This window comes from Zootoca vivipara, chromosome 12 (genome assembly GCF_965207765.1).
Source record: "Zootoca vivipara chromosome 12, rZooViv2.hap1.1, whole genome shotgun sequence".
Taxonomy (NCBI): Eukaryota; Metazoa; Chordata; class Lepidosauria; order Squamata; family Lacertidae; genus Zootoca; species Zootoca vivipara.
The window spans coordinates 29,230,607-29,285,112 of NC_142595.1; the positions used below are offsets into that span (position 1 = coordinate 29,230,607).

The 54,506-nt window shown below is 40.0% G+C and overlaps 7 protein-coding genes and 2 pseudogenes across 7 annotated transcripts; 7 read left to right on the top strand and 2 right to left on the bottom strand.

Moving 5' to 3' along the window:
- Positions 1–248: 248 nt before the first annotated feature.
- On the bottom strand, positions 249–1,205 carry LOC118077870 (olfactory receptor 6M1-like). The gene has a single exon (XM_035101598.3). It carries the CDS (start codon positions 1,197–1,199, stop codon positions 249–251), a length of 951 nt encoding a protein of 316 aa, XP_034957489.3. The 5' UTR covers positions 1,200–1,205.
- Positions 1,206–3,451: 2,246 nt separating this feature from the next.
- LOC118077871 (major histocompatibility complex class I-related protein 1-like) lies at positions 3,452–9,021 on the bottom strand (annotated as a pseudogene).
- A 236-nt stretch (positions 9,022–9,257) lies between these two features.
- Positions 9,258–10,205, top strand: LOC118077872 (olfactory receptor 6M1-like). The gene has a single exon (XM_035101599.3). The coding sequence runs from the start codon at positions 9,258–9,260 to the stop codon at positions 10,203–10,205; it is 948 nt and encodes a 315-aa protein (XP_034957490.2).
- A 7,098-nt stretch (positions 10,206–17,303) lies between these two features.
- On the top strand, positions 17,304–18,242 carry LOC118077873 (olfactory receptor 2G3-like). Its single transcript, XM_035101600.2, has one exon. It carries the CDS (start codon positions 17,304–17,306, stop codon positions 18,240–18,242), a length of 939 nt encoding a protein of 312 aa, XP_034957491.2.
- Positions 18,243–19,514: 1,272 nt separating this feature from the next.
- On the top strand, positions 19,515–25,318 carry LOC132592916 (vomeronasal type-2 receptor 26-like). The gene is made up of 5 exons (XM_088654621.1): positions 19,515–19,645; positions 20,263–20,611; positions 22,760–22,972; positions 23,609–23,735; positions 24,414–25,318. The coding sequence occupies exons 1-5, from the start codon at positions 19,515–19,517 to the stop codon at positions 25,316–25,318; spliced, it is 1,725 nt and encodes a 574-aa protein (XP_088510747.1).
- A 2,898-nt stretch (positions 25,319–28,216) lies between these two features.
- On the top strand, positions 28,217–29,173 carry LOC118077876 (olfactory receptor 6M1-like). Its single transcript, XM_035101603.3, has one exon. It carries the CDS (start codon positions 28,217–28,219, stop codon positions 29,171–29,173), a length of 957 nt encoding a protein of 318 aa, XP_034957494.2.
- Positions 29,174–33,319: 4,146 nt separating this feature from the next.
- LOC118077874 (olfactory receptor 4D1-like) lies at positions 33,320–34,267 on the top strand. The gene has a single exon (XM_035101602.3). The coding sequence runs from the start codon at positions 33,320–33,322 to the stop codon at positions 34,265–34,267; it is 948 nt and encodes a 315-aa protein (XP_034957493.3).
- A 4,721-nt stretch (positions 34,268–38,988) lies between these two features.
- LOC148683880 (olfactory receptor 4D1-like) lies at positions 38,989–39,955 on the top strand (annotated as a pseudogene).
- A 5,365-nt stretch (positions 39,956–45,320) lies between these two features.
- Positions 45,321–46,286, top strand: LOC118077875 (olfactory receptor 4D1-like). Its single transcript, XM_088654622.1, has one exon. The coding sequence runs from the start codon at positions 45,321–45,323 to the stop codon at positions 46,284–46,286; it is 966 nt and encodes a 321-aa protein (XP_088510748.1).
- Positions 46,287–54,506: the final 8,220 nt, after the last annotated feature.

A 54,506-nucleotide genomic window follows, 5' to 3' on the forward strand; every position in this document is an offset into this window, starting at 1 on the left:
AATTTGAAATATGTTTTGTTTGTTGTAAAGTCTAGGATGCTGTGATGAAGAAACTTGGGTAAAATCCATGATCAGTCATAAAGCACATTGGGCAGCCTCAGGCCATTTACTATTTCTCAACCTAAACTATACTACAAAGGCTACCGGGGGTGGGGGTGGGTTTAAAGTGAGAACCCTGTATCCTACAATTATCACCTTGAAGAAAATTAAGGGGTGTGGGTGGAATAAATGTAAATTTACAGCCCTTTTCAATCTCCTTCTTTTCTTTTCTTTATGTACTTGTTAACCGAGTCCCTAAAAACTTCCTGGACTTTCTGGTTTCTAAATGTAAATATAATGGGGTTGAGTAAGGGTGTCACTGCAGTCGTGACCAGAGAGGCAATTTTGTTGAAGCTCATAGAATTAGCTTGGGAAGGCCTAACATAAATGAAGACAGAGGTGCCATAGCCAATTGTAACCACGGTGAAATGGGAGGCACAAGTTGAGAATGCCTTCTGCCTTCCTGTGGCAGAAGGAATCCTGAGAATGGTGCTTATAATGTAAAAGTAAGAGATGAGTGTCAGTAAAAGAGAACCCAGAAGAATGGGAAGTGAGACAAGGAAGTCAATAAACTCCACAAGGCTGATGTCAGCGCAGGCTAAGTGGAGCAAAGGAGCACTGTCACAGAAAAAGTGATCGATCACATTTGGGCCACAGTAAGGCAAGCCCAACTTCATCACCGTGGGAACAAGTATGGAGAAGAATCCACTCATCCAAGAACCTACAACAAGATTGATACAAACCTTCCCACTCATGATTGTGCTGTAGCGAAGTGGGTAGCATATAGCTGCATATCGGTCATAGGACATCATAGCCAGTAGAACATATTCAGAGGTGCCAAACAAGAAATAGAAATATGACTGACCCAAGCACCCATAGAAAGAGATGGCTTTCCTTTCCAGTAGGAAGTTCTGCATCATTTTGGGCACCACTGTCAGAGTTGAAAAAATTTCAATGATAGACAAGTTGCAGAGGAAGAAATACATGGGGGAATGTAGGCGGTAATCAATTATTATAAGAGTTATGATTATGGTGTTCCCAATCATTGTTGCCATCAGAATGATGAAGAATATCAGGAAGAGGAGGATCTCTATCTCCCAAGGATTTGGAAAACCAGTTAGGATGAACTCAGTTACATGTGTTGCATTCTTCCTTTCCATGTTTCATCATATTTATCTCTCCATCTAGATAAAGAGAAAGCATCTTGTTATAAATGGTACCAGAACCACAGTGCTACATCTCAGCTTCCTCCAGACTGTTTCACTCTAACATCCAATATCCATGTCCATCATAATCAATAGTCAGGGATAATGGGAACTGTAGCCCAACAACTAACAACTAGGGGGCCAGTTGTTCCCCATCCCTACTTTATCTTATGCTTGGTTCCCAGAAGTATATTCCTCAGTTGCTTATAACATTTAGGAATGTCTTGAGTCACTCATAAGAGACATAATGTCAAAGAATGATCCTATTATTAAATGTATACTTTGATTTTTTTCCAAAGACATCAAGGTGATGAACACCCCCCCCTTTTATCTTCACTGTCACCTTAAGACATAGATTAGGCTGTAAAATGGTTACTTGCTTCAATGCCACCCAATATGCTTTGTGGCTGAGCAGAAATTTAAATGCAGATCTCCCTTGTCTAAGTCCAATACTAATCACCAAACTTCCAGATATTATAGTTAGTGTGTAAATTCAGTTAATAGTCATCAATACCTTGTTCATGCAAGCATACAATTGCTTCATTGATCTACTTTTAATTGCTGCTTAATTAATGACTAGTAGCTGGGCATGTGATTTGGAAAACATTGCACTGGGATGATGCTAGGGCATACAAAAAAAATTATGTGGCAATATGTTTAAACATGAAAATCACTCATTAGAGATGTGTATATTGGGTGAGGAGTTTATATGTGTGTTACTGGCCCCAAGTGTACATTTCTTGTATAATGTGCACATTAAATCAAGCTTAATTTGTAAACCAGGCATCAAATTTCTCTGTTTGTTCATTTGATCATGTGAATATTTCACTATTTATTGTGATATAGATAAGGAAAGTGTCTAGACAACAAGTACTTAATGCATACACAGTTCCAGTTTATAATGTTGCTCCAACACTAACTTAACTGATGCATATGAAACACTGTAACAAAATGTTGTATGTGTATATATGCACTAGCAGCCTTTGTACATATAATGCTAGAGAGGGCAAATTTCATATATTTGTACTATAAGTTTTTAGTAGCAGGGTTTGCTTGCTGTTAACACTAAGTGCATTGATAAAATATGAATCTATCCGGGCTAGAAGAACTTACTGCAAAATCATAAAGTTTCCATTCCTGCAACAATGAGCAAAATACACTAGCAAGTTGTTACTTTTGTGGGATAATGTTGGTATAATGAATAAAAAGCAAGGAGCAGAGTTTGGAATAACAATACAATCCTTTGCATATCCTCTCAAAAAGTAAACCCATCTGAGTTCAGTGGACATACTCCAAGGTAGTACTTTTCTGTTAGTTAGTTAGTTAGTTAGCTTGCTTGCTTGCTTGCTTGCTTTTAAAGTAAGGTGCTGGAATTAATATCTTGAAAAAATCTAAAATGCATCTCCCACTCTTCCTATGTCATTCCATCTTCTCTATTGAATTTGTGATGAACTTTTAATTAAAATACCATGGTTTCTAAAAGTGCTGGAACTACATACTGCTGTGTGCTGTCAGAAAAAGCATCCTGTCTCTGAGGTAAGTGGGTATAAAATTACACACTAGGACACAGGTTTTAACACTGCAGAGGTTCCCAAAACTTGATAAAAGCATTAACTTCCTTTAGAAACCTCTTTACTTTTGCAGTGTGTTCTTCCAATCCAGATACCTCCCTAACCTCAAATAAACAGGCAGTAGTAACATGCAAGCTACATGAAGAAGGATGGGCAGCTACCATTTCGATCGACCAAACCTTTCCTTCTGATATCTACATTAAGACACCAACCACACACCTCAGGATGCTAGTGCCTCTTGCATTTACCTAGTTGGGAGACAGGGAAGCCCAGTAATTTTTGATGGACTTTACCTCCAACTACTTGTCTACATGATGGCAGTCTGCCAGAGATTGAATCTTAGAATATTTACATGGAAATCATGTGGTCTGCCATTGAGCTATATCACCTCATGTGCTGGTATGAACATCAGATAGATGATAGATAGATGATAGAGATAGATAGATAGATAGATAGATAGATAGATAGATAGATAGATAGATAGATAGATGATAGATTTTGTAATTACTCACTTTCTTTGTCGACTGAGTCATCCATGCTTACATGTCCATCGAAGAAGAAAAATAAAATTATTTACAGTATGATGGCTACTGCCAGACCATCATGGACCAGTTCTTGTAAGGAAAATCATACGTGTTATGTGTTTCCTATAGGTTCTGTAATAACAGGTACATGAACAAGTTACCAGTAAGCACACAATAAAAAGGACAATAAAATAAGTCTGGAATTTAGCATGTCTGCCTTTCTTGTTGAAACATGGAGAGTTAAGTGGCATAAATCCATGAGTTCTGTGTGGAAAGGAGCACTTAAGTTCATCTAGATTTAACATATTTTTTATCCACTAGCAATCTAAAACCCCATGTGTCTAGCGATGAATCCTGCTAAGAGTAAAGTCTGCTCTGACCTCCATAAAGCACTAGAGCAGCTTGGTAAAAAGACTGTTTCCAACATCAAGTGTTTTGAAAAACTAACCTATTTGATTTTAAAATTAGTTCCTGCAATGGCAAAGAAAATGGCAACCTCAGCCCTTCTTCCTGTCGCTCTATATGCATCAAAAGATGTCTATTCAACCCCCACACAACCTGAATAAATAAACAAACTAATTAATAAAAAAAAGTCATTGGAGGCCCAGTTAGTATGGATATTACTCTTGGGGCGATGCTGAGGGGTATGATGCATACTTCAAAATATTCTAGAGTTATGAAGTGGGAAGCATAGCAAGGAAGGGTGACCAAGATAGGGAGTTAGTGGCAAGAATGTGGTCTCCTGAGTCTAAGGCATGATAACCATCAGCATTCAAAAGATATCACTGTGTGACCAGGTGGCGACAGCCCCCGCCCCCAGGGATCATAAGGAAGGAATAAAGACTCTGACAACGTCATATGAAATTAAAAATGAGGCCACAACTTTATTAAACTTCTGAATGTAGGAAGACCTTGGCTTGGGCCTTGGGCGTGTATGCCTCCCAGCCCCCCCCCCCAGCCAGGGGGAACTGGGGCTCATCAGGGTAAATGGGATATGGGGCTGCTCTGTGAGACATAAGTGTAGCAAGCAGCCAAGCCCATATCCCCGCACGCAAAGTAGTTCACTGACGATCTTTCAGTGTATGGCCCGTGACACCCATATATATATAACCCCTTTAAGAGGGGGACCCTGGAACACCGCCTCAGGGGGATGAGTCACCACTTCATGCCCCTCCCATATAGGGAAGAAAAGACTATAGGATTCAGCCCAAGGCCATAACCGCCAAAGTTGTGGCGAATTGCTACGGGGAAGATAAAACCTGCCAATGCAGGAAAATTTCTTCCCGGTCCTTCAACAGCAACCAGTCAAAGACCGTAGCAGCGCCCGCTAAACAGGAAGAAAAAGTTAACCTGCAAACAATAAAACATTTTAAAAAGTGAGGGGAGGGAGGGTGAATCTCCAGAGCCGACTGCCTGGCTATCGTTGGCTCCACCCCCTATATATAAATGGGGCTGGCCCCGCCTCCCAGCAAGAAACTTGATTACTGAGGCTGGGCATGAACCTCCAAATAATAACACTAAGAGGCAAGCCAGCCCCCTCTCTCCTAGAAACTTCCCTGGGAACTGTACCACCGCTCGTGATCCCGCAAAGGGCTTCCACATTAAAAAATGTGAATGCTCATTTCATCTGAGTTACACAGACCTCATGAAGGAGTTTTAGTTCTTTGCAAGCAGATTCTTTTGCATGCAAGGAAGCTCCTCATGAAGGGGCAGCACCATTTATAGAATTGGACATCTGCTAAGTGAAAGAATCAGATCCTGCACAGTGTTGGTGGATTTCCTCCTGGCTTTTTTTATATGGTTAAAAAAAAACCTTTAACCTAAGCCAAATGGCTTTGGGGATATATTTGGGGTGAGGTGGGTGGACTCCAGACTAGACCAAGGCAAATCAGCCCAATCTTGGAGGAGGAAGGGCATAGATAAGGGCTTCAGGGCAGATTGAAACTATTCTGTCCCAACACACGATCAGAAATCTGTTTCTTCTTGCATGTAGTCCCTAGTTACAGAGGGCCTCCTAGATAGTGGCACCTGCCCTCCCATCAGATGTCAAGGAAATAAACAATTATCTGAGTTTTAGAAGACATCTGAAGACAACCCTGTTTAGAGACGTTTTTAATGCTTGATATTCTGTTGGGAGCCAACCAGAGTGGCTGGGAAAACCCAGCCAGATGGTGGGGTATAAAATAATAATAATAATAATAATAATAATAATAATAATAATAATAATAATAATAAATTAAAGTAAGTCTCCTTAATGCTTTGCTATGCTATATTTTAATATAATAAAATCAACATTGGTCATTTATAGACAAGAATAAACTGTACAAAATGATATTTAGAAATGTACTTTTCTCTATGTTGAAATTATTTTAGAATTACCCCACCCACTATTCCATTCCACTATAGGTTCATGCAGGAAGCATTGTGTCAAAGTACCTTCCAAGTGGATTTATGGAGATTGATACATGAACAAGATACTAAATGGTTGCTTTGGCTTATCAGAAATGTCAACCAGAAAAATATATGTTGTTGATTAGTACAAGTTTACATGTGTAAGTATTAATGCCAAATGCCCTCTGTTGTAGAATAATACTGTTTAATTTCATAGATAAACATTTCTAACAACTTCTAAGAACTAATTAGCTGCAAAACTGTATTTCTTTCTTTGGCATCTTACCCAGGAGTGCCAATGCTTTCATTAGTCCCAAGATATATTTTCTACCTAATTTGAAAATAATGAAAGGGAAAGGATTGCATCTCTCTCTCTCTCTCTCTCTCTCTCTCTCTCTCTCTCTCTCTCTCTCTCTCTCTCTCTCTCTCTCTCTCCTCTCCCTCTCAACTTTACAAAAATTCCAAGAAGTGCTTAACCCGCATTCCCTGACTCATTAGTTCCTTGTGGAAACACACAACTGAATTCTTATTTAAAAATGTGGGTTGTATTAATTAGTCTCCTGGTAATTAAGTTCTGCTGAAATTCTTATGTTCATGCCTACTGTAATATTTTCTATTAACACAAGAGGTGATTCATTTTTGTCAAGGTGGTGGTGGGAGCAGGGGCGGAGGAAGGGGTGTGGTGGGGGTGGGTCACCCTGAGTGTCACCACTGAGGGGGTGAAAAAATGCTGGGCGGCACTCACTGCAGGGCCTGCAGCGTGCCCAAGCCACGCATCTCTCCTGGGAGTGATGCTGTGGCTAGGGCGCCCGCAGGCTCCACGCTGCCTCAAATAGTCCACCAGCTGCCTCCTCCTCAGCTGTAGGGCGGCTGAGTGGAAGGAGGTAGCCAGACTCCTTGGAGGCACCACGGAGCATCCTGCCCCAGCTTGCCCCATCCAGTGGGCAGCTGGCCCTGCTTCCAAGGGCGGCTGGCCCCACCCCTGGGTGCAGGGCACACGGGCCGCCCCAGGTACCCAATCGGCTTGCTCCGCTGCTGGGTGGGAGATCCTGAGCCATGTCCTGAGGCTCCTTTAGGCCATCATGCCCCACATGGCACAAGTAGTGGTCCCTCTCCTTGGGGTCAGTTTTGATGCCAAGCAAAGCACAGTAGGTCCTATCTGAGTTGGGTGCGACCACTCCACAGAATGTACCCTCCTGACAGATCTCCCCATCCTTCACCCAGGTGGCATCAATCTCCTTGGTGTAGAAGCTGTGGGCTTGGCAGAGGAGGGTCTTCACACCATCGTAGGTAGCCTTCCTGGTCACCATCACCTCTGGCTGTCTTGCCAAAGTCCATGAGTTTCTTAAATGACTCCAAGCATTCCTCCTCTAAGTTGCCTTTCCAGGTCAGCGTGGTATTGCGTTCACACTCCAACTCCCCCTTGGTCACCTGAGCTGAAACCTCAGCTGCTGTCCAGGTCAGGGTCTTCTTGTCTTCTTCTTTTTTCATACTTTATTGAATCATTGTGAAATTCTACAATTATACAGTTATTCCATCACAGTTATAAAATAAAATCATTATAAGTTGCAGGTTTAACAAGTTCTCGTCTCTTATTTCCTTCTTGTCCAGGCTCATGAAGTTCTTCACATCATAGCCATACTTCATGAACCTTTCTCAAGGCCTATTTCCTCCCAAGCTCACAGCCAAATAAGCATTGTCAGCTGTGAAGTCCCCCACTCTGGTTAAAGTGTTTCTGCAATGTTTGTTTAAAGAAAACCAAAAGGTCTATCTTTAGTCATGTGATGAAATGTTGTGGGCATCTTCTCCTCAAATTTATATGTGTCCTGAGGTGCGTGTATATATATATATATATATATATATATATATATATATATATATATATATATATACACACACACAGACACACACACACACAGACACACACACACACACATTCTTCCATTCCCTTTTCCTCTGGGGATGTTGTCAGGGGTAGCAAGCAACATTCCCTAAGGAAAAGGTGAAACAGCATAAAGTTTGAAATAACAAAATCCAACAGTACTTATAACAGACTGGAGCAGGAAAACTATTTCATCTTCAGAAGGGTTGTGTTATTCTCTATAATTTGTGTAGGGATCAATTGTTTTGGGGTTTTTTATTAACAATTAGCATTTGCTTTCATTCTTTAAAATCTGCAGTGGGAAAACTTTGTTATTACTTTGGTGTCGATCTTATATATGATAAATGTGGAAGTGCAGTTACATTCAGGAACCACATGCAGTTTGCAATAATAAAAACCAACACCTTTGTAGATGAGAGGCATTATTCTAGACACATTATTTGACGTCGACATACACCTAGAAATCTTACCGGTGATTTTTCCTATGCATACAGAAGAACACTTAAGCATTTGCAAGGTAAGATAATTGTGATACATCCCTTTGCTCACTCTCACAACATAGACCTGTACCAACCATTTGTCAATTGAATGCTTACAGACATTTTAAACTGGGCTATTGTTTTCTAGAAAATGCGTATGATAATATAGATTTTATTTCTTATTCATTTCACATATGTCTAAGTAACATTTGCAGAATATAGGCTCCAATATAGCTCCACTATGCTTTAAACTATTGCATTGATATTTATTTATTTATTTATTTATTTATTTATTTATTTATGAAGTGTTCATTTGATGGTTTCATAGAATCGACTACTTTTTCATAGCTAATTTCACAATACAGTTAAGATTGCCTTTGTAGACGGGAATAAAATGAAACTTGAGGAGCTCAACATTTTGAAACAAGAATTTTTGCACGATAACAATAAATTTTGTAAATCACTTTGAGGTTTGTTTGTTTTTACAATCCAGTGGTGTATTAATTTTATGAAATAAAAAAAATGGATATAGACTAAACTGATTCTCAAGGAAACCTACCTGTTGCAAAACTGATACTTTTCTCTCTCTTTTTACTCTGATAATTTACTTAATACTAAAATCTTGTGCAATAAAAGCTATTGAATTATAGTCTGGGATAGAAAACTTAATGTCATATGCAGCACAACTTTATCTATGATTACTTGTAGTACAACCTATTGTGACACTTACTCATAGCTAAATCTGCATTCACTTGCAACCCAATATTTTAGACATATTTCAATCCTTTAATAGTATTTATATTGTAGCTTGTTAAAATCTACATATACTGTATTATACTTTGCACGCACACACACACACACACACACACACACACACACTTTTGTTACCTGATCATCAGGTAATAAGGATGGCAAAATATGTTTCATCATTTTAGTTTTTACACTTACATGCTTCACAGAAACAAAAAACACGATCCCATCCTTACAAAGCAAGATCAAGTAATACATACAATACAACTATCATTTGCTTTTCATTAAGGCACTTGTTTATGCACTATAACTCTGTGTGGAATATGGGTCTTTTGTTTATTATTTGCAATCGAGTTTACAATGCTAGTACTGATTATCATCCCTTCCCCTCCTTCATTCCTTCAGGATGTCATAACATGGAAACAGAGAATGTGACAAACGTCAGTGAATTTTTCCTGCTTGGATTTATGTATGAACCAAATGTGGAGATCATCCTCTTCATAGCTTTCCTTCTTATTTACCTGGTGACAGTGCTGGGGAATGCACTCATCATTGTGCTCATCTGCACCGATCATCGCCTTCACTCCCCTATGTATTTCTTCCTCAGCAACTTGTCCTTAATCGAGATACTCATGACAACTTGTGTCGTGCCTAAAATGTTAGCCAATCTCCTGGCTGAAAGAAAAACTATTTCATTTGGTGGTTGCTTTGCTCAGTCATACTTCTACTTCTTCATGGGTTCTACAGAGTTCATCCTTTTTGCTGCGATGTCCTTTGACCGCTATATGGCCATCTGCTACCCACTTAGGTATCCCACTCTCATGACTGGGAAAGTTTGTGTTAATATGGTGATTGGCTCTTGGATCGGTGGGTTCTTGTCTGTGTTCTTGTCAACTGTGCTGAAAGTGAGGTTGCCTTACTGTGGACCTAATGTTATTAATCACTATTTCTGTGACAGTGCCCCTTTGCTACACCTCGCCTGCATTGACATCAGCTTTATTGAGTTCATAGATTTCATTGGGTCTTTGCTTCTACTGCTTGGCTCTCTCTCATTCACTGCTGTTTCTTATGCCTACATAATCAGTACCATCCTCAAAATCCCTTCTGCAAAGGGTAGGGAGAAGGCCTTTGCCACCTGTGCATCCCACTTCACTGTTGTCTCCATGGGCTATGGAATATCCATTTTTGTTTATGTCAGGCCATCTCAGAGTGACACCATGAGCATGAACAAAGCATTAGCCATTTTCTCTGGCATCTTGACACCTTTATTGAACCCTTTCATCTTTAGTCTAAGGAATGAACAAATGAAAGAGGTGTTAAAAGATGTCCTAAAGAAGCTAAACTCCAGAATAAAAGATGACTAATGTACTATATACACCTTCAGAATACACACCTTACATTGAAGTTCACATTTTCAATATAACAGCACAGACTGTATTGTCTATAGTGCATATTGACTGGGTTTAATGTCTGTAGAGAATTTCCTTCTCCTACACTAATCTACGAGAAACTTCTTCTCTAACGATGCTCCCCACCATCTGAGGTTATGTGGGTTGTGAACTGAGAGTGAGAGTCTTTTCAGCCTTGGTCCAGAGGAGACTGATATACTGCCAGGTCCTCCTGTTCCTGTTCCTCTGTTCCTTGCAGCTGGATCCTCCTCCTCTTAAGGAGATCCTTTCCCCCAAGTGTTCCTTTGGTAATAGAGCAAAACAGGCAAACTGTTGTTTGTTAAGGGTGCTGGGAATTGTAGTTCTGTGAGGAGTGACTTACAGTTCCCAGGATTCTTTGAGGGAAAGCAATTCACTTTAAATGTATGGTGTGAATATGAAGAGATATATGGCACATGTACTGGGGACAGCAGTGATGGCACCCTACCGGCATCGCGCTGCCGGGGGTGGCGTGCTCCCATCACACACTTCTTCCTACGCCCCTTCATAGAAGTCATGAAATATATACATAAGTTATTTGTAGCTTAGTAGCAGGAAGTGTATTTATCTCAAAAGAAGTGATTTCTGCTAATTTTAACTCAATGCCTGCATAGCTGCCAAGTTATCCCTTTTTTAAAGGGATTTTCCCTTATGCTGAATAGGCTTCCTCGCGAGAAAAGGGAAAACTTGGCAGCTATGTGCCTGAAATGTTGGGGGGGGTGTGTGTGTGAGAGAGAGATCCAGGCCAGAATGGCTTCCAGAAGCCCCTGTTTAGTGAGTATTCATGATTAGTTCATCTTGAGAATCCATTACTTTTACTCTTTTACAAAGAGATGCTATCCTACACTTTTCAGTACATTTTCACATTCACTTTGCTTATCACAAAAAGTCTGATCTTTTGGTGAAGTAGATTTGGATTGCAAGAACTCCAAATTAACTCCAATTGGGCAGGTTTATTTTGCCAGGATATTATTGAATCCCGTCTGATATAGCAACAGTCTGGAAATGTCCTAAATTAGAACATCTAACATGTCAGTTATTTCAATAGAGTTGGTTTAAGCAATGTACATCTTTTGTTGTTGTGTTGTTGTTGTTGTTGTTTTCATTTTTTAAAAAAATTATGTTCAAATAATACAATAATAAACATTTTATAACACAGTTCATATCCTTATTTACAATTATTTACAAGACGTTCTTTCAGCCTGTATTCTAAGAACAATTTGAACACTTAAAAATCCTCAAAGAATTAATGTAAGTTAGAAAACAAGTTAGAAAACAAGCAGAACTAAAAAAACAAAACACACAAAGAAGAAAACAAAAACAAAAAAAACCTTCCATTAATCCTCTGATTAAACTTCCTGTCAATCCCCAATGTATATCCTTATGTTTACGAATGAATGTGACCTATTTCAGGGGCGTAGCCAGGATCAAAACTAGGGGGGGGGGGGAGCCATGGTCATTCAGGAGCGGGACCAAGGCATGGGAGGGGAGGGACCACAAAGTGGGAACATGGGCAGGGCTACAGGGCCAGCGGGCCTGGCGACATTGTGGCAGCGTCGGCGGCAGCGGCCACTTTGTGATTCTGGGGCAGGCAGCGTCGGCGGCTACCCTGCTTGGCTGGAGAGGACGGGAGGGTCAGGCAGGCGAGAGGAGGTGGCAGGGCAGGCGAGGGCGAGGCAAGGCACAGCCGCAGTCACGACAGTGTGGGTCGTGGGTTCAATTTTAGGAAAAAATTCCTGCATTGCAGGGGGTTGGACTAGATGACCCTTGTGGTCCCTTCCGACTACAATTCTATGATTCTATTGATATATTACTATAGCATATGCATCATTCTGCTTTCTTGAATTGTCCTACTCCTAGGCATAGCAGCCAACTCCTAGAGGCCTAGCTGCCTCCCCCCCCCATTACTGGTAAATATCGTATTTGAAAGAGTCACCCCCCCATGTTGATGGGCTTTCTATGTGGGGCTTATCTGCCCCCCCCCAAGTATTTTATTAAGGATGGAAGAGGGAGGGAAGGAAGGAAGAAATAGAGAGAGGGATAACTCACATTTGTGAGTGCCTCTGCATGACGCTGTGATGCTGGAACTCTGCAGCAAGAGGAAGATACCGGTACGCCTGTACAGGAGCCTTGTAAGCAGCTTTCTCTCTGCTTGATTTACAGCAGGCACGTCCAACAGGTAGATTGTGATCTACCAGTAGATCACTGGATGTCTGTGGTAGATCACTGCTAGATCACTGGCACCCCTAAAAAAAGCTCACCCAAAATTTTTCTCCTCCCTAAAAAAAGCTGAACTATGACCTGATGCCCTAAACAAAAATGGGCCTCCCTCCCTCCTAAAATAAGCTCAACAAGTTTGACCTAAACCCCCAAAACAGGGCTCCCCTTCCTTAAAATAACTCAACAGCTTTGACCTGAACCCCTCAAAAGGGGGTAGATCTTTCCCAGTTTTTAACTCTGTGAGTAGATCAGAGTCTCTTGGGAGGTGGCCACCCCTGATTTACAGTATACAGATGCAGGAGGAGGGGCAGACTGGAACACCACTGCTTTTTATAAACATCACTGTGCCTATCAAAGGTACACCCCCTTTTTCTTATTCACTTCCTTTTAGCCTTGCAGAGCCACCTTAGTCAAATTGAATCCTCTGCACCCTCATTAAATCGCCAATAGAACTCTTAATGCGATCCCTGAATTCTCATTAACAACTCCCACTGAAGAACAATAGGGTGAAGTGGTGGCTATTCTGTTCCATTGTCTTAACTGCTTAACTACCGCTAGCCACTTTGCTTTATTTATTTGATGTGTTTTTGTTACAGCTGTGTTCCCGCCCCGCCCCCCCCCACAAGCGGAGACTGAGCTGCTCTTGCTAAAGCAAAGCCCTTTCCACTTCAGTTTTTGGAGGGGAAAAGTGCTGTGTAAAATACATTAATTTTTGCTTCGGGGGGGGGGAGCTGCCCCCCTGCCCACACCCACGACCTATTTGTTATACATTTATTTGCCTATTTTTTATTACATTCTTATACCAAACTGTACCCTTACTCCTCTTTAGTTAACTCATCTTCCCTTCAAAGTCATTCAAATGCCAGCATAGGTAGCGTGCCTTTACTGTATTTTTGGACTTATCTCTTATATCTGTCCCACTTTTCAAAAAAATTTTGTTTGGAATTACCTCTCAGACTATTCATCAACAGTGCCATTTCAGCAAATTCTCTTAATTTATTTTGCCATTCCATTAGGGTCGGGACTTCCTTTTCCCTTTTCCTTTATGTCCCCCCCTTTCCCTTTATGTCTGTTAAGACCTGTGCTTTATTCTTGGTCTTCTTCCTGCCCAAATAAATTTTGAGATTTCTTTCTGCCAATTGTCAATACTTACCGTCCTCCCTATAACCAGAATGGTTTGAAACAGAAATAGCATTTTTGGTTGGGTATTTAATTTAATCGCCGAAATCCAGCCCCAGAATGATAATTTTAGCTTACTCCACCTCTCCATATCCTTTTTGATTCCTGCCCAACACTTCACATAGTTGCCTTCATAAAGATTGATATTTTTTGGTGTCAGCCAGATTCCCAGGTATTTAATTTTTGAATATACTTTTAATTGTGTTAACTTTTCAATTTCTTTTCATTCACTAATAATTTGGTATTATTGTAGTTCAACAATAAATTTGGTTTTATTGTAGTTCAACCTAAATCTGGAAACCTTCCCATATTCTTGCATGATTTCTAGCACTCTGATAAGGCTTTCTTTAAGGTCTTCTGTTGTTACAATAAGGTCGTCCGCAAACACCCTTAATCTATATCTACTACTCCTCACCACTGTCCCTTTGATGTTTTTTCTTCTCTAATTTGATTGTTTACAATTTCCATTATTAGGATATATATTAACAGAGAGAGCAGACAGCCCTGCCTCGTCCCTTTATTAATTTCACATTCCTGAGTGATATTCCCATTTATTATAATTTTGGCCGTTTGTTTTTATTATAATTTTGGCCGTTTGTTTGGTATATATTGCTTGAATACTATTTACTTTTACTATTTAATGAACATTCACATTTATTTGTTCGAGACATCCATTTTAACAATGGTGTAGGACATGCAGTATTGATTGAATATGGAGAAGATTCGGCTGGCTATGATATCATCAACTGGATCATTTCCCACAATTTCTCTGTCATTAAACCCAAGTTTGCAAGTAATCCCCCAAACCATGAGTTCACCCTCACTGGGATAGATGTTGTGTGGAATGACAGACTTAAACAGGTAGGAAAATACTTAGCAGCTTATAGTCACAACTGAATAAAAATATGTTACTGCCCAGATGCTGCAGCACTGTTGCCCATGGATCATGAATCCTATAAATCTGCAGTCCCACAAGTCCCTTTATGAGCTATTCCATGAGCTGTTTCACTTGCCTTGTAGTTTTATTATGATTCTTATGATTTGCCTGCTGTATTTATGCTTTATTGTACAAATACTTACACATTGGCTTGGCGAGAATTTACAGCATTACATCACTCTAGATTCCCAGGCATCTCCATCCCTCTCTCCCAACCTGATTTCAGCCAGCCCACCAAGGTAGTTCGGTCTTCGCAGCAACTTGTGGAGTCCTCCCTCTTCTTCTCCTACTTCTATTTACTCACTCAGTGTATCTAGACCTCTTTTATTTTTTCCAAAAGGACACATTTTTCCTGCATGACATCATGCCTCCTTTAAACGTCCCCTCCCAATTCTGCTATTTACCCTGAGTTCAGGCAGAAGGTCAATGGCTGGCCATTGTCCAGTAATTACACCTCATTGGCCCTTCTTCCCAGGTGATTTTTTGGATTAGTCTGGCACCTTTCCTTTCATACTACAAATATAATCTAAATTCTGCCATGTAATAATTTCTAACATCACCCAACTCTCGCAGTTATGGGTGCCCCCCCCAACATAGCTGCCAAGTTTTCCCTTTTCTCATGAGGAATCCTATTCAGCATAAGGGAAAATCCCTTTAAAAAAGGGATAACTTGGCAGCTATGCCCCCCAACTCTGTTTCTCCAGATCTGTAACAATATAATATGGCCCTAGAAATCTCTTTAAAAGTTGCCCATTTTAACCTTCCATTATCCTGTAAGCTTTTTAAAGGAGTGGGAATTTCTGCTGAGTCCATTTCATAGTAAAAAGTAAGACATGCAAAGTTAATTGGAGCCTGGGGATTTCCTAACTACTAATAAAGCCATCATATAGAAAATAGGAGAAAATATAGAGGTTGCTTTTTTTTATCATCCACTTCTGCATTCATGTGATATGAACTGTATACAAGTAGGTCATATTATTCAATACTATTCAGCTAATCTGCTTGAGACCAAACACAATAGGAATTAAACACACTGTGAGTTGGATCCAGAAGAAGGTAGTTATGGAATCAATGGGACATCTTAAGTCTAATTTATTTCAATGAATTAGCTGTACTGTGCTTGGAGGTAGGTGGAGCTGAAGGGATTTTCCTGGCTGGTTCCCATTATTTACAATTATTGAATCTCCAGAAGAGAGGGGTACTGTGGGAATGTCAATGTCAGACCCTACAAGTGTCCGTGTTTTCCAAGGACATCCCTGATTTAGAGAAGCCGCTCTGGTTTCTGATTCAATCCCAGGATGTCCCGATTTTCCTTAGGACATCCCTATTTTCATTGGAGAAATATTGGGGGATATGGAGTTATTTGACTGCCATGCCGTCTAAAGGCAATCCTGTATAGAGAAGTGTTTTACTATGTTTTTATATATGTTGGAAGCTGCCCAGAGTGGCTGGGGGAAATCCACTAAGATGTGTGGGGTATAAATAGTAAAATTATCATTATGGAGTGATCATTCCATTCTCCTATTTTCATTGGTGAAATGTTGGAGGGCATGCAATGTAGCTTCTCATGCTGTTATCTTGGTTTATATTCCCCAGGAACGAATAAACATACTGGATTGTCTCTAATTGTGTGGCGCTATCCCAACCCCTCCTGTGGTATAATAAAGACACAGCCATGTTGAATTGTGATAATATTGCAGCTTTTTGTAGTTATATTAGAGTTCATTTACAGCTCCCAGCCTGTCTGCCCAGTCACCCACCTAACCTAGTCTGCATTGAGTATATACATAGAAAACTAGTTTAAGGATACAATCTGATATCTACCTCCCCTGGAAGAAACCCCTTCTTCTGTAGACCTCTGTTAACTTCTATTAATCAAGAAGGAAGGAAGGAAGGAAGGAAGGGAAGAAGGAATCCTATTTATGTTCAGATGGGGAAAAGTGAACATAATGAAATTTATTTCTATTGTTATTATTAGGCTGCATGCAAGTAAGGAACAGAACAATATTTAAAATTATTATTAAGGCATATAACAAAAATAATAATAAATAAGATTAGAAAAGCTATTAATTTTTTTTCTAAATCATAAATGAGTTGCCTTCCAGATGTTGTTGGGCTACAATGCCCACCAATCCTCACTATTTGCTGGTGGGAAGTTTAATCCAACAATACCTGAAAGTCAACCTGTACTATCGTTGCTCAAAATAGCTTGCTTTTTTTTAATGCAACTTTTTTACATTTTTCTCTATTTCTTCCTAGCTCGGCTCTGCTTTTATATCTTCAAAATTTCTAGTGTCTGTATGATCAAAGAACTCTTTTTTCTTTCCTATATTGTTGCATAGTTCACAATTTTATAGTTATTGTTGCATAAATCACAATTTTATAATTCTATCATAAACAATAAGTTACATCTGGAGGAAAACAATCTTACTGATCTCATCCAGATTTAAAATAAGCAAAAGAGCATAAAACTGAAAGCTACAACTTGACTTGACAAATAGATGGAGATATGCCTAGTGAAGTTATAGAACAACATTGCATAAATTGTATTTTGCATTTAATGAATGATACTTTCGATGTAGGACTTAGGTTTAGGATATATGATGATACATCTATATTCTCACATTTTAAAGGTAGTTTTGTCTGCTCTTCTCCTAGGTTCCCCCCCCCCTCCCAATAGTTGGAATCGATGAGGCATTATGAGACCAACAAATGAAACAGTGGTTTGGGAATTCATACTTTTGGGGTTTTCTAATCACCCAAAAATGGAACCTTTTCTCTTTGCAATCTTCTTCTTTCTATATGCTGCAACCCTTCTTGGGAACATTAGTATAATTTGCTTGGCCACAGCAGATCCCCACCTGCATACTCCCATGTACTTTTTCCTTCAACACTTGGCATTTCTGAACCTTTGCTACACCACTGGTGTAGTGCCTAAAATGTTGGCCAACCTGATATCCACCAAGAAAACTATCTCGTATCACTTGTGCATGCTGCAAACCTATATCTCCCTCTTTATGGGAGCAGCAGAATGTCTCCTTCTAGCAGTGATGGCATTTGACCGCTATGTTGCAGTGTGTCATCCCTTGCGTTACACCACAATAATGAGCTACCGTGTTTGTGTGAAGACTGCAGCAGCATCTTGGACCATCAGTTTTCTAGTCTCTGTGGTCCCACTCTACTTATCCTTGCCCCCTCTTTGTGGACCCTATGTTATTAATCATGTTTTCTGTGAGGCTCCCATTCTGCTGCACATGATCTGTACTGATACCACCTTAAATGAACTTCTGATGTTGATAGGGGGTGCAGGCACGTTAATGCTGCCCTTCATCCTGGTTCTGGTGTCCTACAGCTACATCATTGCTGCTATCATCAGAATACGCACCACTAGTGGCAGACACAAAGCTTTTTCCACATGCTCTTCCCATCTAACTGTGGTGACCATCTATTATGGCACAGGAATGTTCATGTACATGAGGCCAAAATCCTTTTATTCCCCTGAGAATGATAAAATGATTTCTATATTTTATGCAGTAATCAATCCTATGCTAAATCCCATTATATATAGTTTCAGGAACAAGGAAGTCAAAGAGGCATTAATGAGAGCTTTGGGAAGGAATGTATTGAACAAGACATAATAGCAATGTATTGATAACAATACATTGAACAAGAGTGTTCAACAATGCTACTGTATTTTAAAATATGCATTAAACAGCTAATAAACCAAATAAGGATTTCATTATAAAGCATATTGTGTACTGCCATAAAATGACCCAGGGCCAGCAACATAGCTGCCAAGTTATCCCTTTTTTACAGGGATTTTCCCTTATGCTGAATAGGCTTCCTCGCGAGAAAAGCGAAAACTTGGCAGCTATGGCCAGCAATAATGTAGATATAATGAAGGACATGCTAAATTAAGGAAGGCTAATGGATTCTTAAATTCCTGGGCTCTGGGGTGGGGGATGCTGTCAATCTTGTTTTTAGATCTGAAACCACTTATCCACAAAGCTTGCGATCTATCAGTATTCAGCTTCAATTTATTGGCCCTTAGGCAGCCCATCAGGGCCTCCAGACACTGTTCCAGCACTTGCAAAGCCTCTTGAATCATATAATATAAAGAGCTAGAATTGGGTGTCACCCACACATTAGGAATACTTCACACTAAGTCTCCAGATGATGCCTGGGTTTCATATAGAATAGATAAAAGTAGCATGTGAAATAAAATTGAATGTTTGCTTGACACCACTGCATAAACACAAGAGTCCTAATAAAAGTCTTGCACGCCTCTTCATTGGTAGCAGTCCTGCAGGTAGGAGTGGAACCCCTCCAAAACAGTGTGTCCTACTTCCAACCCATTGGACTACATCTAGCCAATACCTGGCTAGAACTGAAGCCTCTGAAGGTTCACTTGTTCTACACACTTTTAATACACAGATGTTTCAAAGGATATAACTTTTCAAAGTAGGGAGCAGATGTTACCAACATGGCTTTTTTATTACATAGGCATACGGTTATCACACCAGGGAACTGTTCACAAACACTATAATTAGTAAAATCACTATCATTTCCTCAACCCCCATTTCATGGAGGGACAGTAACATCATCAACAAAATTTCAGATAAGAAACACTCCTTCCTGTGCTGTGTCATGAGAACTGTGTGTTGATCAATAAAAGAGATGGGGTAGTTAACCATAATTTGTTTTTTCTGCTTTGCTATTTAACAGAACATTTTAGATTCTGTGGGTAAGTCTTAGAACAATTATAGTTGGGAGTCTTGTGGAGAATGCCAGTTTGCAGCTTTGGGATAGAGAGAGATGGATTTTCAATCAGGTGGTTTTTCATCCTGTTATTTTTGCTGCTGCTGCTCCCTTCTCTTGTGTCCAAGGATACCAAATGGAAGCCTAGTAATATGATTAGTGTCCAAGATAATTTGTATCAACCAGGAGAAGCCATAATTGGTGGGATATTCTCTTTGGTATATCCCCAGTATCCTGAGAGAAACTGGAATGAACCTCCTCATAGAAGTCATGAAATATATACGTAAGTTCTTTGTAGCTTAGAAGCAGGAAATGTATTTATCTCAACAGAAGTGAATTCTGCTATTTTTAACTCAATGCCTTAAATGACGGGTGTGTGTGAGAGAGAAAGATCCAGGCCAGAGTGGCTTCTAGAAGCCCCTCTTTAGTGAGTAGCCATGATTTGTTCATCTTGAGAATCCATTACTTTTACTATTTAATGAACACTCACATTTATTTGTTCGAGGCAAACAGATGTTATCCTACACTTTTCAGCACATTTTCACATTCACCTTGCTTATTACAAAAAGTCTGATCTTTGGGTGAAGTAGATTTGGATTGCAAGAGCTCCAAATTAACTCCAATTGTGCAGCTTTATTTTGCCAGGATATTATTGAATCCCATCTGATATAGCAACAGTCTGGAAATTAGAAAATCTAACGTTATTTCAATAGAGTTGGGTTAAGCAATGTACATCTTTTGAATTAACACACAAATGATATCAGTTAACCAATGCTGGTTGACTCACAATTTATGTCACAGAACTTCTTGTTCTATGAAAGGCCACTCCCCCCCCCCAGTTCCTACCTCCCTGTGGTTTTTCATCTCCCTTTCTCAATCCAGAAATGAATGTGCATGAAGCAAATATTTGATAAAAGTAAGCTTGACTCTCTGTCAATCTCATTGTAGTTCAGTACTGAATAATTATCAGCATGCTCTCGGTTTGTTGTTCGCCATTCATGAGATCAATAAGAATCCAAAGCTTTTGCCCAATATTACTCTGGGTCCCCATATGTATGACAACCTTTATGATGAAAAGATGACATATGATATCATGCTGGACCTACTATTCACACAACAAGAAAATGTGCAAAAGAATGGACCTAATAGGAAATATATGAATGAGGATGTGTTTGCTGTCATTGCTGGTCTCAATGCAAAAAATGCCTACCAGGTGGCAACGGTCTCAAGTGTCTTCAAGATTCCACAGGTATGAGTGTATCTTTCTGTTTGCAATGCCCTTTTCTTCTTGGTTATCCACTGAGCTACTTTAATTCACCTCTGTAATCTCAGAACATGGAAATTTAATATAAAGAATTATTAAACATAGAATAAGAGTCTCATGCTCTACTGACTGAAAGTTAATAGTATAATTAGATTCAAGGAGCTCCCAACAACAGCTCAGACATATGTTATTTCTTTGCTCTCATCAGCACTGTTTTTTCTCCATCAGTTTAACTTTGGTGCATATGAGTCTACACTTAGAGGTACAACAGATGTCCCATTTTTGTATCGAATGTCACCAAGAGAAACTCTTCAACCCATTGGAATTACTCAGCTACTTTTGCATTTCAGATGGACATGGGTTGGGCTCATTGTTTCAAATGATGATGATGGAGAAAGCTTTGGTCAGATCCTGACATCTCTGCTTTTGCAGTATGGCATTTGTGTTGCCCGCCAGTATAAAGTAGGAGAATCAAAATATGTGTGGGATGAAACTTATCACAACTATATGTCAAAGTTATATACAGAACTTTTCTTAAGTGAGATAAATGTGGTAATAGTCAGTGGAGACTATAATTCGATGAGTGGATTACAAAACCTCATGGGACGAAATTGGGAGATCAATCCTGGGAAAGTTTGGATCATAACTGCTCGGTGGGATTTCAAACAGCATATTGGTTTATTTGTAACACCTCCAGAAACATACAAAGGTGCCTTTTCTTTTTCAGTCCACAAAAAGCCTGTGCCAGGTTTTCATGAGTTTCTTGGGAGCTTTATGTCTGATAAGCCAGTGATTCGCTTTTTCATGGATTTCTGGTCAACTGCTTTCGTTTGTTATTTTTATGAAGACAGCTTTTCACGTTGTTCACAAAGTAAGATGTGCACAGGCAAAGAGAAACTGGAATATCTGTCTGAGTATACATTTGATATGGATATGACTGGTGAGACCTATGGCATCTACAATGCTGTCTATGCTGTAGCCCATGCTTTACATGCCATCCATGAGTCAAGACCAAGAAGAGATAGAATTGAACAGCTGAATATTCCATCATGGCAGGTAAATACATTGCCATAATAAAGTCCATGAGCTTGACATGATGTCTAATGAGCAAAACTGTTTGCTTAGAGAACCAAATACAAATAAACAAATATGTCAATGTTTTGTATGTTGGTGAGTTTATAAGAGAATTAGGGAAGTTTGTTATGCTGTATTCATGTGCACAGAAGAAGAAGAAGAAGAAGAAGAAGAAGAAGAAGAAGAAGAAGAAGAAGAAGAAGAAGAAGAAGAAGAGGAGGAGGAGGAGGAGGAGGAGGAGGAGGAGGAGGAGGAGGAGGAGGAGTTTAGATTTGATATCCCACTTTATCTCTACCCTAAAGAGTCTCAAAGCAGCTAACAATTGCCTTCCCCTTCTTCCCTCACAACAAACACTCTGTGAGGGGAGTGAGGCTGAGAGACTTCAGAGAAGTGTGACTAGCCCAAGGTCACCCAGCAGCTGCATGTGGAGGTGCAAGGAATCGAACCCGGTTCACCAGTTTACGGGTCCACTGCTCTTAACCACTACACCACATTGGCTCTCTTAAGATTCTGTTTCCTGAAAAGGGAACATAACTATTCTGGCATAAAGGAATAATGATTTATTCCTACTATGCATTGGGTTTGGCTGATCCCTGAGCCAACTTTGTCTATCTGGAGGCACTGGTTGAGTTGGTTTGTGACAGCCACAAACCACTGTAGATTAGGTTGGATGGGCCAGAATGATCTAGGGCTGTCAGGGGTGGGGGTGATAGAGTATCAAGAAAGAAAGGGAGGGAGGGTGGCAACAAGTGGAAAAACCAGTGGAAAAGCCTAAACCTACCTGACCACTGGCTGAATCTTCCCAAGAGAAGGTAGGAGCCCTGACTTTCCTTCCTGCCTGATACCCCTTGAAGCAGCACCCTGCAGGATTGATGCCTTTATGCAACAGCTGTTGAGGTGAGTCATAAATCCTGCAGGGTTCTGGCTGATCTTTCAAAATGTTCTATCTATGCAGATGTAATTCCTGTTGAGTTAAATGAGACTTGCTCCCAGGACAGAATCGCAGAATAAATAATGGACAATTTCAGAATTTGTTTCTTCTATTTTCTTCCAATTCAGCTGAATTCCATACTGAAAAACATCCATTTTAACAATGGTGCAGGGCATGAAGTATTGATTGAATATGGAGAAGTTTCAGCTGGCTATGATATCATCAACTGGATCATTTTCCACAATTTCTCTGCCATTAAACCCAAGTTTGCAAGTATTTCCCCTAACCATGAGTTCACCCTCACTGGGATAGATGTTGTGTGGAACGACAGACATAAACAGGTAGGAAAATACTTAGCAGCTTTTAGTCACAACTGAATGAAAATATGTTACTGCCCAGATGCTGCAGCACTGTTGCCCATGCGTTTTAGAGGCAAGATTAATCTTCTTGGAAGTAGGGACAGAGCAGAAATCCACAGAACGTGCATTCCAAACAGGACTCAGCTGATTCAATCTGGGTGGATCATGAGCCAAAATGGATCATGAATCCTGTAAATCTGCAGTCCTATGAGTCCCTATTTTTGTTTGTTTCTACCCAGTTGCTCGCAGGAACCACGAGTGCACTGGGCTTCTTTCCTATGTGTGCTTTTTAAATAGAGCAAGTCTCCCAACAGCAATGGGACTTGATGGTGTTCTGCTGCTCTCAGACTCAAGTGTAGTGTGAAAACATGACTGTGTACACAAACACTCTATTGTAGTCAAGACTGCAAGAAACCCCAAAATCTGCACATCCTCCTGAAATTACTCTTCAATCATTATATAAATCCCTGAGCCATTGATGGTTGTTTGTCCATCCCCACTGATATTTCTCCTGAAAATGTACTGTCAGAAGTTCTCGGGTTATAAGGTAGAATGAAAATATAGCTGTATTTCTATGGAAATTTGAATGTGACATGATATCCGTTTTCTAATCATTAGATACCACCAAGTTCTAGGTGTGTTGAGAGCTGTCACCATGGACAGCAAAGGATGGTTCAAGAAGGGAAACCAAGTTGTTGTTATGGCTGTAATCCGTGCCCAGAAGACATGTTTTCTAATGAGACAGGTAGGTGATATAACAGACTGAGAGGAGGTATAATAGCCAACCCAAATATCTAAAGGGCTGTAATATGGAAGCAGCAGCAGCAAAGTTGTTTTCTCCTTTCCCAGAGGGTAGTACCAAAACCAATGTCTTCGAGTTACATGAAAAGAGACTCCAGCTTAACAAGCTGTCTGACAATGGAATGAACTCTCTTGGAAGGTGGTGGACTCTCGTTCCTTGGAGGTTTTTATGCAGAGATTGGTTGGTCATCTGTCATGGATGCTTTAGTTGAGATTCCTGCATTGCAAGGGGTTGGGCTAGATGATGCTCATGGTTCTTTCCGTCTCTACAATAATATAAACTTAATTCTATAATTACATGAGCTGAGTGTAATTAAATATGTACATGAAAGGGAAATATCTTCAAAGAAATTGATCACACATGTTTAGGTGCACTTATGCCCGCTAGTGACTAAAAGTTCTATCCTATCCATGGATATTCAGAATAAAATTTTAATATGTTTCAGGAACTTACCACTAGACAAAGTTTGTATAACTTGGACTGGAAGCATCTTCTTTCAGTTAGATGTGAAATGGGAAGTCATTATTATCCAGCATTAAATTGACACACCTTCAGCGTTATGCAAACTAATAGAGGTATAGCAATTGCTACACTTACTGACACTTTCTTGGTCCCTTTCAGATGCAGTCCATTGTCTTAAATGCCCAGAAGATCAAAATCCAAATAGGAACAAAACCAAATGTATTCAAAAGGTTCTGAGCTTCCTTGCCTATCACGAGCCCTTAGGCATTGTATTGGTTGTCCTTGCTATCTTTTTTGCTGCATTAACAGTTTTGGTAATACACATTTTTCTAAAAAGCTGGACTACTCCTATTGTCAAAGCCAACAACCGGAACCTCACCTGTGTTCTGCTTGCCTCCATCTTGCTTTGCTACCTTTCTTCCCTTCTCTTCATTGGCAAGCCTGGGAAGCTGGGCTGCTTGCTCCGGCAAACAGCATTTGGCATCATTTTCTCTGTTGTAGTTTCTTGTGTGTTGGCAAAAACCATCATGGTGGTCTTGGCCTTCCTAGCCACAAAGCCAGGCAACAGCATGAGGAAATGGCTAGGGCAGAAAGTAGTCACCTCTATTGTTCTTTTTTGCTCGCTCATTCAAGTGGGTATTTGCATTGTGTGGTTGTTAACTTCTCCTCCCATCCCCAATGCTGACATGCACTCACAGGCTGGACATATTATATTGGAATGTAATGAAGGTTCCATCACCATGTTCTACTGTGTCTTGGGTTACTTGGGCTTTCTAGCCATGATCAGCTTCACTGTAGCCTTCCTGGCCAGGAAACTGCCAGATACATTCAACGAAGCCAAGTTCATCACTTTCAGTATGCTGGTGTTTTGCAGTGTTTGGATCTCCTTCATTCCAGGTTACTTGAGCACCAAGGGGAAATACATAGTGGCTGTAGAAGTTTTTGCCATCTTGGCCTCCAACACTGGCCTCTTGCTTTGCATATTTCTTCCAAAATGCTACATCATTGTTCTAAGACCTGATCTGAACACAAGAAAGGTCCTAATTGAAAAAAAGAGTTATTAACCCTAAGTGTAACCTTTTATTAATTGACTTTCTGTTCATTGCAGGACTGATATCATATCACAAAAAAATAAATAAATCAGAGATTGGCTACTGTTTGAGACAAATGTCAAATTTCAATGTTGTATGAGTCAAACCTTATTTCCATTGGGCAGATTGCCATCATTTTCATTGGGATGATCATAATATATTTTTCAAACATCTCCTTGTAATAGAGCAGAAAATGGCAACTACACTGGCTTGGAGACCGCCAGACAGGCCAGGATAGGCCAGGAGGCCTATCCTCACATATCCTCACCAGGCAGAGAGGGAGGCCGCCAGACAGGCTGGGAGGCAGGCCAGGCCTTGCCTCAGGTCCCATGCCAACGCCACGAGAGCTGGGCCGGGCCTTGCCTATCCTCACCAGGCAGACAGGGAGGCTGCCAGGCAGGCCGACACCATGAGAGCCAGGCCGGGGAGCCTGACTGAGCCACAGCAATGTGTGGCCAGGTATAGCTAGTATTTAATGAAATGCATGTGATGCATTTGCAAATTTATATTGCACTTTGTGTGAGGCTGTCCGTGGGCTTGTTCTGGAAGCTCCAGCTGGTGCTTAATGCAGCAGCTAGACTGCTGATTGGGGCAGACACCTGGGGAAAACCACTCCTTGGTGCTCAAGCAGAGCAAACAACATTTTTGAGTTTCTCCAGATTGAAGTTTGCTCCAGTTTAGAGCTAAAAAATGGTTTTTTTAGTGGAGCAAGGGGAAACTACTCAGACCCATAATTCTAGGCACAGGACATGTGGAAGAGCCTTTAATATTGATTCAATCCATAATAATTGAACATTTTGTACTTTAAAAAAAGAATATGAAATTCTTAATCTCTGGATAGCAGTTTTTTAATTGCTTCCCAGAGGTTCATTGCATGATTTTAGAAGATGAAATAATTAATACTTTGGATTTGTCAGTGATAATATAAGGAAACCTGCTATCTTTTCATCTTCTTTGCGGACTCAGAGTATCATGAAATATGGGCCAATGTTGTATTTCTATGGATGAAGTTGAATAGAAACAAGCAGGCAATGTGGTATACATTTTTATCATCCTCATTATTAGCATTAATTCGGCTTGAATAATTAAATAGTAGTATAACTTTTGATCTTTTGAACACAGATTTTAACACACTGAATATCATATATATATATATATATATATATATATATATATATATATATATATATATTCTTACAATTAAAGAAAACTTGATGAGAAATACAGAGAAGTTTCCAAATAATTGGGTATAGGGAGGGTTTGGTTCCATTAATCTGATATTCTCCTTCTGTTAGAACTTCTACGGGGACATATTTGAAATATCAAAAAATAAGACTCTCACTGTTTGTCCCACCACCTTTTTCCTGCTGGGATTTGTAAAGGTAAGCATCATAAATCCTGCCATGGGAATATGATCTCTTTCTGTATCATCAGATGACTTTTAGAGATTTTTGTGGAGTTATTAGAGGTAGATTGAAAATTGCTATGATAGAAAATAGGAGCCTGAGGTTGGATACACAAGCTCTGCCCAAAAGTAGCATCATAGACCAATTTTGGTTTCTCTCACTTTCTCAGTTCTCCACATTTCTGCATCAGTTTCCATTAAGAAAGATCTCTTGAAATTTTATCACCACTTTAGTGTGCATTTCTCCTAGTATAAACAATTGTATGTGAAACTTCGCTCAATATACTTCTTTTATAATGTATTTTATGCTATTTTCACTAATATATGCATTTTCATGCACTATTGCTATAGTAAATGCTTTTTTTGCAAATGGCACTTGACTGATAAACTGCATTGTGAAATTCAAAAACATGTGAATTATGAAGGATGGCTGTGTTTCAGTTTGATATAGTTTTGGGAAATGTGAATTATGTACATTTGCTTTGAACATGAACTGAATTATTCCCCCATCACCACTGCCATTTTAACCACGAGGCTGGGGCAACATAGCTTTTGTATGCATTTTTAGGTCTGGGTTGTAAAACATTTAGTACATAAATACTATTTCTTTGGCAAGTGGAGTTTTAGACTCTGCTGGTTCTGGCTGTATTGCTCCACTCAACAACTCATCAGGAATTAAGCAGAATGTTGTAGGGAGGGGGAAGAGAAACGCAATATTAATAGTGTGTTTCACAACTGAAGTAACATTCCTGATAATTTAATGAGGACCTCATAACAGCACTACACCCAGAGTCTAAAATTACTCCCTGGGTTTACCCATACACTTTAACACATGTATCTCTTTGATGACGCAAATCATCAATTAGAAACAAGAACTTTCTGTTCTTGAGTTAGAAATGCATTATAAATAAAACATGATTTTTAAAAATGTTTCCTTAATTTTATAATTTATTTAATTTTATGCTACAGATCCAATGTACAAGATCATCCATCAATACTGAAGAATTTGGTTTCAAAAATATATCAGCTGACCTCCGCATAAGGACATAAGAAGAGTCTTATTGGTTCAAAATATGAGTTCATCAAATTTGGCATTGAGTTCCTGGTTGGACATTCAATAATAACAACCTCATTTCTCTTCTGAGATACAAAGAAGCTGACTGCGAAAGCACCCAGAAATCAATGGGGAAGGGATATTGAAGATAGGGTAGGGGTTGATTGCTGGTGGGAGATTTTCCATTATACTCAATGGGAGCAAAGCAGAGCTTCAGATTTCATATGACATTTTGCTCCAAATAACAGAACACAGAATCAGAACAACGTTTTTGGCTGCAACACCAATCAGGCTGCTTCCAAATGCTATAAATATGGATTCAGAGTGAATCTTGTGGTTGCTGCACATGCCTAATGAACCACTCTCTTTCTTTTCCTATATTTTCATAATATATTGTTTCCTATAGAATAGAATGCATGAAAATATGGAGAAATATAATAAGACTATTGTGACTGAATTCATCCTTTTGGGATTTGAGACAATCCACTCTGTTGAGATTCTGATCTTCATTTCCTTCCTCGTTATATATGCATTGACCAATGCTGGTAATGTTACATTAATTGCACTAGTACTGGCCAATCCCCATCTTCAATTGCCTATGTATATTTTCTTGATTAACCTTTCATTCCTGGAACTCATAATCACATCAACGGTCATGCCTAAAATGCTAATAAATTTTATCACGGGGAAGAAGACCATCTCCTTTGTGGGCTGCCTAACTCAGTCGTACTTCTATTTCCTCATGGGCTCAACTGAATTCTTCATTCTGGCTGTAATGTCATTTGATCGCTACGTTGCAATATGCTACCCATTGCGCTATGCATCCATCATGAACAGCAATGCCTGTTTCCAGCTCCTTTTGGGATCATGGATTGGTGGCTTCCTGATTATTCTAGTTCCCAGCATTGTAACAGCTGGCCTTCCATTCTGTGGCCCAAATATAGTCAACCACTTCTTCTGTGACAGCGCCCCCTTGCTCAAGCTTGTCTGTGCTGACACGTCATTGGCTGAAAAGGTTGATTTTGGGACATCTTGCATATTGCTTCTGGGTTCCCTTCTTATAACAGTTGTGTCCTATATTTATATTATTGTTGCTGTCTTGAAGATACCATCAACACAAGGTCGACAGAAGGCTTTCTCGACCTGTGTTTCTCATATCACTGTGGTATCATTGTATTACGGGAGCTCAATTGTCATTTATGTACGTCCGACCAAAGGGAACGTTCTGGATTTCAACAAAATAGGCACAGTACTGAACACAATAGTGACACCCATGCTAAACCCTTTCATATACTGTCTCAGGAATGAAAAGGTGAAGGCTTGCCTGAGACTTTCATTCAGTAAAATCATAATGTTTCTTAAGAAATGAATGTTACAGGATATTCCATCAATTGGAGTTTCAGGATTCTTTCATTTAAATGGGAGAGAGTCAATATAAGACAGCATGTAGTATGTTGGACATAGGTCATGAAGACCAGATTCAAATCTCCACCTAGACAGAGAAATAACTTGGGTTCCTTAATTTCTGTTACTCTTGCCTACTTCTGAAGGTTGTTGCAAAGATGAAATGTCGTTAACCATGTACGTGCACCTTCCCACTGTGTGTAACCTGGAAGAAGTTTGAAAGTGGACATTTTTGTTCAAAAAAGGAATAAATAAATAGGTGCTTATACTCCTCTGCTTCAATGGAATTAAAGTGGCTAAATTTGACTGACTCATGTCTTTTGTGATTTAAAGGGGAGGGTTTGGGGGGCATATTTTAATTTACGTCTTTTTTATTTACTAGAGTTACACACCAGCTCTTCATTTTGGTGCTAATTATAAGTGTTTTAAATAAAAGTAAAAGCCTTAAAGTATTGTGATCTTTTGCAACCTCAAGGCCAAATCAAGAGACAGGAACAAAAGCTGGGTTGAACCTGGACTGCCTTATTTAAACCCATAACAAAGCTCCTGCTAGAGGGAAACAACAAACGTAACTTCCTCTCAGATGAGCAAGCAAAATTGGATTTTCGACAGTTTTGTGGGTATAGTCTTATTTTCCCAACTCAGTATCTTTGTATATGTTGATAGACTCCAGCTCTCTGACCATTGGACATGCTGGCTAGAGCTTACTAGAGTGGGTAACCAACAAGATCAGAAGGGTGCCAGGGGTAATGAAAGAAATGGGTAATGATTTGTGGACTTGAGCCAATAAATTAAATCATGGCACTGATATATTCTGTATAGGCATGGAGCTGGCAAAGAAGTATCCTTAATTTTAGAAGAGCATTATATTCTGTCAAAACTCATTGAGGTGCAACTGTGTGGCTCTGTGCATTCTCACAGGAAGTTCCATTTTTCATATCAGCACACCTGAGAATTATCATAAAATACAAAGGGAGAGGGAACCTTTAAAAATATATGCACTAGTTAATGAAGTCCCTTGAGGTCCAAGGCAAAAATCCTGAAAGCAATAACTTGTGTATTTGGGAAAGCTCAGTGCTGCTCTCTAAAAAGGTAAGAGAATAAGAAGACCACAATGTGCTCAGTGAGTGTTTCCCTACCCTCATAATGCCACCTGAAAACAGTTATTTGTTATTGAAGACAGCCTCTGCTAACTCCATTGTATGAGGAAGCATTTTAGATTTTAAAACTGTGATGGGTGAACACTGGAATAATGGAATATTTGAGAATGAGTGTATTGCATAATTGATCTAGGTCATAGGCTCCTAGATAGGATGTTGGAGCCTCTTAGTTGTGTTCCTTGTTCATTTTCAAAACTACCTTTGAGAAGAATATTGTTGTGAGGTGGTTCTTTTTTTGGGGGGGGGGGGGTTGGCTGTATGCCTGAGTCGCTTCTAATTCCTGCATCCAACCAGGATCCTATTGCTGGAACGGACAGACATGATTCTTGGTAATCGCCCCTGAGTATGGGTTATTAAGATAACAAAGGAAGTGGCTCTCACCAGGAGGCACCCTCTCTCAACTATCTGGTAGTTACAAAGACAAAAACCAGAGTTGAGGTGCGAGAGAGCTACAAGCTAGAACAGGGGTAGGCAACCTAAGGCCCGGGGGCCAGATGTGACCCAATTGCCTTCTCAATCCGGCCCGCGGACAGTCCAAGAATCAGCGTGCTCTTCCTGCTTCTCACACATTTGTTAAGAAAATGCACAATGGAAACTGAAGTAAAAAGGTTTTATATTGTTATGGTCTCTAAAGCTGCTAAAGAAATATGCTGAGCCGAAGCAAACAATCTGAAGTCATAACAAGAGAGATAATTTGTTGGAAGCATGATAGAGGTGGATTTTAAACTCACCCACTGCGAAGCCACTTCTAAATCTTCTGTGAAGTAGCTGAAACAGGTAAGACCACAGAACATCTCCTATTTGCTAATTAGACAATCATCTGAACCTCACTTTGTCAATTGGAAATTGTAATCTATGGCAAGGATGAGGAACCTGTGCCTTCCAGAACAGCTGTTGCTGGTCTGTAGCTGTACCATCCCTAACAAATAGTGAGGCAAGCTGAAGTTGATGAGAACCGGACTCCATCAGTATCGGAGGGCCACAGGACCTCTAATCCTGAGCTTGAGATACAAGTTAGGGATGATTCTGTATTTCTCATGTTTGGAATCCCAGAGAAAACTGAATCGCCTCTCACAGTTTCCATTAAGATGAGCAAACCAAATTGTGTTGTGCACTCTCTGTGAATGGCCACATTAGCCCAACTTGGTGTTCTCTGGATGTTGATGGACTCTGAACTCTCTTACCATTGGACATGCTGGGCTGATGGAAGTGGGAATCAAACATTGGAAGGACACCAGGTTGTGAAAATCTGGAGTAAGGATTTGTGGACTGAACCGCTAAATTAAATGATGGCATAAGAAGAGAGCTAGTATCTCTGTAGTTTCCATCATCAAGTGCATCAATGCACAATCTTCTACTTTCCTGGAAAATAGAAGTGCTTCTCTAAATGTCCTGTGGCCCCTGCTCCTTCAAGTAGCCTAAGTTATAGTATGACAACAACTTGCCTAATATAGTCTATCAATATCGAGGAACTAGTTACACACACAAAGGTGGGTTCTGGAAAGGGCAAGAACTACCTTTAGGTGGAATGAGATAGCTGTCTTAGCTGGCATATCTGAGGGGCAGGGAGTGGTGGTGAGTGGTTGAAGTGAATAATTTCACACCTGCCCTGTGCTTTCTAAACTAGTGTACTGTCCTGAGGTGTGGTGATGAACACAGCCTAATAATAATAATAATAATAATAATAATAATAATAATAATAATAATAATATTTTATTTATACCCCACCCATCTGGCTGGGTTTCCCCAGCCACTCTGGGCGGCTTCCAACAAACATTAAAATGCAATAATCTATTAAACATTAAAAGCTTCCCTAAACAGGACTGCCTTCAGATGTCTCCTAAAAGTCTGCTGGTTGTTTATCTCTTTGACATCTGGTGGGAGGGCTTTCCACAGGATGGGTGCCACTACCGTAACCAGATATGAAATTAGATTCAATGGTTGGCTTGTGATACTGAAATGTAGATCATCTTGTCCTTCACCCCAGGCAAATAATAATAATATTGGGCTGGCCTAGATTTTGGGCAAATTTTGGTGCTCTTTAAACTGGAATTCTTCAACATTTTAAGATCCAAGATCCAACTTCATTCCATGTATTTGGGGATCTACATCTTTTTGTTATATATTAATATGGTTGTGGTGCTGCTGCTGCTGCTGCGACCTACCTTAGGTTCAGCTGTAACCCAGTACAGTGGAACCTTGGTTCCCCAACAGCTTAGTTGCCGAACATATAGGCTCCTGAATGCTGCAAACCCAGAAGTAAGTGTTCCAGTTTGTGAACGTTTTTCGGAAGGTGAACATCCGACGTGGCTTCCACTTGAGTGCAAGAAGCTCCAGCAGGCAATTGGAAGCTGCGCCTTGGTTTTTGAATGGTTTCAGGAGTCGAATAGACTCCCAGAACGGATTAAGTTTCAGTACCAAGGTACCATTGTAGTGGGTTCCAGGCCCACTTAAAAATGCCAATGCTTTAAATAATACTGGAAGGCCTTTTTATTTCACTGCTGTAACTAACATTGAATTTCCCATTCACGATGAACGTTTTATAGAAATAAAGCATGGCCATAAAGAATCTTTCTTTTTCCAAATGTTTTTGTTATTGTTGAAAAAGTAAATGCTCTCACTATGAATACTTCCTTTGCAGCTATATTGGAAGAAGAAGAAGAAGAAGAGGAGGAGGAGGAGGAGGAGGAGGAGGAGGAGGAGTTTGGATTTGATATCCTGCTTTATCATTACCCGAAGGAGTCTCAAAGTGGCTAACATTCTCCTTTCCCTTCCTCCCCCACAACAGACACCCTGTGAGGTAGGTGGGGCTGAGAGATTTCAAAGAAGTGTGACTATCCCAAGGTCACCCAGCAGCTGCATGTGGAGGAGCGGAGACACGAACCCGGTTCCCCAGATTAGGAGTCTACCGCTCTTACCCACTACACCACACTGGCTCTCAAGGACACCAAATGGCTCTGAAGAAGTATAATACAACAGTGACAGAATTCATTCTCTTGGGTTTCTCTCAGAGTGCAAAGATTCAGTCCATCCTCTTCTTTATCTTTCTCACCATGTACATCATAACCTGGCTTGGGAACCTCACCATTATAATAACAGTGATTTACACACGCCACCTCCACACACCTATGTACTTTTTTTTATCCAACCTGGCTATAATAGACATCAGTGATTGCACAGTAACTGCACTCAAAATGCTGTGGGACCTCATCTCTCATACAAATTCCATCTCCTACAACTGGTGCATCGCCCAAATGTTCTTCTTCCATTGCACTGGAGGTGCTGTGGTTTTCTTCCTAGTTGTAATGGCTGTGGACAGATACATAGCTATCTATAAACCACTGCAATATTTACTTATTATGAACCAAGGAGCTTGCATAGGCTTGGTTATTGGAGCTTGGTTGGGTGGCTTTGCTCACTCTATTGTCCAGGTAGCACTGGTACTTCAGTTACCATTCTGTGGGCCCAACATATTGGACAACTTTTACTGTGATGTTCCGCAAGTAATCAAACTGGCTTGCACAGACACATACATTACAGAGATACTGATGGTTTGTAACAGTGGACTGCTTCTCACACTGATCTTTTTTATCTTACTTGTGTCATATACTATGATTTTGGTGAAAATTAGAATGCATGTCACAGAAGGGAAGCACAAAGCCCTGTCTACATGTTCTGCACAGGTCATAGTAATGAGCTTACATTTTGTTCCAGCAATGTTCATTTATGACCGCCCTTTCCGGGTATCTCCAGTGGACAAAATGACCTCAGTCTTATACACTGCAATCACTCCAGTGCTAAATCCAATCATCTTCACTCTGAGGAACACCGAAATGAAAAACAGCATTAGAAAACTGGTTGGGAATAATACGTTATTCAAAATAACGGAATCAAAATGACATCTTTCTCATAGAGACTGCTGTTCTCAGAACCCTAACCCACACAAGTCAAATAACCCGCAGAATATTGTGGGCCCCCAAAACACACCTTTTTGAGGGGGTGTTTTGAACATAGGCTCAAAAAACACATTGGAGGGAAGGAGAGATTGCAGTGCCCAAAATAGTCTCGGTTTTACAGGGACATTTGAAGGTGTTATAATATTATAGTTATATGATTATAGTGTTATAGTGACACAATTTGAAAATTCACTGAGAATGGGTACTATTACTATAAATTGTAATTCAGCAACTTCTCTTTCAAGTCTATTTCTGAGATTCTTTTGTAATAAGACAGCTGCTTTGAGAACCTGTATTGAGATCCTGTATTCAGACCTGGTCTGAATAGAGATATTGGATTCTTGTCTCATTACACATGGTAATGCTCTTTTTTGTCATCTGCAAACTATCCGTTGCTTTTTCCTGTAGGACTAATTGCAGTTGTTAACAGTCGTCAACCCGTTTACCATACCCATTGAGTCAATCACCCATCTCCAACTACCCTTCTGGGGGGGGGGACCCATCCCACCCTCCCACTATATATAAGAGACTGGTGACTTCTGTGTCAGTGTATCTGAAGAAGTGTGCATGCACACGAAAGCTTATACCCAGAACAAACTTAGTTGGTCTCTAAGGTACTACTGGACATTTTTTTTTATTTCAACCAATAAAGTTGTTGCCATGTTTTACCCCAGCCTTGGCCTTTATCTCTTTGTCCAACTCACTAGCAACCATGCAGCAGTGACACAATATGTATGAAATGACTGAATGTGGTGAGTACATGCATTCCTAAATTGCCACTGAGTTTTACCTAAAGCAATTTTTTGAATCAAGTGTAGGACCTCCTGTTAGCATGGAACAGCGATCTAAAGAATTTTGAACAAAGACAAAATGGCTTTCAACAAAGCTATGTAGTTTTTGTGTACTGCTTACTCTTTCCCTCTAAAAAGTGTAAACATGGTTCTCCTCCTTGTACCTATTTTCACAAGAATATTTAATGCATATTATTCCCTTGAAATAATCCTGTGAAGTGTAGTTTGATAAGGGTTTTGGAACTGTAGCTCTGTGAGGAGTAAACAACAGTTCACAAGATTATTCATGGAAATAATGTGCTTTAAATATATGCTGTTCACATTGCCCCTGTAACATGGTTTAGGCTGATACTGGTTGACCCAAGTTCCTCCAGTTATCCAATAATAATAATAATAATAATAATAATAATAATAATAATAATAATAAATTAATTTATACCCTGCCCATCTGGCTGGGTTTCCCCATATATGAGTATGGATATGCATCTTCCAGGTCATAGTCCAAACATTCTGACTGGTTCTCTTAACTGTTAAACTTCTTTTCCACAATGGCTTTGCTGTATTTTTTAAAAAATTATTTATTTAGGTAAATTATATGCTGTGACGTTTTTATGCTGTTTGGTATAGCCTTATCAACCCGAACCATCAAGGGTTAACTCAGACTCCGTGTCGACTGACTGGACAGTCCAGGAGGGGAGGGGAATGGTTGAATGTTTAAAGAGAAGGGACAGCCGTTTTGTCAGTTGAGAGGGTGCTGGGGAGCGGGAGTGTGAGGGTGGTTGAAAAGAAGGTCTAGGAGAGTAGGTTTAGGCTAGGTAGTCGATAGGTTATCTAGTACACGAGTAACAAAGTTATGACTGTTGAAACTAAGCTTGTACAAAGGAAACCTTAAAGCAACCATTACGTTCTTGAGCAATAAAATTTCCAGTGTTAAAGTGCCTGTTGTTGTTTGTTTGTTGTTGTTGTTGTTGTTGTTGTTGTTGTTGTTGTTGTTGTTGTTGTTATTTTTCCAGCCAAGGTACATGAAAACTCATTCAGGAGGACATCCATTAAAAAGACAACACTTCCTTCGAGAGGAGAACGGTTAGTTTGTATCTTTGGGGTGCACCAAGAGGGCGAGCCAGGCAGACAGACAGACCCAGGGTGTCCTAAAGTTACCTCAGGGGAGAGTCAAGCTTTTACAGAAAGGGATTTCTAGAGGCAGAACTTCCTAAACTGTGGACACAAGGGATAGTCTCAGATATAGCCCTGAACTTTAAAAAGTACCTGGCCATGTTTGCGCTGGAAGAAGACTCTCTTTTGTAGAAAAGGAGAATAAAAAGAATAAAACCCTCAAGTGCATGAGGGAATACAGGATAGGCTAAAGGGAACAATAGGGGGAGGCTCAGTTTACCCCAGATCATCCCTGTTAGTTCTTGCATTAAGTGAGAGGTAGAATAAAAAAGATGGAATTAAGGGTCTTTCGTCGCATATGCCACTTTGTATTTCTATTAAAATCTCTAAGTGGTTCAAAATACCCTAAAATAATATAAAGAAAAGTCAAATTTAACCCCCCCATTAAAATTTCCACATTTTAGAACAGAACAGGTAACAAATCAAAAATATACCTTCTTAAACAGAAAAAACTAATAAACGTAGACCAAGGTAAGTGCAGAACACAGAAATACTGCAGCTATGTATAACTTGTAAGTTCAATTGTATCTGTATGTCTTGCTCACAAAAAAAGAAAGAAACAATGTCTATTGTAGTGTCTGTGCCAATATTTAGCTGATTGTAGCTTTGGAAATCTTTAATGATCCCCTTTGTGGTTTTGTTCCTGATTCACAGTGCAGATACAGTTATTCTCCAAAGTCTGATAAAGCTTGAGTGCAGTGGCTAGAGTCTTCCATTGTTTATTTGATTAATCAGAATCCAGCTGGATTCACAGACAAGCCTTTTGGGGAATTATTTTGCATTATTATTACCTTGGATGTACTAAGTTGCTTTAGGCACATAGTTCAATCAATAGTATTGTTGTTCATAATGATGATGGTGGTGGTTTTTTGTTTTAGGTATCACAGGATGTCCGGAGGTGTTAGTGATTTCTGTATAGGGAGAAGCCTACTTAACTTTACTCCCTCTGATATACTGAAAGTTTCATTTATTAAAGCTGGGACTATGAAATTATAGAGAATCAGGAACAACACTTTTTTTGTAACTTCTGATCCTAGTGTACTTCTGAAAGAATCATGAGGTGCTTGGCTGAAAAGGGACACAAGGCTCTTTTTGGAAGTTCCCACTTCTAAAGAACTAGTCTGTATTTCCTGGCATTTACTACTTCATAGGTTGTCTAATGACATTTAAAGGTATGTTGAAGATAAATATGATTTATAGGACATATATTGAGGATGAAGTCCCCTTCCATTTAATTACATTCTCAATTTGCAGCAAGCCTCCTTTCCAAGGAGTGAAAGTCATAGCCAACACCAGCAAGGTGCCCAAAATCCATTTTCTCTTTTGTTATTCAGAGACAATGAGCCCCAGTTCCCTATTTGGGAGCTTGTAGAGCTATTCTCCACCTGGTCACCAAAGACAATAACTCAGAGAGTGATATATTGTGCACTCTAGCAACTGGGACCCATCTGCTTCTGGAAAGAAGAACAAAATAAATAGGACTTGGATCTTTTTCAGTTTCTGGATGCCTGATCCTGATTATCTTAAAAGGTGATAGTGAATGGTTTGACTGGCTATCTGCATTAAATTATGTGCTTTGAAGAGGTGTCCACCAAATGAGAGGATCTGTGCTTCTAGAAAGACAATGGAAGTATTCCTGTATCAGCTTGGTCTTTTCTAATTGTAATTAGAAAAGGCTCTGCTAATGGAAATGTTGTGGCATCAACAGCATATTGAAATTATGGTTGGTTCAGAAATATAGTTGGAGAAAATTAAAGATTGTGGTCTAAAACTGTGCCCTTAAGAAAAAAATAATATTTCAACAATATTTTTTATATAATTTGAAGATTAAACTTGCTATATACAAATATAGGTTAGTGCATTCATATGAATATACTATGCAGTATATTATCATTTTAGCATATTAGGTAGCATATTTAAAATATTTGATGGAACTGAGGAAGACTAACATAGGGAATGTAGTTTATACTCATGTTTCCATTATCTTTACAATTCTCCAAAATGTAAACAATATAATGGCTACATAATGGAATATGTGTGGGCCAACTAACCAAGTGTTCTATCAGAGATAGGACTGATACAACGTACAGCTCCCTTACATCTATAGACATTTTTACAGACAACAACAACAACAACAACGTGGAAGAAAAACCCATGAGTACAAAATCCTGTTTATAAGAGTGTTCAAAAGAAATACAATAACAGGGGTGCCAAGAGTTGCCATCCTATTAGGAGTAGAAGCAACAGTAGTAGCAGCTCTACTCATTGCAGAGTTAGCAATCTTTTCAGTAATAAAGGAATTGTAAAATATTATGATATTATAGTTAGTGTGTTGGTCTTTAGAATATAACATGATCTGTGCCTCTAACCTTCAAGCCACAATAGGAAACTATTGGTTATCTGTTGACATGATCTAACAGAAGCCCAATTTCGAAACATCACAGTGATCATTAATACTACCAATAAAAAGGTCCAGTTGAATTCACTTGGACTTAAATTTTGTCTACCTAAGTTACTCAGTGTATTATATGACCTATATTGTCATTAGAATCAGGAGGAGCTTCTAATATGTAACATTATTGGCAGGTTTACTTGATAAGTTGCTTTGGACAATATTTGGTGGCATGATTTTTATTGCCCCTTAGTGATCATGGCAAAAAAGAGAACTTCTTTTTTTATATCATTCAACAGGATGCTCACATGGAGAAGAACAGCACAGCAGTGACAGAATTTATCCTCATGGGGCTTTCTCAGAATCCAAGAGTACAGTCTGTTCTCTTCTTCCTTTTCCTCACTGTCTACAGCACAACATGGATTGGAAACCTCACCATTATAATCAGCGTTATCAGAACACCCAACCTTCACACACCCATGTATTTTCTATTAGCCAATCTGGCTGTCATAGACATCAGTGAGTCATCAGTCACATCACTGAAAATGTTGTGGGACCTATTCTTCCATACAAATACCATTTCTTACAATTGGTGCATTGCACAGATCTTCTTCATCCATTTAACTGGGGGCGCCGTGGTCTTCTTACTTGTGGCGATGGCAGTCGACCGGTACATAGCCATCTACAAACCACTGAGATATTTAGTTATCATGAACAGAGGAGTTTGTATAGGTTTGGTAGCTGGGTCGTGGTTGGGGGGGCTTTACTCACTCCATTGTCCAGATTGGAATTCTCATTCAGCTGCCTTTCTGCCAATCCAACATACTGGATAATTTCTTCTGTGACATTCCACAGCTCATCAAACTGGCATGTGCTGATACCTATATCCCAGAGTTGCTGATGGTTTGCAACAGTGGACTGCTCCTCACATTGATCTTTTTCATCTTGCTTGTGTCATACACTGTCATCTTGGTAAAGATTAGAGCCCATGTCACAGAAGGGAAGCACAAAGCTCTTTCCACCTGTGCGGCACAAATCATGGTCATGAGCTTAAATTTTGTTCCAGGGATGTTTGTTTATGACCGGCCTTTCAAGGTATTTCCAGGAGACAAGGTTGCCTCAGTCCTCTACAGTCTTTTAACACCAATGCTGAACTCAATGATCTTTACGCTGCGTAACACTGAGATGAAAAACACAATTAGAAAGCTCACAAGAAATTTTCTGCTTTCTGGAAGGACAAAACTATCACTGTGTGTTCATGAAAGAGAGACATAGAACTTAAGCACGTTTCTTAAAATGTTTTCCTAAAAGTATATACTGCATTTTTTAAAATTTATTTTGCGTTCTATTCCCATGCATATGATGTTGACTTCAATCACCCCCAGGAGCTCTCTCTCTCTCTCTATGTCCCTGCCCTTAAAGGCTTGTTCTACTGCCTATTCCAGCTAAGTAATGGGCAGTGAGCCAAATTGACAGCCTGTCCAGGCTGCTACAGCCTATGTGATGTTTCTGCATCACTCATATGTTTTATGCATGGGGCTGGGGCAGACATCCGTGTTTCAGAGCTGGGCATCCACACCTCACCCTCTTCTCATTTCAGAAGCAGCTGCCTGTCTCAGCTATCAATGTGACTTGCTGGTTGCTTTGGGGTTGAGTAGGAATTTTTTTGCTGATCCACGTTGTTTGTGGGTTTTGTTGTTTTTCGCCTACTGAATACTGAATAAGTGGGTGCTGGGCATTAGGTGGTCTGGTGTGCTATTAATTTAGGGTTGCTATTGCAAAATCTTGGCTTTTAAAGAAACATCATCAAAACCAAAAAACAAAAACACAACACTTCCAATATGGGCTGCCTGAGTCTTCCCAGATGTTTTAGCTGCTTTTCCAAAATTCTGCCCGACGATATTTCTGATGTTTGAATCCCAGCTATGTCCAGGATATTCTGAACGTACGGCAGCCCTATATTGATCAGACAAACCAGGTCTTTAATTTGGTCACTTTGGGAAGTTCAGGTGTGGGAAGGGGAGTAGTTGTGTTTTAGCCTGGGGACAAGGCTGGATTAACTATTAAGCAAAATTACCACCAAGGAGATTGGGGGGGGGCATAGAAATGATGTAAGATTAGTTCTGACGATCTTATCAAAAACTTTGCAATTATAAAAAGCAGAAGACTATACAAAACCAAACAACATTTTCCATCATACGGTAGGTGTTGTTTCATTTCAAAAAATAAAAATAAAAAATTATTGTTTGGTTTATTATTTTTTATATGTTGCCTTAGATATACAGGGGGCACTAGCATCTTTTAAGTGCTTAAAGCCTCTAAAGGTCTTAATGTGGCACTACCTGGGGACCCTCTTATATATAGGGTTCCATCTTGAATAAAATATTGTCGGTGCCCAGGCAAGCCCTGCCATGCATAATCGATCACATGATACAGTGCACACACACTATTTGAATGGGAATGCCCATTAACTTTGTGGGGGTCTAGCCCCCTCAATTTTTTATTGGGGGGGGTGAAGCCCCCGTGGCCACTAGCAGTTGGGTCCTATGACACACAGACACAAAAATACCGTAAGAGAAGGAGGAAAAGGAATGGGAGATCATACAATACATCAATACATTATCTAACATAACATTTATTGGGGGTGGGAACCAACACACTCACAATATAAGTGGTAAAAAATAACAAACAACATTAATGTCCTCACCTTCTTGGTGTGGCCTAGGGGTGGGATGAAGGCTGGATAGTGACACCTCCAGTTCTTGCATTAGGGGGTTTGTTGCCCTAAGCTAGCTAAAGTTATTTTTTTCCAGGTTCTGGTTTGCTCCCAAACTAATAATGTTTCCTCTGCAGCAGTTTTTATGGAATAAATAAATAAAGTGACCCTAGTTCGACCTGTATGTATGTATGTATGTATGTATGTATGTATGTATGTATGTATGTATTCATTTATTTGTTTTTTACTATTTCTGTGATATCTTCAAAGCAGCAAGAAACCTGAATGTGCTTAATAATTATTGACATTGATTGGATTGGATTGGAAAACGTCCTCTGGACTTTTTGCATGTATGGCTAAATAACCTTAAAATATCATCTTTCTGAAAATCAAACTAACCATGTGATGTTTTTATGTCAGATTTAGTGGATCTGAATCAATATTGCATATTGTATAAATATGATGACAGTAATTTCCAAAGGTCTGGCACCATCACTGTTATTGGGAGACCCAGCCAGATGGGCGGGTTATAAATAACATATTATTATTAAATTATTATGTGTTCATCAGAGAGGTCAATAGAGAACTCTGCAAGTTGCACTTTAGTGTTACTAATATAGTTTTTCCAATCATTATTGTTTGTAGAGTTCCAAACCACTGTATGTCTGAATCAAAAACACTCCTGTTGCTTCTTGAAATTATTTTACATAGGTTTCTACTTTGACTTTATCAAATCGGTTTGCACATCTTATTAACATTATATTTTTTAAAAAAATCACATTTATTTTGTTTTATTTATTTTTAGGGTCCCAAGTCCCTGCATGTGTGGGTGAAGAACAATTATGTTGGCATTGTTGTTGTTGTTTAGTCGTTTAGTCGTGTCCGACTCTTCGTGACCCCATGGACCATAGCACGCCAGGCACTCCTGTCTTGCACTGCCTCCCGCAGTTTGGTCAAACTCATGTTTGTAGCTTCGAGAACACTGTCCAACCATCTTGTCCTCTGACGTCCCCTTCTCCTAGTGCCCTCAATCTTTCCCAACATCAGGGTCTTTTCCAAGGATTCTTCTCTTCTCATGAGGTGGCCAAAGTATTGGAGCCTCAGCTTCACGATCTGTCCTTCCAGGGAGCACTCAGGGCTGATTTCCTTAAGAATGGATAGGTTTGATCTTCTTGCAGTCCATGGGACTCTCAAGAGTCTCCTCCAGCACCATAATTCAAAAGCATCAATTCTTCGGCGATCAGCCTTCTTCATGGTCCAGCTCTCACTTCCATACATCACTACTGGGAAAACCATAGCTTTAACTATACGGACCTTTGTCGGCAAGGTGATGTCTCTGCTTTTTAAGATGCTGTCTAGGTTTGTCATTGCTTTCCTCCCAAGAAGCAGGCGTCTTTTAATTTCGGGACTGCTGTCACCATCTGCAGTGATCAAGGAGCCCAAGAAAGTAAAATCTCTCACTGCCTCTATTTCTTCCCCTTCTATTTGCCAGGAGGTGATGGGACCAGTGGCCATGATCTTGGTTTTTTTGATGTTGAGCTTCAGACCATATTTTGCGCTCTCCTCTTTCACCCTCATTAAAAGGTTCTTTAATTCCTCCTCGCTTTCTGCCATCAAGGTTGTGTCATCTGCATATCTGAGGTTGTTGATATTTCTTCCGGCAATCTTAATTCCGGCTTGGGATTCATCTAGTCCAGCCTTTCGCATGATGAATTCTGCATATAAGTTAAATAAGCAGGGAGACAATATGCAACCTTGTCGTACTCCTTTCCCAATTTTGAACCAATCAGTTGTTCCATATCCAGTTCTAACTGTAGCTTCTTGTCCCACATAGAGATTTCTCAGGAGACAGATGAGGTGATCAGGCACTCCCATTTCTTTAAGAACTTGCCATAGTTTGCTGTGGTCGACGCAGTCAAAGGCTTTTGCATAGTCAATGAAGCAGAAGTAGACGTTTTTCTGGAACTCTCTAGCTTTCTCCATAATCCAGCGCATGTTTGCTATTTGGTCTCTGGTTCCTCTGCCCTTTCGAAATCCAGCTTGCACTTCTGGGAGTTCTCGGTCCACATACTGCCTAAGCCTGCCTTGTAGAATTTTAAGCATAACCTTGCTAGCGTGTGAAATGAGCGCAATTGTGCGGTAGTTGCAGCATTCTTTGGCACTGCCCTTCTTTGGAATTGGGATGTAGACTGATCTTCTCCAATCCTCTGGCCATTGCTGAGTTTTCCAAACTTGCTGGCATATTGGGTGTAGCACCTTAACAGCATCATCTTTTAAAATTTTAAATAGTTCAGCTGGAATATCATCACTTCCACTGGCCTTGTTATTAGCAGTGCTTTCTAAGGCCCATTTGACTTCACTCTCCAAGATGTCTGGCTCAAGGTCAGCAACCACACTACCTGGGGTGTACGAGACCTCCATATCTTTCTGGTATAATTCCTCTGTGTATTCTTGCCACCTCTTCTTGATGTCTTCTGCTTCTGTTAGGTCCTTACCACTTTTGTCCTTGATTACTCCTGATGTTGGCATCAGGAGTATTTATTTATTTTTATTTCCATTGACACTTGTTCATTTAGATTTTATAAACCAAATCTTGTGGACTGTGCCCCTGATTTGGCTTATCTCATGACATTAGCTGAGCCTCTGTTGACTAAATAGCATATTGGACCTTAATGATCTCCCCTGTGTTTTGATTCCCCAGTCTATCCAAGTTTCACATAATGCTGAAACTCATAAGCAAATTCATTGCATCTCTATTATTTGCAGACATATGAATAGGAGTGACTCCGTGTTCAACACCAGAGCCCCCTTTTGGATACAAATCCTTTGTCATCTCATATTATTACTAGGAGACAATAAGCACTTATTCTCTATTCGGGAGACTGTAGGGTTATTCTCCATCAAAGGTAATACTTTTGGTGCAGGTTTCTGAAGTCACCCTTTCATTATAGCTCTTTTCTCATTCTTGTCTCTGTGTTCATTTCTGGTATTAAAAGCAGAATCACTGATGGTTAATTTCTTCAATATAGAAGATAAGAAGAAATTCTTGGAGTAATATGCTATAGACTCTAGAAAATGGAACAACAGAATTTTGAAAGAAAGAAAAACGAGGCTTGATCCCTTTTTCAATCTTCTGCCTTCATGATTTCTAATGCTCATCTTCTCGTGGATTACTGATGATTTAAAAAGATAATGATGAGTTGAATTCTGTATGTTGGTGATGGTTTAATAGACTTATTTGCACTGAATTACATTATTTGTCTGAACAGATGCTTACCAAGGAGAAATAACTGTGCTTCTCTAGGATGACAGCTATTCAACTTGTTTTGTAATTAGAAATGGAAAGTTCCCAGCTAATTGGACTGCTGGGTATAAAATGTGGAAATTTATTTATTTCTTCTATTTCATAACATTTAGATACTGCTTGATTGTAGAAAAAGACCCTGAAAGTTCTTTCCAAAATGATAGCACACTAAAATTATCACTAAAATAGGTGCATCATGATTTAAAACATACAGAAATTAAAAAAACCACCATATAATAGACTGAAACAAATTAGAATTCATACAAAGCTACAATAAACTGCCATAATATTATGTCAACATGGCACATGTCCGTTCCAAAAAGGGGAAAGCAATCCTTATCCCTTTACTGGGGAGTAAGACCCATTTACTTCAATATGATTTACCTTCCATAGACAAGATTGGGATTTGCAAACTTTTGAACTGTGGAAAATGTTTAATTTTTTTAGTAATGCTGGACAGATGAAGTGATACTTGATGAAGTCTAATTGTCTATCTACAACCCAAATTATGATTTGATTGTGGTGGGGAACCTGCAATGGGTGTGTCAAGAGTTGTTTGAGGAAGTAATAAGTTGACAATACTTTTAATGGTCCTTAGTGAGCCTCAGTAGGATGCTCAAATGGAGAAGAACAGCACAGCAGTAACAGAATTTGTCCTCCTGGGCTTTTCTCAGAATCCCAGAATACAGTCCCTTCTCTTCTTCCTTTTCCTCACTGCCTACAGCACAACTTGGTTGGGAAATCTCACCATTATAGTCACTGTGATCACCACCCCCAGCCTGCATACACCCATGTACTTTTTGCTAGCTAACTTGGCTGTCGTAGACATCAGTGAATCAACAGTCACATCACTGAAAATATTATGGGACCTCTTCTCCCATACTCATACCATCTCCTACAATTGGTGTATTGCACAGATCTTCTTCTTCCATTTAACTGGGGGTGCTGTGGACTTCTTACTTGTGGCGATGGCTGTCGACCGGTACATAGCCATCTACGAACCACTGAGATATTTAGTTATCATGAACAGGGGAGTTTGTATAGGTTTGGTAGCTGGGTCGTGGTTGGGGGGCCTTGCTCACTCCATCGTCCAGATTGGAATTCTCATTCAGCTGCCTTTCTGCCAATCCAACATCCTGGATAATTTCTTCTGTGACATTCCACAGCTCATCAAACTAGCATGTGCTGATACCTATATCCCAGAGTTGCTGATAGTTTGCAACAGTGGACTGCTCCTCACATTGGTCTTCTTCATCTTGCTTGTGTCATACACTGTCATCTTGGTGAAGATTAGAGCCCATGTCACGGAAGGGAAGCACAAAGCTCTTTCCACCTGTGCGACACAAATCATGGTCATGAGCTTAAACTTTGTTCCAGCAATGTTTATTTATGACCGGCCTTTCAAGGTATTTCCAGGAGACAAGGTTGCCTCAGTCCTCTACAGTCTTTTAACACCAATGCTGAACTCAATGATCTTTACGCTGCGTAACACTGAGATGAAAAACACAATTAGAAAGCTCACAAGAAATTTTCTGCTTTCTGGAAGGACAAAACCATCATTGTGTGTTCATGAAAGAGAGACATAGAACTTAAGCACCTTTGTTAAAATATTTTCCTAAAAGTATATACTGCATTTTTTTAAAAAAAATTGCGTTCTATTCCCATGCATATGATGTTGACTTCAATCACCCCCAGGAGCTCTCTCTCTGTGTCCCTGCCCTTAAAGGCCTGTTCTACTGCCTATTCCACCTAAGTAATGGGCAGTGAGCCAAATTGGCAGCCTGTCCAGGCTGCTACAGCCTATGTGATGTTCCTGCATCACTCATATGTTTTATGCATGGGGCTGGGGCAGACATCCGTGTTTCAGAGCTGGGCATCCACACCTCACCCTCTTCTCATTGCAGAAGCAGCTGCCTGTCTGAGTTATCAATGTGACTTGCTGGTTGTTTGGGGCCAGGAAGGAATTTTTTTGCTGATCCACCTTGTTTGTGGGTTTTGTTGTTTTTCGCCTACTCCATACTGATTAATTGGGTGCTGGGCATTAGGTGGTCTGGTGTGCTATTAATTTAGGGTTGCCATTGCAAAATCCTGGCTTTTAAAGGAAAATCATCATCATCATTATCATCATCATCAAAAACAAAATCCCACTTCCAATATTGGCTGTGTGAGTCTTCCCAGACATTTTAGCTGCTTTTCCAAAATTCTGCCCGATGATATTTTCGCTGTTTGAATCCCAGCTATGTCCAGGAAAGTCTGAACATACGGCAGCCCTATATTGATTAGACAACCCAGGTCTTTAATTTGGTTACTTTGGGAAGTTCAGGTGTGGGAAGGGGAGTAGTTGTGTTTTAGCCTGGGGACAAGGCTGGATTCACTATTTTAAAAAAATAGGACCAAAGAGATGGGGGGGGCACAGAAATCATGTAAGATTAGTTCTGAGGATCTGATCAAAAACTTTGCAATTATAAAAAGCAGAAGACTATACAAAACCAAGCATCATTTTCCATCATACGGTAGGTGTTGTTTCATTTCAAAATAAAAATAAAAAATTATTCTGTGGTTTATTTTCAAATCAAATCAATAACCTTTATTAGGCATGACAAATTCAGAAGCATCAGAACAAAATTATGAATAAAACATTCGCATTATAAACTTCATGAAATAAAATACATATTAATTGAATTAATATTTTAGAACAATATATCAATTTTCAATTAGCATCCCCTGGTCCTCTCCACACTGGCCCAATCTCTCTGCGTATCGTTTCATTTCAAAAAATAAAAATAAAAAATTATTGTGTGGTTTATTATTGTTTATATGTTGACTTAGATATACAGAGGGCACTAACATATTTTAAGTGCTTAGGGCCTCTAAAGGTCTTAATGTGGCACTACCTGTGGACCCTCTTATTTATGGGGTTCCAACTTGAATAAAATATTGTGGGGGCCCAGGCAAGCCCTGCCATGCATAATCGATCACATGATACAGTGCACACACACTATTTGAATGGGAATGCCCATTTAACTTTGTGGGGGTCAGCCCCCTCAAATATTTTATTGTGGGGAGTGAAGCCCCCATGGCCCCTAGCAGTTGGGTCCTATGACACAGAGACACAAAAATACCGTAAGAAAAGGAAGAAAAGGAATGGGAGATCATACAATACATCATCTAACATAACATTTATCGGTGGGGGGAGAACCAACACACTCACCATATAAGTGGTAAAAAATAACAAACAACATTAACGTCCTCACCTTCTTGGTGTGGCCTAGGGGTGGGATGAAGGCTGGATAGTGACACCTCCAGTTCTTGCATCAGGGGTTTTGTTGCCATAACCTAGCTAAAGTTTTTTGTTTTTTTTCCAGGTTCTGGTTTGCTCCCGAACCAATAATGTTTCCTCTGCAGCAGTTTTTATGGTATAAATAAATAAAGTGACCCTAGTCTAACATTTATTTATTCATTTATTTATTCATGTGTTGTTTACTATTTCTGTGATATCTTCAAAGCAGCAAGAAAGGTTAATGTGCTTAATAATTATTGACATTTATTGGATTGGATTGGAAAACGTCCTCTGGACTTTATGTATGAATGGCTAAATAAACTTAAAACATCATCTTTCTGAAAATCGAAGTAACCATGTGATTTTTTTTATGTCAGATTTAGTGGATCTGAATCAATATTGCATATTGTATATTTGTTTGTTTGTTTAGTCGTTTAGTCGTGTCCGACTCTTCGTGACCCCATGGACCATAGCACGCCAGGCACTCCTGTCTTGCACTGCCTCCCGCAGTTTGGTCAAACTCATGTTCGTAGCTTCGAGAACACTGTCCAACCATCTTGTCCTCTGTCGTCCCCTTCTCCTAGTGCCCTCAATCTTTCCCAACATCAGGGTCTTTTCCAAGGATTCTTCTCTTCTCATGAGGTGGCCAAAGTATTGGAGCCTCAGCTTCACGATCTGTCCTTCCAGGGAGCACTCAGGGCTGATTTCCTTAAGAATGGATAGGTTTGATCTTCTTGATATACATGACGCTAAAGCCCCTTTCGCCGTAAAAGGAGGGGGGTGGGCACCACGGGGGCCTCACGTGCTGGGGGATGGTTGCCATCCCCCCCCAACTCATTGGCTAGCACCCGGATGGGCGCTCCCTTGTCGCGTCCAATTAGGACGTTCCAAGGGGGCATGGCTCACTGATTTAAGAGTATGCGGCCGGGAGTCTGCCTCTCTTTTCTGGACCCCCCAGCCACTTCATTTTCCCGCCAACCCTCCCTTTTGGCTTTTAACATTGCTATGGGCCTCGGTTGGTCGCCGTTGAGGGGCCTGGTAGGAATTTTTCCACTTGGCAAATTGGCTCTGGCCTGATGGTTTTCACCTACCTCGTAGCAACGCATCACATCTTTGGTTTTTGGGCGGTAGGCATTGGATTATCTCTGAAAGGTTACAGGTGTGTGGGGGGAGGTTGCTGCCATCACCTCCCCCAAAATGTGGAAGGGTACTCCCTTAAGGAGTCCAGGGGCGTGGCCATGTCTGAAGCCGTGGTAGGTGAGGGCCTAAGGCACGCCCCCTAGTGGTGGCCCCAGGGTGAGTTCCTAGTTGATCTGCATCGCAGGGCTCACCCAACGGTGGTTAACCCTTCACAGACTGCCAGCAGAGTGGGCTGGAGTTGGATATAGGTGGTTAGATCCAATGCCTAAGCCAATACCTCTCGACACCCGTAATCAATAAAGTTGTGGCCTTTTACGCCCATTAACGTTATGCAATGTGTCCTGTGTCTTTATTTATTCCGGGAGGGATTGGGGTATCGCCACACAACACTAATTTCCAAAAGGATGACACCATCGCTATTACTGGGAAAACCAGCCAGATGGGCAGGTTATAAATAACAAAATATTATTAAATTATTATGTGTTCATCAGAGAGGTCAATAGAGAGCTCTGCAAGCTGCACTGTAGTGTTACTAATATAGTTTCTCCAATCATTATTATTGTTTGTAGAGTTCCAAACCACTGTATGTCTAAATCAAAAACACTGCTGTTGCTTCTTGAAATTATTTTGCATAGGTTTCTACTTTGACTTTATCAAATCGGTTTGCATATCTTAGTAACATTATATTTTTACAAAATCACATTTATTTTGTTTTATTTATTTTTAGGGTCCCAATTCGCTGTATGTGTGGGTGAAGAACAGTTATGTTGGCATCAGGAGTATTTATTTATTTTTATAAATAAAGTGAAGTGGGCATATGATAAGCCAAGTATCTCTGAACACCTTGTTCTCATCAAAGGAATGACCAAAATTAAATATTAAATAACAACTCAAGGGAAGAAGAGCTGGGTGCAACCATAAACATATTTTTTTCAACATTTAGAATATTGTCCAATTTTCTTTTACCATAATTGACCCACCAACACCTTCAGAAATTCTCAAGTGGTTCGAGAGGCAGAGTTTGGGGACCACTGTGCAAGCAGACATTCTAATCACATGCATCATAGGCTTGCCATATTTCAAAAAGTATGATTCCTGACACCCTCAAACAAACAAAAAAGCATCACACACACCCAGCGTCTACTAGAGCCGATTATTCTTCTAGCACGGAAAGAATGGGAGATTCCTTGTTGAGCCCCCCCCTTGCTTTGGGAAGGTGGAACTGAGGAGGTAGGTTCCTTTGGACCTGCTCCTGAGCAAATACCACTGGCTATGTTAGATGAGCTCCTCGCCTCATGCTCTGTGTCCTGGAAATAGGAGCTATTGTCCTCCTCGAGGCAGCAGTTGTGGCAGATCTGAGAAGATAATGTAGCAGCTCTTGAGGGGGGAAGAAGGCAGAGCAGGATAACTGAGTCGTCCTTATTTTCCTCCCTGGACAGCTGGTGGGTGCTCAGGGCTGCTCTTGCCCTCTTTCCTCCGCACTTCCCTACTCTTCCGTTGGAGCTGCTGCACGTGGAGAGAAGGGAGGCATGAGTGAACTTTGGGTCTCTCATGTAAGGGGGGGGGGTATTCATTCTGCTGCTCAGTGGAAAAAACAACAACAGAAAACCTTAAAGAAATAAATTGGTTGTCATATGGCAGGAAATTCCAGACACCTCTTAAAATTCAAAATTCCCCCCAGGATTCTATTGTAGATCTCTGATTTCCTGGCATGTCTGGAATTTTCTGGGCATATGGCAAGCCTAATGTACCAGAGATTTCTTAAGCCGTACAAGCATATCTCTGTGTGTGTGTGTGCGCACACACACACACACACAGCATCCAGGTAAACAATGAGCATAATAGCCTGCAAATATGGTAGTTATTAACAATTTTTTTTAATGGGGAATCTAAAAAAAAAACATGAAAACTATAATATGTTATTATTTGAAGGAGAAAATTAACCATCTCTAGATGCTGTTTCCCTAGGCTAATGAAAATAATGTAACTGTATTTCTGTGTGGCATCAGGTTTAATGTTTCAAATTGCACTTTAAATATGATTTATAGCTCTCCAACAGTATTTTTTTCTACAAACACACTTAGCTCTCCAGAGGCAGCATTCCTGATATTTTTTTTAATTTTAGAGCTTAAAGGAGTATTAAGGAACAATTCCATTATTTTTTTTTTGTGATAACACAGTTTTCTGTTGTGGATAGACTCTAATTTTTCTAACATAAGTAGTATCTGAGGCAAATATTTTGGTGTGGAATGTTCCTGTTTAGGCTTCCAGCCAACCATCCAACCAACCAACCAACCATGCCCTATTCCAGGGTACTCCATAACACACCTACTAGGTTTCTGGTTCCCAACCCCACAACCAACTTGGGCCAATGGAAGTTCTTCCCAATGCAAATAGTGCCATAGACTCATATCTGATCAAGACTACAGCATGAAGCAAATGGTTAAAGGGCAACACCAAAACATAAGGGTCTGATCTAGTTGTAGTTTGTTTGGTTTTTTAAAAATATATATTTTTATTAATTTGCCAAACTATTCCAATCAAACCAAATTACTTTAATACAATTTCTTAAAATCAGGTTTCCCACTTCCGACGCAATCATATGTCCAGGATATTCCCGTTTTGCTGCTTCCTTTCTTATTTAGTCTCCAGTTGACATCCTTCACTTGTCGTCAAGCCATTTTTCCAGCTGTCCATGTTTTCACCTTACAAACAGCAACCTCGGTTAAACATTACGTAAATATTTATAATCCATTTTACGTGTGTAAGCTTTAATCTTCATTTTGCTTCTAGACCTGGTGTGTTGAAAGAGTTCAGTTCTTTCTCTTGTTTGCAGTCTTGGTCTGAGAGGTACAAGGTCACATTTAATTCCATTCCGCTGTCATCAAACTAACATGCACACCGCAGCCATAAATAAATTGCCGGATGAACTTTCCAGACTTCACCATTAAATTCCCCTCTGCAATTCTCTCTCAGCACACAACACACAACAAAAATGTGTGGATAAGGATAAGGATAACAAATCCATGCTGTTGCTAATTGTAAGTACCATGTTATATTTAGTTTGGCACACAATCAGAGATAGAAAAAAGATCCTTCAGTCTTCAGTAGTGTGCAAATGTTTGTGTGTCAAGAATAATTGACAGTGATCCTTGATGCTGGAAGGGGGTGTTACCACTCCAGGATGTCAAAAACAAGGAGACGAATTTGAAAAGGTGTTGAAGAAAATGGTAGGTTGAAACTGTTAAAATTATTTCTTCTGAGCATCACTATCCATTGCTACCCCTCATTTAAAAGCACCTCAAGCCCCTTTCTAGGAGCTTTACTTCTAACTGAGGAAATGAAATGGGTTTATCCTACCTGACAAACACCTACAATAAAACAATAAACAGGGTGGTTATACAATATCTACTGCAATAGACACAAGATAATATCACCAAGGCAACTATCTGTAAACAAACAATAAAAAGGTAAAGGGACCCCTGACCATTAGGTCCAGTCGTGTCCGACTCTGGGTTGCAGCACTCATCTCGCGTTATTGGCCGAGGGAGCTGGCGTACAGCTTCCAGGTCATGTGGCCAGCATGACAAAGTCACTTCTGGCGAACCAGAGCAGCACACGGAAACATTGTTTACCTTCCTACTGTACCTATTTATCTACTTGCACTTTGACGTGATTTTGAACTGCTAGGTTGGCAGGAGCTGGGACTGAGCAACGGGAGCTCACCCCGTCGCAGCGATTCAAAGTAGCCTTTTGAAGAAGGCCCACATGACCCAGTGGCACCCTGCCTCTTTCATGGACCACTTGGTTGTAAAAAGCACCACTTGGTTGTAAAAAGCAATTTATGAAGAGAATAAAACAATAAAATCAACAGTAAAAAGAATTTAAAAGAACTATTGAAAGCATTTTTTAAAATGAAATCAGCAAAAAAACTAAAAACAGAATAAAATATCAACACTAACACTGCTATAGTGACAGGGGGCCGATCAGTACTTTAGATGAGTACTCATGCAATAATTCTTATATAGAACACAGTGAGACTTTCTTGTTTTATTGTTCTGCACCCTGAAGCTGCACCTTCAGGCATTGCTAATTTCATTTTTGTTATTACCTAGAACTACTCATTCAACTACTTTTAACTTCCTGAAATGGCCTACATTATGTTTTAATGTATTATATACTCTGATGTTAGCCACGCTGAGCCTGGTCCTGGCCAGGGAGGGCGGGATATAAATAAAAATTATTATTATTATTATTTTATTATTATTATTATTATTATTATTATTATTATTAAAGTCCAACTCATCATGTCCTTAACCATAAATTTTGTTTACGGCCTGACTATACACTGGCATGCCATTTGTTTCCATGCCAAATTTGAGGTGTTTAGATATTAAAAGCCTTCAGTGGCCCAGGACCCCAAGGACTGACTAGGAACTCAAAATGAACCAATCTTCACACTTCAATTTCATCCCAATTATCTAGCAATAAACCAAAACCGTTCAGCCCGGACACTGAGATCCAGCGCCAAGGGCCTTCTGGCAGTTCCCTCATTGCAAGAAGTGAGGTCACAGGGAACCAGACAGAGGGCCTTCTCGGTAGCAGCACCTGCCCTGTGGAATGCCCTTCCATCAGATGTCAAGGAAAAAAGCAACCCAGACATTATAATTAAAGAGGTGGACAAGGGTGGAGCTGTCGTCATCATGAACAAAACTGATTACATCCAAGAGGCCCACAGATAACTTTCCAATACCACCTTTTACATGAAATTGGACTCAGACCCCACACAAGCATACAAAAAAGAACTAAACAAGATTGTCAAGGAGCTACCCCTACACATCCAAGAACAGATCCTCACAAACACACCAGCGGAACCTCGACCAGGAACTTTCTATCTTCTACCTAAAATACACAAACCAGGAAATCCAGGACGTCCCATCATCTCAGGTATTGGCACCATTACAGTGGGTGTTTCCGGCTATATGTTCTGACTCTGTTCTGAAACCATATGCTATCAGTGCTCCCAGCTACGTACATGACACCACAGATTTTCTGAGGAAAATACAATCTTTGAACAATCTTCCTAACAATACTATACTAGCCACTATGGATGTGGAATCTCTATACACCAACATCCCACACAATTATGGTTTACAAGCCATAAGGAACACCATTTCAGATAAAACCACAGCGGACTTTGCTACCAAACTCTGCCACTTTGTCCTTACCCACAACCACTTCAAATTTGGTGATGACCTGTTCCTCCAAATCAGCGGCACAGCCATGGGCACCTGCATGGCCCCACAGTATGCCAACATCTTCATGGCAGATTTAGAACAACGTTTCCTAGACTCCTACCCACTCAAACCTCTCTTGTACCTACGAT

Bases quoted from the DNA above. Each gene is read 5' to 3' on its own strand.
- LOC118077870 (XM_035101598.3), bottom strand. From the start codon at position 1,199: ATGGAAAGGAAGAATGCAACACATGTAACTGAGTTCATCCTAACTGGT.
- LOC118077872 (XM_035101599.3), top strand. From the start codon at position 9,258: ATGGAAACAGAGAATGTGACAAACGTCAGTGAATTTTTCCTGCTTGGA.
- LOC118077873 (XM_035101600.2), top strand. From the start codon at position 17,304: ATGAGACCAACAAATGAAACAGTGGTTTGGGAATTCATACTTTTGGGG.
- LOC132592916 (XM_088654621.1), top strand. From the start codon at position 19,515: ATGATTAGTGTCCAAGATAATTTGTATCAACCAGGAGAAGCCATAATT. The intron at 20,612-22,759 runs GTATGAGTGTAT...CTTCCAATTCAG, and splicing joins GTGTCTTCAAGATTCCACAG to CTGAATTCCATACTGAAAAA. The intron at 22,973-23,608 runs GTAGGAAAATAC...TCTAATCATTAG, and splicing joins GGAACGACAGACATAAACAG to ATACCACCAAGTTCTAGGTG.
- LOC118077876 (XM_035101603.3), top strand. From the start codon at position 28,217: ATGCATGAAAATATGGAGAAATATAATAAGACTATTGTGACTGAATTC.
- LOC118077874 (XM_035101602.3), top strand. From the start codon at position 33,320: ATGGCTCTGAAGAAGTATAATACAACAGTGACAGAATTCATTCTCTTG.
- LOC118077875 (XM_088654622.1), top strand. From the start codon at position 45,321: ATGGAGAAGAACAGCACAGCAGTAACAGAATTTGTCCTCCTGGGCTTT.